The sequence below is a fragment of the Neovison vison genome, chromosome 2 (genome assembly GCF_020171115.1).
Source record: "Neovison vison isolate M4711 chromosome 2, ASM_NN_V1, whole genome shotgun sequence".
Lineage (NCBI taxonomy): Eukaryota > Metazoa > Chordata > Mammalia > Carnivora > Mustelidae > Neogale > Neogale vison.
Window position 1 is genome coordinate 214,875,477 of NC_058092.1, and position 52,397 is coordinate 214,927,873.

At 40.4% G+C, this 52,397-nt stretch overlaps 2 protein-coding genes and 1 pseudogene across 4 annotated transcripts; 1 reads left to right on the forward strand and 2 right to left on the reverse strand.

Annotated features, from left to right (window-relative positions):
- The first annotated feature begins 219 nt into the window (after positions 1-219).
- INA (internexin neuronal intermediate filament protein alpha) lies at positions 220-13,480 on the forward strand. Its single transcript, XM_044240421.1, has 3 exons — positions 220-1,310; positions 9,773-9,897; positions 11,447-13,480. Exons 1-3 carry the CDS (start codon positions 246-248, stop codon positions 11,757-11,759), a joined length of 1,503 nt encoding a protein of 500 aa, XP_044096356.1. The 5' UTR covers positions 220-245; the 3' UTR covers positions 11,760-13,480.
- Positions 13,481-21,727: 8,247 nt separating this feature from the next.
- On the reverse strand, positions 21,728-52,122 carry PCGF6 (polycomb group ring finger 6). Of its 3 annotated transcripts, XM_044240423.1 has the most exons (10): positions 51,527-52,118; positions 50,651-50,750; positions 50,464-50,560; positions 49,595-49,650; positions 49,434-49,493; positions 48,439-48,547; positions 43,539-43,566; positions 34,791-34,889; positions 27,773-27,859; positions 21,728-22,937 (listed from the first exon to the last, which is right to left on the reverse strand). In XM_044240423.1, the coding sequence occupies exons 1-10, from the start codon at positions 51,881-51,883 to the stop codon at positions 22,881-22,883; spliced, it is 1,050 nt and encodes a 349-aa protein (XP_044096358.1). In that variant the 5' UTR covers positions 51,884-52,118; the 3' UTR covers positions 21,728-22,880. The 3 variants fall into 3 exon arrangements, with proteins under 3 accessions (XP_044096358.1, XP_044096359.1, XP_044096360.1); XM_044240424.1 differs by lacking the exon at positions 27,773-27,859 and having other exon boundaries at positions 51,527-52,122; XM_044240425.1 differs by lacking the exon at positions 34,791-34,889 and having other exon boundaries at positions 51,527-52,119.
- LOC122901081 lies at positions 45,288-46,449 on the reverse strand (annotated as a pseudogene).
- Positions 52,123-52,397: the final 275 nt, after the last annotated feature.

The following is a 52,397-nucleotide window of genomic DNA, read 5'->3' on the forward strand; positions in this document are numbered from 1 at the left end:
TCCGCGTCCTAGGTCCGCCGCGCGCGCAGCTGCAGTTGTCACTGCGCTTCCCCGCCCCCGCTTCTGGATGCCCCCCTTTCCTCTCTCCACCAGACCCGGAGCAGGAGCTCCGCCCCCAACGCGCCGCCCCAGCCCCGGCGCTTTAAAACCCGGTGCACACCGCCCAGCCGCGCCCCGTCTGGCGCACCTCTCCTCTCCTCTGTATCTTCAGCCGCAGCCGCTCTCCCGGCCCTGGTCCCGGCACCATGAGCTTCGGCTCGGAGCACTACCTGTGCGCCTCCTCCTCCTACCGCAAGGTGTTTGGAGATGGCTCTCGTCTGTCCTCGCGCCTCTCCAGCGCCGGTGGCGCGGGTAGCTTCCGCTCGCAGTCGCTGTCCCGCTGCAATGTGGCCTCCTCGGCCGCCTGCTCCTCGGCCTCGTCGCTTGGCCTGGGCCTGGCCTACCGCCGGCCCCCCGCGTCCGACGGGCTCGACCTGAGTCAGGCGGCGGCGCGCACCAACGAGTACAAGATCATCCGCACCAACGAGAAGGAACAGCTGCAGGGCCTCAACGACCGCTTCGCCGTGTTCATCGAGAAGGTGCATCAGCTGGAGACGCAGAACCGCGCGCTCGAGGCCGAGCTGGCGGCGCTGCGGCAGCGCCACGCCGAACCGTCGCGCGTCGGCGAGCTCTTCCAGCGCGAGCTGCGCGACCTGCGCGCGCAGCTGGAGGAGGCGAGCTCGGCGCGCGCGCAGGCCCTGCTGGAGCGCGACGGGTTGGCGGAGGAGGTGCAGAGGCTTCGGGCGCGCTGCGAGGAGGAGAGTCGAGGGCGAGAAGGCGCCGAGCGCGCGCTGAAGGCGCAGCAGCGCGACGTGGACGGTGCCACCCTCGCCCGCCTGGACCTGGAGAAGAAGGTGGAGTCGCTGCTAGACGAGTTGGCCTTTGTGCGCCAGGTGCACGACGAGGAGGTGGCTGAGCTGCTGGCCACGCTGCAGGCATCGTCGCAGGCCGCGGCCGAGGTGGACGTGGCTGTCGCCAAACCAGACCTGAGTTCGGCGCTGAGGGAGATCCGCGCCCAGTATGAGTCCCTGGCTGCCAAGAACCTCCAATCAGCCGAGGAGTGGTACAAGTCCAAGTTTGCCAACCTGAACGAGCAGGCAGCGCGCAGCACGGAGGCCATCCGGGCAAGCCGCGAGGAGATTCACGAGTACAGGCGTCAGCTGCAGGCACGCACCATCGAGATTGAGGGGCTGCGTGGGGCCAATGAGTCCTTGGAGAGGCAGATCCTGGAGCTGGAGGAGCGGCACAGTGCAGAGGTGGCTAGCTACCAGGTAAGGGCTGAAACGCTGCAAAGGGAGGGGCGCCCTGACCTCTCCCCCACCTACCTATGCCTTCCCACACAATTGGGGCCCAGGAACTGAGAGGAACGGGGGTGGGTGGGTGGGTGGAGGAAGGACCCCAACTGGAGGTGCTGACAAACAAAAGCCCAGGAGTCTACACTGTTCATTCTTGAGTCCCGGTCACCCTCTTTCTTTGCCCGTCAAGTCCCTGTCCGAGCCCTTTTAGAAAAAACCCTTAAGCTTATGTTTTTCAGAATCCAGAAATCTAATTTATTCCTCTCTGTCCGCAAGTGGACATAAACACCCTGGTGACCTGAAGAACAGTCCCCCATCCAAAGTAGAGGTGAACCCAATGCGGTTGGGATACAGTCTCTCATGTTGGCAGTGCTGTCTCGGCTGTCTGGATTGTTAGGTAGATTTTGGAAGGCTGTCTGTGTGCCCGGAATTGCGCTAGAGAGAATGCCAGACTGACTATGGTATGTACTAGGGAGAAGAATGCTGGATCCTTCTGGGAAGGGTTTCTGCTCAATCATTTTCTTGAGTTTTGCCTTCAAAAGAGTAGAGATTGGGAGCCAAGGAGCTGAGAGATTGAGCAAGTTACAACCGCCCTTCTCTACCCTCTTCCCCTTCCAAGACAGACAGACAGACAGACAGACACACACACACACACACACACACACACACACACACACACACACACGAGTTTCCTTGTCGATCTGCTGCTGGTATTTCTTCCTAAAGGAAGCTTTTACCAGTTAGCAAATAGGAATGGCGTGGGCGCTGTCCGAGGTGCTGATCCAGAGTGCTTTCCATATGTGTCTCCCCAATCATGCCCTAGTTATGACTCTCTAGGTAATTAACTGCTTTGTTGGTTTTTTTTTTTTCTTCTGCAACGCCATCACATCAGTCTTGGCTATCTTCAATCAAAGGTCACCTCATAGCATCAATTTTCACTGTCATGGATGGCTTACAACTTAGCAAAAAACACCTAATCTGCTCAGCAGCAGTGAGGTCCCACTTGAAAATTCACATCTCCTTAACAATTTTCCATCCTCAATGTATGTGATAAATCACAGAGATGGTTGATTCTATCTTTGTTATAGGCCACTTATTTTTTTTCCATCTTTCCATGTCTCCTAAGCTCCTTTGAAGGTGTTAATTGGATCTTTCTTCCTTTTCTCTCCAAACAAAGACCATGGCATCTTATGACCACAAAGAGTACAGAGACAGGAGAAAAGAAAGGAATCTAAATAGTGTTTCAGTTTCAAGGTCCAATCAAAGCTCCATTGGGTGGAATGGTACTAATTCAGAAATTCTGGCCGAAATCGAAGTTTACATTTGATGAAATTAATAGGGCTTGGAAACATTAATAAAAAAGAACAAAGAGAGGAGTAAAACCTCAAAAGTACTGTTTTAGTCTATAGCTGAGGAATTATTATTGGCGTGCAGGTGTTTATTGTCTATTAAAACTGCTCCATTTGCTAAAAGAAGAAAGCTTGCCTGGACCATTTGTTTGAGTCATTTGGAATTACAGTACTATTCAAGTAAATACTTCTATTCTGCTTCAAAAGCTGTAACTTGAATTTTTCACTGTATGGCCTAGCTCCTGCATGGCCTGAATTAATCACATTTAGTTAACTGAGATTTCATGTATTCTTCTAGAAGCCTCAAAAGATGAGCTGGGGGGGTCTTCTGAAGGGCTAGCCCAGTCTTTCTACAAAAAGGCTAACTTACCTGCAACTACAACTGCCATCTGAATTGGTCTTTGCCATGCCCTCTGTTTGCTTGGTCTAGCCCTACACCCTAAGAGATAGTGACAGTATTGTCTGACTTGTTTTGTTTCCTTTAAACGGCTTTCAGTGTCAGACAATAGGAAGGTCATCCAGACACGGTCTGCAGGAAGCAAACAAAAACCCTCCAGAAACTGCAGCATCTGCGTCTCTGCAGTGTGCCCCTGTCCATGTTGGTCTTCAGAGCCTCAGTGGACCTGCTGGTGGAATGGAAGACCAGCTGAGACAACAGAAAGCTATTTCCTACCCCTTGGGACTTCAGGCTGAGGAGGGGCTCACACCCTCACCTGCCAAACCTGAAGGCCTGAAGTCACAAGGGTATCCTCTGGCTGTTTTCTCTAACAATTTTAGCAGTGCTGGCCTAGATGAAAAGCCTCCTTCTCCACGGTGAAATTCAGCCATTGTTTTCGTGCCCTCTCCCCCCTCCCCTTCCACTTGCAGTAATGGGAGGCTGTTCTCTTTCTTCTGCTTCAGAGATTAGTGATAGGCCCATTTTCCTTTGCAAGCTTACCACCCTCTAAGAGGCAGAGGAAAGCTCCATTAAAGTGACATTTTCCCTGCCTAGAATGCTGACAGGCTATTCAAGGATAGAAAGCTTATTACAGTTTTGAAAGGGTAAAGAATGATTCAAGGTGACATAGTAAGTACACAATGATATATGAGATTGTCCAAATCAGGTGACAGGAGAAATTATGAGGAGCTAGGGCCATTGTCTTCAAAAGCCAAATGTAGCCACCCTCTATAGCTGAACCTTTTTCCATTTCTGACCCAGGGTGAATCTGGTTCCTGTATACTGCTCTACCACCATTAGAGGCCCTGCTCTCCCAAAGATGCATAAGGATATTTTTGCAGGATACTGGAGGCCCTGGCCCTGTACTCTGGTCAGTCTTGGAAAGCTGGAGCTTTCCTTGAAAGACATTACAGAACAATCAAGCTCACCATTAGTTAAATGCTCCCCAGGGAGAAAAGCCAATTCTGCCCTCTTCTCTCTAGTATGAGATTGGAATACAACCTAATGAAATAGCATAAAGGGGTTGGCCCCTTGGAGGTTGGGCGTGCCACTGGCTGCTTATAAATCTATGGCTTGATAGATTTCTCTCTGAAACTAGAATCCAAGAAGAAACTACATTTTTTCCTGTTTTTCCTTTTAACTCTTCCATGTGTTTTTAGTTTTGTTTTTGCCCCCCCCCCGCCTCATTGTATTACTGTAACCAAGGCCACCTTGATAGCTCCTCTACAGAAATAAATTTAAACTTGCAGTTCCTAAACCCATTGATCCACCAAGGCCACTTGGGGGCTTAACAAAAAGATTCTCAGGCCTACTCCCAAAGATTTGGATTCAGTGGTTCACAGGTACGGCCCAGGAATATGCATTTTCAGTAAAAGCCCTGCACCCTATTGTCCTTGGGCTGATTTGGCAGTGCACTAACCTATACCACACTTCACAATATAAACCAGCTCATAGAAAGCAAGAAAAAGAAAGGAAGCAAGCAAGCAAGCCAAGACAGGAGGGAGAAGAAGGCATATGGGTAGTCCACCTATAAAAATCCTCTCTCCTCGCCCAGTGATTCTGGAGGGGCTCTTTCATTCAGACTGTGCTGCTGCGCTCACTACTACTGCTCACCTGGCTGAGGGCTCCCAAAAGTGATGAAATCCATAGCACTATTTGTGGTTCCATTCCTCCACTGCAGATGTGTGTATGGCGTGGTCTTTCTCTTATTCCAGGCCCTGCATCCTTCCAGCCCTTGGGAAGATGCTCAGCACTTGTTTTAGCTACTACTCCAGGAGAGACCCCAGCTGGACTTGGGAGTGCCTCTGCCATTCCCTCAGGCTAAGCCAACAGCAGCTGCGTTGTTGGGGGAGGGGGCAGACTGCAGCACTCGGCTCAGATTTCCAGCTGGAGGCCATCTTTGGCAGGGCTTTTGAAGGGCAATGCAAGACAGTCTGGTGTGGGCTGAAGACAGCACAAACAAAGGGACTAGACGTTGAAGAGCAATGGTCAGCAGTCAGCCCCGTTCCTTCTGAAAGGAGCAGAGTCATGCTTTTTGTCTACTCTGATCCATAAAATAGACATGTGAAATGTGTAACATAAAAATTCAGGAAAATCTCTATCTAGAACTCAGCTCCCAACAACCTTTTATTCAGCAAACACAGCTCTGAAACAAAAATGTTGCTTTTAGAAAGGACCTTACTAATCTGCTGATGAAACAAAACGTCCATGTTCAAATCACATATAGGGAAGCTGACCCCTCTGATGCTCCTAACTTACTAATTCTTACTTTTCATGATTCTAAAGGACGTTGTCTTTTGAATTTGAAGCATGCTGCAAGATAGAGAAGAGGGACCAATGGAGTCAGCCATCATGGAGAAAGAGTAGCTTAGTTCAACTTTCAGAACAAAGAAAACCAATAAATAGCAAGCACTAATTCAAACACTGCTCTTTGGGGCCATTTAGGGTAGAAATAAATAATCTGACATACCTTAGTTGACAAAGACATCATAGAATTATAGAAAAATAATTGCTCATTATCATAACCTGTAGTTGCTAAGAAAGGCTGCATTATGTTTATGTCCTCATTAAGAACGGTACTTCCCCTATGGAGCACCTGGCTGGCTCAGTCGGAGGAGCATGCTACTCTTCATCTCAGGGTCCTGAGTTTGAGCCCCATGTTGGGTGTAGACAGTACTTTAATAAAAAAATATTTTTAAAAATGGTACAAACCCCTTTAGGAAGGCTTTTTTTCCCCAAAATCATTATTTAAAAAAAATCTGGTGCTTTAAGGAATATGCCTTCAACTATCTAATATTATCGTCTTATTATACATTGTTTTCCTTGGTAATCCAGGAGGTTGCAGGGAGGCCTCATGATTAATTCATCCATGTGATTAAAAGGGTATAGACTCACATGGTGTGATACTAACAATTTATTGACCAATTTTTACGTGACAAGTGCTGTTTTAATACCTGTTACCTAATTTAACAGATAATGGACTCATATAACAATGTGAGGTGCTTAATTTGAACTCCCAACTTGAGGATCTCAGAACACCTCAGAAAAGAATGTTATAATTTTCCATATATAGAAATGGAAATTTTGAAGAGACTAAAATATAGAAAACTGACTGGGGCGTGTTGGATATTTGAGGCAGGGCAAGAAATGCAACCCTAAGATCCCTGATGAAATCCTCCTCTTTTCCTCAAATTTCATTTCTCCTGTCCCTTGCCTACTGAGAGGTCTTCCTCCCTCTCCCCTTTCCCACAGTAATATCGCTTCTCTTACTGCCCCCCCCCCCAGTGCATCACTAGCAGACTTGCTTGTAGGTTAGTTTAACCTCAGCTAACAACTGTCAAGTAAAATGTTTGGTAAAAATCATTTTGAGCCCTGATGATCTCTTAACACACTTTGGAATATTTCCATCACTATCCGTATAGTATACATTTTCCCCACTGCTTGTCATTCCTTGCTCTGTACCTATTGGTTAATTGAGTTTCTCCCTTGTGGCATTCCCATCAATATTTAGAGAAGAGGTAGGAGGTATGAATTTTCATTCTTTCTGCAGATTCTCTTGATTTGGGAGTTTGCACCTCCCAATGTTACCAGCCCTGCTTTCCACCATCACTTCGTCATCCCCACACCGGAGGTTACAAGGATCCCTCACCACTTACCTCTTGAGGTTTCTTATGTTTATCTGCATCACTGTTTCACAGAATTTACTCTGAATTGCTATGTTCTTCATGTCGACAAAGTTGCAACTGAATTATATGGGTTATTTGCTCACATCTTTTCAGGGCAGAGGAAAAGAGGCGCTGGTGTAGCACGGTTCATTCATTTAACGATGACTCACAGGCCATCAACAATGTGCATTGCGCTAGGCTCTGGGCTTTCAGTGGTGAACCATACAGAATCAGCCCCCATTTCCACATCGAGTACATTCCAGAGCAGTCATTCTCTGATAGGAGTGACTTGCCTTCCGGGGGACATTTAGCAGTGTCTGGGGACATTGTTGGTTATCACAACCAGGAGGGAGAGTACTTGCTAAACACCCTCCAATTCACAGGACAGCCCCCGACAGCAAAGAATGATCCAGCCCCAAATGTCAACAGTGCTAGGTGGAAAAACCATGAGATAGAGGAAGGTAACAGAAAATAAATTAGTAAAGTAATAAATAAATGAAAGAATTTCGGATAATGATAACGCAGAGCGGCCAGTTCAAGTTTATGCTTTCTTTTAATTTGTCCTCCCGCTGGAGGTGCCTTTTTCTCATTTTCATGATGCCCCTTCCCATGCTAGCCACTGCCCCGGCTTGAGGTAAACTAGGCTGCTTAATTTGGACACAAAGGAAGACTGACTAGAGGGCATTTGAACTGAATCTTCAGTGACTGAGAGTCAGCCACAGAAGACCCACTACAGAACATTCCAAACAGACGAAATAGCTAGCTTAAAGAGGGGCCTGGAGCAGAAGTGAATTTAGCATAAGGAGTAAAAGAGAAAGCCCAGGTCGCTGAAACCCTTTGAGGGTTTAATCCAGGCCATGCTGAGGAGTTGGGACTTTATTGTAAAGCTGTTAGAGGGTTTCAGACAGGTGAGCGACTAGATCTGCTGTGTTTTCAAAAGACCCTTTGGGGGCGCCTAGGTGGCTCATTTAGTTAAGCAGCGGACTCCTGGTTTTAGCTCAGGTTGTGATCTCATGGGTCATGGAATCAAGCCCAGAGCTGGGCTCTGTGCTCAGTGGGGAGCTTGCTTGAAGATTCTCTCCTGCTGCACCCCCCACCCCCACACTGAGTGTGCACGCATGTGTGCTCTTTCTCTCTCTCTCTCACGCTCTCTCAAATAAAAAAATATTAAAAAAAAAAAAGTTTAAAAGACCCTCTGGCTGCTCAAGGATCAAAGATTAAAGTTATTTATGGGGGGGGCCGCCTGGGTGGCTCAGTGGGTTAAAGCCTCTGCCTTTGGCTCAGGTCATGGTCCCAGGGTCCTGGGATCGAGCCCCACGTCCAGTCCGGCCCCCTGCTTGGTGAGGAGCCTGCTTCCTCCTCTCTCTCTCTGCCTGCCTCTCTGCCTGCTTGTGATCTCTGTCTGTTAAGTAAATAAATAAAATCTTTAAAAAAAAAAAGTTATTTTTTGGGTACCCAGGTGGCGCAGTCAGTTAAGCCTCAGACTTTTGGTTTCCACTTAGGTGGTGAGCTCAGCCAGGATCGTGTGACAGAGCCTTACACTGGGCTCTGAGGGGAGTCTGCTTTGAGTTTCTCTCTCCTTCTCCCCTCCCCTTCCTGCTTGTGCTCTCTCTCTTTCTCTCTCAAATAAATAAAATTTAAGAAAAAAATTTTAAGCTATTTTTCTTCTGGGTCTGCACCTGAAAGAATTTGAAGCAAAACTATTATATGGACATAGTTTCTTTTTAATTTATTTTCAAAGATGTTATATATTTGGGAGAGAGAGAGAAATGGCAAGTGGGGGGAGGGACAGATGGAGCAGATCCCAAGCAGACTCTGCATTGAGCGCAGAGCCCAATCCAGGGGTAGACTTAACCACACCGAGATCATGACCTGAACTGAAATCGAGAGCTGGCTGCCCAACCGACTGAGCCCACCCAAGTGCCCCCTAGTTTCTTTCTTAAAAGTCTAATTTCAGGGGCGCCTCAATGGCTCAGTGGGTTAGGCCTCTGCTTAGGCAGAGGTCGTGATCCCAGGGTTCCGGGATCGAGCCCCACATCGGGCTCTCTGCTCCGCAGGGAGCCTGCTTCCTCCTCTCTCTCTGCCTACTTGTGAGCTCTGTCTGTCAAATAAATAAATAAAATCTTTAAAAAAAAAGTCTAATTTCAGCCTGCCATTTGGATTTTTAAAATTCTGTGGAGTATTTCTGCTTCCTCCTTGCCTGCTGCATAAAATGCTTTCAGTAAGGTGATCTAGCAGCAGACTTCCAAGAAACCATCCAGACGGATGGAGGCAGAGTGGACTTGCTATCTTCTCTGTGCTTTTCACAGTTGGAATTTTCTGAGTCTAAACCCCTAATCTGAAGCTTTGGGTTTTGGAAAGGACATACAACAGCTGAATTATTCAGTAGCAATACAATAAGCAAGGGAGGGAGGAGAAGTAAGTTGTGGGTTTGGGGGTTTTTTTTTCTAAGTTTTTTTTTTTTAAAGATTTTATTTATTTATTTGACAGAGAGAAATCACAAGTAGATGGAGAGGCAGGCAGAGAGAGGGGGGGAAGCAGGCTCCCTGCTGAGCAGAGAACCCAATGCGGGACCCGATCCCAGGACCCTGAGATCATGACCTGAGCCGAAGGCAGGGGCTTAACCCACTGAGCCACCCAGGCGCCCTTTTTTCTAAGTTTTTACTTAAATTCCAGTCAGTTAATATACAGCCTGGTATCAGTTTCAGGTGCCTGTTTAACAAGAGAGAGAGAAAATACCTCCCTGGTGTGCATTTGAGAAGCACAAATGCAGTAGAAGTTGCCAACCCTTACCATGCATCTGAGTCTCCTGGGGACTTTGTGAAACAATGCAGAGGCAGGGACCTCACCCCAGAACGAGCAAATCAGAATCTGGGCCGGAGGACAGGCCTAGATTTTTAATGTGTCATCAGGGTTGAGAATCCTTGTTTTGTGGAAATCTCACTGCATTGCAGCTGATTCAAAGATGCTGGATATGTCACTTTTCAGGATAGCATCGGGCAGCTGGAAAATGACCTGCGGAACACCAAGAGTGAGATGGCCCGCCACCTTCGGGAATATCAGGATTTGCTCAATGTCAAAATGGCTCTTGATATTGAGATAGCCGCTTACAGGTATTTCAAAGGGCATGCTCCCCCAAGCAGATCCAGCCACCTGGGGCAACGCCCCCCAAATAAGTGGATAAGTGGTTTTATAGTCTCTCCAATTTCTGATGGGTGAGAAGGGATGAGGAAAATCATCTCTGGCCCCTTGCAGGGGAGCTAACTTCTCTGTCCCTCAACTTGTTTGTATCCCAACTCCACCCTACTAGTCCTGGAGTGGTCTACCTGCCTCTGCTAGGATTGAAGGAGATAATGTTGAGTATTCATTTTTAAAGATTCTAACTTAAAAAAAAAAAAAATAGGGCTTACACAACATAGAACATCCTAACAGGTGAAGTATCCCTCTGAATTTCTTCTGAATGTTCAAGCAAACATTTGCCTTTAAAAAAAGGTAATAACTGGGGGCCTGGGTGGCTCAGTGGGTTGGACCTCTGCCTTCGGCTCAGGTCATGATCCCCGGGTCCTGGGATCGAGCCCCGCATCGGGCTCTCTGTTCAGCGGAGAGCCTGCTTCCCCTCTCTCTCTGCCTGCCTCTCTGCCTACTTGTGATCTCTCTCTGTCAAATAAATAAATAAAATCTTTAAAAAAAAGAAAAAGGTAATAACAGTAGCTACTATTTTCTGAATGGCTACTATGTTCCAGGCACTATTAGATACTGTATTTAAATGATCTATTATCTGGTCATATTATTTCCATTTTGCAGAGGAGGAAAATTGAACCACAGACTGACCATGTAACTTGTTCTGAGTCATGGTGCTGGTAAAAGGAAGAGCTCAGCTTCAACCCTGATCTGAGAATTCTTTTTCTTTTACATTATATATACTTCTTCAAAACAAAACTCCAAGAGTATGTGATAGTGTCTTGAGTTTCTGGTTTTAAAGAAAAGATGATAAGCAGTATTAGAGATAAGAAAAAAAGGCATTGGACCCATTGCTATGATGCTCATTAGGCTAAGCTAAGAAAAAATCTGGTATCTGAAACAGTTGAATTCACTGGTTTTTGAAGTTGCTGTTTCCCTTTGTACTCCTCTACATTGAAAAAAAAGTACAAATCTCAAGTTCAGGCTAAATGAGGCATCTCCTTCTTCCTCTGTGGGCTTCTCACCTCCTTATCCCTGTGGCACTTAAGGTTCTAATTAGTAAAATTACTTCTCCTTAGAGCTTTGTAAACTCTAAAGTGCCAGAAATGGGTGTGATGAGGCCAAGGGAAATTGTACAAAAATTCCTTTTTGAATGTATTCATGAATAGGGTAGGTTTCCCTTTGATGGTGCTTTAAACACAGCTGATGCTAAAGGTGTGTGAGTGTGTGTATGTGTGCACATGCATGTGTGCATGTATGTGAACATATGTATGCATGTGCTAGATCAACTCCCAAGTCTTTGAACCTTGGAAGACAATATTTATTGGTCTCAACCTCACAAAGAAACTGCAGAGACTTTTGGAATCTTTCTAAAATGAATAGAAGATGGAGGGTTAAGTCGTTTTTTGTTTTTCTTTTTCTTTTTTTTTTTTTTAAATTACAAGTTGACTTCCTAAGACTTTTTCTCTGTTGGATTTACAGGAAACTGCTGGAAGGTGAGGAGACACGTTTTAGCACCAGTGGATTAAGCATTTCAGGGCTGAATCCACCCCCCAATCCGGCTTATCTGCTCCCACCTAGAATCCTCAGTTCTACAACCTCCAAAGTCTCATCCACTGGGCTGTCCTTTAAGAAAGAGGAGGAGGAGGAAGAGGAGGCTTCTAAGGCAACCTCTAAGAAAACCTCCCAGATAGGGGAAAGTTTTGAAGAAATACTAGAGGAGACCGTAATATCTACTAAGAAAACCGAGAAATCAATTATAGAAGAAAGCACCACTTCAAGCCAAAAAATATAATTCTGTCGCTTTAAAAAAAAAAAAAGTTAATGCTTAAGAGGGGATAATATGCATTTGACTTGTTAAAGAGCCTATTCCTGAACCAAAACACCTGTCACCACTAGAAAATGTCTTCAAGGCTTCAGTCTCCTACCTAGCATTGAACACTCCACTTTCTCTAATAAGACAACTACCCCTTAGGTTGGAGCAAAGTGCAGTCCTAGCGCAAATAACAGAGGAGTTATCTAAGAACTCAGCTTTCTCACTTAAAGCTCAGGCTTCACAGCGTTAGATGATTCAGGTACAGAGGAAGTACAAACTAAGGTGCTAAATCTGTGATCATCGTCATTTGCTGTGAATTGAAATTAAAATTTACATTCACTCACTATACCCAGACCTCACCCGGCCCTATAGTCTCATTCTAGGTACCTAAAACATAAGATCACTGCCAAAGATAAACCAATGGTCCACATCCAACAACAGCACTCCGACGAAACTGCTTCACAAGTGATAGGTGTTTGTTTAATAGAAACTTCCTCCATCCCCTCGAAATTCCATCTATCCTTTTCTTCCATTCAGGAGAAAAAAAAAAAAAGCTAGTGTAGTATTCTTCCCCCTTAAAAACAGTTAGGTTCTTCTCAAAAGAACTTAATTTACCCCCTTTAGGTCTCTTTGTTCAATGGGTAAAATTAGATGCATGTTGACCATTTCTGTGATTCGTGTAATGACTTCTTCCTACCCATTTCACGTCCTTCCAATTCTGTAAGTGAAGAAAAATGGCAGTGATGAGTTTTAAGGGTTGTCCCCAACAAATAATGAAAAGAGTCCCTAGATTTTAGGCTTTCAACTTTTTCAAATCCACTTAATTTAGGGAGAAAAAAAGTATGAAGAATGTAGTTGTTCACTTTAACTTTAGAAACACGGTCATAGTGCCCCAAGCTGTGATTAAGCTGACCTTAGATTTAGTAGTAGAAGCTAGAAGAGGTGAGTATTTGTGTGAATGGAAAAAGTCGAGGTCTCATTGATCCGTGTGAGTTCATTTGTGGTGATCTAGAATTAGCTGTTTCAGGCCCTTGCCCTTAGAACACACATAGCCCCTTTCTCACTGTCTCGGTCCTAAAGAAGCCTTGCTTTCACTCTCCTTTGCCTTGTAAGAGTGCTGAGTGTAATTACTTTATCACCAGGACACAATGCTACTGCCCAAAAGTAACAGGAATCGCTTCTGGTCAATCACCACCACCAGCAAACATAAAAATGAAATCCTTCTCTTTTTTCTAAAAGAGCCCTGCCCCCACGGTTTTCCCATTGCTGCATGGCTGGTGGGGTCTCCTTTCCCTGCTGGAGAGGCAGTGACGCTCAGGCTAGAGAAGGGCACACGTGCTCCTACTTGTGTGCAAGAAAGGACACTCTGCAGAGTCCGCTTTTCACCTGCCCGACCGTGTAGCAGCCGCATTGCCCCACCTTCCACATGTGCCAAGTTCGATGTAGGGCTAAGTCTGTCCTGCAGTCCCTTCCGCCAGACCTAAGAGTTGCTTTGTCTGTCACGCACCTCTGCTGCAAGTACTGCTGTGATAGGGCGTGATTCCTGAACTTTCTTATCCTCAGACCTGCTTCCGCAGTTCAGGGAACTGGAAAGATACTTTCTCTTCCTCCTTTCCCTCACTCCATCCCTGTCTTTACTCCCCACACTTACTGTAACACGTTAGTAAGATAAGAATTAAAAGTCACACGAATCCCACCAACATAATGTGTTCTGTGGTTTTTGCGGCTACAGTAGAGAAAAGTGCTGTTTTGGGGGCTCCTGGCTGGCTTAGTTGGTGGAGCATGTGACTCAGTCTCAGGGTTGTGAGTTCAAGCCCCACGTGGGGCCTAGAGCTTACTTAAAAAAGAGAGGGATGCCTGGGTGGCTCCGTCAGTTAAGCATCTACCTTTGGCTCAAATCATGATCTCGTGGTCTTGGGGTTGAGCTCTGTGATGGGCACCCTGCTCAGTGGGGAGTCTGTTGCTCCCTCTCCCTCTGCCTCTGCCCCTGCTCATGCTCTCTCTCTCTCAAATAAAATCTTTAAGAGAGAGAGAGAGAAGCACTGTTCTGGTTCAGTAAGACAGCTGGACCCCAAATAATTTTGGAATTGTATATTCTCTGCTTTTGCATCCGTGTTTACATGGGAAGCCTGGGTGGCTCAGTCGGTTAAGCATCCACATTTACAGTTTTGGTTTTTTTTCCCTTGCCAAGGCTTTGGAGTTCTATAGTCTGCGTGTGTTCACACTGTCTCAAACACATAATGCACTAAGTGGTCAGTTTATGGCAAGGAGTGGAGAAATCAAACAAATGATGCAAGACAATACGTTCTGTGCCTGGATAATGATTCAACTAGCTTAACTTGAACATTTCTGAGAATGAAGTGGCAGAACGCATATGGTAAAAGGTAATTCAAACCAGTATCTTGTCTCTTTTTTTGAAGATGCGTTTATATTTCTGCAGAACCCATATGTTTAATTAGCCCATTGGCAGCAGTAATAGAATTTTCCTCTACTGTAATGATTCTTAACCCTTTATGGATTACAGACCCCTTGTAGAAAGCTATGGACATTTCTCCCAGAAAAATCCACACACAAAGCTTTGTAATATCAAGAGGCTTGGGGTTTCTTGTTGAACCATCTGCCTCTGGTGTCCGGAAGTCCATGGACTTCCAAGTTGGGATCCCCTAATGTCATGTTAGGTTCTGGGATAGAGACTAAATGAGGGGAATACACTGATGTGGGTATGAAGCTGGAGCTTGCTGAATCTTGATCGATACTGTCATTCTCAGTGCATCTGGCTAAGAGTGCTTGCATGCCTTGCAAAGATACATGGATCCTGCTGCTTCGGGAAAAGGGATGTTAGTCCCACACCAACAATGAGAGTTTTATAACAATTAAACATCTTTGAGGACCTCTTAAGGAATGATAATAGTCTCATCAATACATGGGTTTGAAATACAGATATTGGTTGCCACTTCTAAGAATACCATTTCATTAATGGATTCTTCTGGATGCAAAATTGCCAGGCTTTTATTACATTTATATAATTTCTAGCTCTAATTGGCATCTCCTATTTTCAGTGAGTTGCCACTAATTGCCATGAGCTCATTTATAAAGGATTAAAAGCATCTTAAGGAGTTGATGAATCATTAAATCAGTACAATTTCCGTAACAAGGAAACATAGCATTCAGAATCATAAGGCAGGGAAGAGAAGGGAGGGGGAAGGAAGCAACCCCATCAGTTAATGACGGAACAGGACACCACAGTGAGTCTGTGCGATTGTGGGGAAGCCTGTCCATAAAGCACATTAGTGATAACCGATGACGACTTTCAGATTCTTGAGACAATGAGGTTCCCCTGCATCCTGAGACTAATAACAGCTTTAATTTCTTCAGTGCCTGTCTACTATGTGTCAGACACTGTAGTAGGCAGTAAACAGAATTATCTCATTGAAACCTCACAACCACTCTTTAGTTAGTATTTGTAGATCCATTTTACAAATAAAGATATAGAGCCTGGGAATGACGAAGTTAAAACCCTTTGTCTAATGTCACAGAATAAGAGAGCTGGGATTTGAACCCTCGTCTTCAGACTGCAGTGCCTGCTTCTCTTTCCTATATTGCCTCTCTACATAAAAGAAAGTTCTCTTGGGGCGCATGGGTGGCTCAGTGGGTTAAGCCACTGCCTTCGGCTCGGGTCGTGATCTCAGAGTCGTGGGATCGAGCCCCGAGTCGGGCTCTCTGCTCAGCAGGGAGCCTGCTTCCTCCTCTCTCTCTGCCTGCTTGTGCTCCCTCTGTCAAATAAATAAATAAAATCTTTAAAAAAAAAAAAAAAAGAATTCGTTTTACTGCACTGGCTACAGAGGGCGGCAAGATTTGAGCAACTGTCTAGAAACCAGAGTCCAAATTTTAGCTCCAGACTCGATGCAAGTCACATATAGTCCTGCAGGTAAACTTCTAGAACTTACTTGTGAACCCAACCAGGGAGTCCAGAACCACCATTCATGACTCTAGAGGCAAACATGAAATAGTTTGAAAATGTTTTTTTAAAACTCACTGGGCGGTGTCTGAATGAAGCAGTCAGTTGGGCGTTTGACTCGGTTTTGGCTAAGGTCATGGTCTCAGGGTCTTGAGATTGAGGCCCATGTTGGGATCCCCACTCAGTGCTGGTGTCTGCTCGAGTCTCTCTCTCTCTCCCTCTGCCTCTGCCCCCCACCTTGTGTGTGCATGCTCTCTCTCTAAAATAAGTAAATGAATCTAGGGGTGCCTGGGTGGCTCAGTGGTTTAAGCCTCTACCTTCAGCTCAGGTCATGATCTCAGGGTCCTGGGATCAAGCCCCATATCGGGCTTTCTGCTCTGCAGGGAGCCTGCTTCCTCCTCTCTCTCTGCCTGCCTTTCTGCCTACTTGTGATCTTTGTCAAATAAATAAATAAAGTCTTTTAAAATAAAATAAAATAAGTAAATAAATCTTAAAAAAAATTAATTGGAACAGAAAGCAGATTGGCACTTGCCAGGGCTAAAGAGAGGGGGCGATAGGGGGTAACTCTTCAGGGAGCTTGGGGTTTTATTTTGGACACAATGCCCAGCATTGTGAACACTGCACATGCCACTGAATTGTTCACTTTAAAATGACTAATTTTATAACACGTAAATTTCACCTCAATTTAAAAAATCCACTGATAGAGAATTTATGGAGCAGAAAAATATAATTACAAAGTCTACTATACCTTCTGCTCCAGCTGAGACCACTATGTACAGCCAAGCTGGTTCAATCTCAGTGAGAAGGAATTCTATTAGGACAACATAAGCCAGATCTAATAAGAGTATTGATTCCAAAACGGGACCTAGAGAAAAACACCAGAAATGGCTGGATGTAAACAAAAGAAAGAATAGCTAGAAAGGCTGCTTGTTTATGAGCACCCATCATTGATTTCCAGTTGAGATTATATTTATTATTATATCATCAGAAATTTCTAAAGTCCTGGAAAACATCTGAATCATAAGAATACATTTTTCCCCCTGAGGACCAAATAAGCTGGTGTGCCTGAAAGCACAGTAAGTTAAAATGGAAAAAAACCTGAGAGGGGCATTGTAAGATCTTAAAATAGAGCTCATATGAGAAATTTTATTTTTCTTTATAGAACATGCACTACTACTGGCTTGGCAGCATGTTCAAATTTAATGTACAGTTTAGATTGGTCATCATGCCTTTACTATTTTCAAATATCTTATATGGATATGCCATTTACAAAGAGGGGGTATGCTCCTGAATCCTGCCAAACAAAGGACTGTTTTTATTAAATTACCACCCCCTGCTGCAAATCCTCAAAAGATTAGAAAAAACAGTTACTATGTAGATGAAATGACTTCTCTCCTCCTCTATTGATCTCTTAGATGCTTTGATTGAGTGCATGTTTTAATGTTCCAGAAGCATACTAGGTGGGGGTTGTGAGTAGCTAAAATGTATAAATTCTTTCTTACAATCCCTTGGAACACTCAGACACACACACACATATCCCAAGATTGTAATAAGACACAGTGAGTCACACTGCGGATGTTTGAACATGTATGATTCTACAATTCTTCAATGATTCCAAATAATAGGAAATAGAGAAAGCTCAGGATACAAAGGAAAATGGAGATTGATCTTGGAGGGGGTCTCCAGGCCCTCTTCCTCATCGATTAATTATCGTGAATCACTCCATGGCTACTCTCTCCCTGGTGAGGTAAGTGGTCTCTGCTGGGTAGGTCTGAGACACTTCATTCCTGCTCTATCATATCTCTTATTAATAGGGGGTATAGAATGCCAGCAGAGCATAGCCAGAGTCATTAGCATAAGGGCTGGAGTTTTGAAAACAATCAGTAGGTCTAGTTAATTGCTAATTATTGTGCTGGGCAAAAAAGGTATTTTTTCTTGGAAGTGTTCATTATATATTTTTTAAAGTAATCTCTATGCCCAATGTGGGGCTCAAATTCAAGACCCCATGATCAAGAGTTGCACATTCTACCGACTGAGCCAGCCACCTAGGTGTCCCTAAAACAAACTTAAGGAGTCTAAGCTGGCTCAGTCAGTAGAGCATGTGACTCCTAATCTCAGGATCGTGAGTTCAAGCTCCACATTGGGCGTGGAGCCTACTTAAAATTAAAACAAAACAAAACAAATTTAACACACTTAGGTTCATCTCTTATGCTGGGAGTATGAATAAATGAGAAGTCTAACTTCCATTTCCCATGATTTCCTGGCATAAGGATTTATACATGGCATATACAATTCCTGATGTCCTTCAGGGCTAGACAATCTTTGAGCTTCACCTCAAGTCAGCCTGGAGCTCAACAAAAGGAACTCCCGGCAACTGAAACTGTCTATGGACTAACCTAGTCTGCAAAGTATAAGCAGCAGAGTCAAGACTAGAGTTAGGGTGAAAACAGAATCCATGTCTGACTTCAGAGCCTGTGTCCCCCCTACCCCTGAGCCAGTTATCTGTAGAAGGATGTGAAGAAAGAAAATATGCAAGGAAAGAAGATGGGAAAATAAATGGTTCATCATCAATCTTTTAATATTAGTGGACCCCCTTACTCAAGAGAAAGGAACTAATTCAGCAAAGTAATCAAAGAAGTGACTACATAGGGACCACATTTGAACTTGGTAGTAGGCTTATACCAGCTGTGGTCCTGAATGCTTTACATATTCATTAATTCTCATAACAGCTCTTTGAGTTAGGTTCCTTTGCCCCTATTTACAGGTAAGAAAAACTACAGCTCAGAGAAATTATACATGTCTGAGATCATATAACTTGCAAGGAGCAAAGCTGGGAATCAAAACCATGCAGTCTGACTTCAAATTTCATGTCCTTAACCACTATGCATTAATGCCTCTCTGTTTGTCCTGGCAAAACTTCGTCTTCCTTAACCTCTAAATTGAAATATTATTTAATCAGTTTTTCTCTTGGGAAAACATTTTCTTAGAAACCTCTGAAGGCAACAAAGAATCTGTTCTCATTTAAATGAAAATAGTATCACAATAAGAACCTCTGGGAAACCACAGACACCATCAGAACAAAATCAAAATGTAGTAAAGATTAAACCATAATTTCCATTCCATGTAAGTAAATGTTTGGCAAGCTTTCAGGAGATCAATATGACATTTCATTTGTGAAATGACTATTAAGCTCAATAGATGATGAAATATTTCACCAGTCCAGTTTTGAAGAAAGGCCAATAATCAAACTCATGTGCACAACATACTGAAAAGGGATAAAAATGAGGACCCACTCCGGTCATGGCCTCCTAAAGAAAACAAAGGTAAAAATTCAGAATCAAAATCTGCTTGAAACTTCTCTCTTCACAGAGGTTGCAACTATTAGAATTCTAAAGAGAAAAAATTTTAAAATGTAAAATTAGTCACACATACATTTGAAAAGTCGGTTATAACTTGGTGATCCTACAAGAATATTCATCTAGGATTGAATCACAGAGGATATACTTTGAGCAAGAAATATAGGACAGATAAATGGGTCAGAGGTATTAATTTCAAGAATTCAAAGTCATTGCAGGAGAGTCATTGTGTGTGTATGCAAGATCTGTGTTAGTCTGAAGTCGAGAGAAGGAATTGTCAGAGAAGAGTCAAGAATGTATCTCAATCAAAAGGGAAGGGCAAGGGCGCCCGGGGGGCTCAGTGGGTTAAGCCTCTGCCTTCAGCTCAGGTCATGATCTCAGGGTCCTGGGATCAAGTCCCGCATCAGGCTCTCTGCTTGGTGGGGAACCTGCTTCCTCTCTCACTGCCTACTTGTGATCGCTCTCTGCCAAATAAATAAATAAAATCTTAAAAAGAAAAAAAAAAAAAAAAAGAGGGAAGGGCAATGCAGTAGAAGCAGAGGGGAAGCTCAGTGACACCCAAGGTCACCGGAAATGACTTTGGCCTATACTAGAAAGAAAAGATTGGGATGGCAATTAAGGGAGAAACTGGGAAATCTGCCAAGCACATGTCCTGCCAAACTACAACCACCACAAACTATCCATCTGGGCATCTTTGCTTAGTGTCAGTTCAGAGAGGGTGTAGGCAAAACCAAAGGGACCTGCAGCTATGCCAAATGAATCTATTTTTAGCCACTGAAGTTGGGTTCTCGAATTTGTCCTTCATATACCTTACTCACGCAGATTTGGGAATTTAATCTTGTTCCTAATAAAAGTTACTTTTGAAAAAAAACTGTGACCTTATTTCATCTAAACTAAGTGCATGCTGCCAGTGATGGCAGCCAAGCTAACCCTAGGCAACAAGTCAGCCCTTGTTTGTGCTTTTCCCACATCTAAGTCTTTGGCCCTCGGTCACCTGCAGACAGAGACCTTGTCTTGTCTTATCCATAAGTTTTAGCTTCTCTGAGTTAACCCTAAGCAATTGCTTAACCCTCACTCTTGTTTCTGCCCTAGGCCTCTCTCTTGATTCCCTGTCCCATTACCCTCCCAACACTCTGTAGTTGGGTATGCTACCCAGAACTGGACACGACGCGAAGTGGATATTTGAAGTATTAACTCCCTTGATCTGAAACTGTATTTTTGTTGATGGAAGCCCAAGATTGTACTGATTTTAGGGAGTACAGATTTGAAAGCCAATCAATCAGTAATCTTTGTTTACTGCCTAGTAGTAGCAATAAGTCAAATAGATATAACCATGTATGACTTAATTCTTTGGGGTTTTGGAGGTCAAGTCTGGAGGGAGCAAAAATAGAAAAGGTAGAGCTCTTTTGTGACTTTTTTTTTTTTTAAGATTTTATTTATTTATTTGACAGGGTGAGAGCACAAGCAGGAGGAATGGCAGAGGGAGAGGGAGAAGCAGGCTCCCCGCTGAGTACCCCACTGCCCTCCATATGGGGCTGAACCCCAGGAGCAGGGAGCCCAATGCAGGAGTTGATCCTAGGACCTTGGGATCATGACCTGAACTGAAGCTAGATGTTCAGCCAAGCCACCCAGGTGTGCCTCTTTTGACTCCTATAGTATTTTACCAGTAACTGTCTTTTACTAAGATTCTGAGAACTGTGTGTAGCCATAAGCTGTGATTTCCTTGAAGCAGACCACCCCTTTAATTTTAATCTTGTCCACACAATATCTAACAAGAATTTATCAATTCTTTTTGTTCATTGCAGAAGTGTTTATCAAATAATTATATTTAATATTCTACTTTACTAGAAAAACTCATCTACCAAAAAAAAAAATTTTATATGTATATATATATAGTATTTTCCCATGTTACTGAGCCCTTGGAATATTCTGTCTGTATGCCTGAAACCTTGGGCCACACCAGATAGTTTATCCTAACAATGTGACTTATGGTGAATGACTATTTTTGTATACCTGGGGCTCCGGGATATGCTGTATTGGTTTGACCTCTGAGTGGGTGCTGGACTCGCAAAAGCTGAGTCAATCATGGACACTGCAGGATTCCCAAGAAAAACCCTGGACACTAAGGCTCAGGTGAGCTTCTCTGGCTGGCAACAGTTTACCCATGTCACACATCATTGCTGAAAGAATTAAACACTGTCCCCGTGTCTCCACGGGGAGAAGACAACTGAAAGCTTGTGGCCTGGTTTTTCCTGGACTCTGCAGTATACATCTTTTTCCCTTTGCTGATTTTAATCTCTATCCTTTCACTGTAATAAACCATAAGGATAAATATAATGAGTCCTTCCAGTGAACCACTAAACCTGAAGGTAGTCTTGGGGATCCCTGACACAGATATGTTAACGTGGGACAAGAATAAAAATAGTAAGTAATCTGGGCAAGAAACATTTCAGAGGCAATGAACTCCATGGTTGCTATTCTGTCCACTCTCAGGGAACAGCACCTGGTAAAATCAGTGAAGATGTTTATAAAATATCTGTTTGATGGCAGTTTAACTTTAATTTGGATGCCTCATCTCTTAAAGAACTTTGGTTATTTTTCCTTCAATCCACAATAAATATGAACATTTCAGAATAGGTTAAAATAAATTTTTATTAAAAATTTTTATTAAATGTTAGAAGAGATATATATACAATTCACAAATTCTTTACAAAACAATTGCCAAACCTTATTCATTTGTAATTGTTTCTGTGCAGACTTGGAAATTTTATAGTGAAATAGGGTCTATAAAATATTTTTTTTAGAAAGCATCACAATGCTAGTTTTAGGCAAAATAACATTTAAAACTGAAATCTTTGCATGTGAGTGAACTCTCAAGCACCCGTATTTTTTATCCCAGTGACAAAGTAATGGGAAAATGAACATTAAATTGACTGAGGAAACAATGAATAAGTATTCTGTAAACTTGCAAATTCACTCAAGTTTATTACCTTCAGAAGCAGTGGCATTACAAGGTATTGACAACCAAACTATGTACTCAAATAAAATGAATGTTAATCAAATTAACATTCAAAGAATAGAAATAATGTTTCAAAGAGGCACCCCTTGTTGTAAGATCTGTTAAAGAAGTCTCTAGCACACTGAAGGCTTACGGTAATAAACCCTGCAGGAGATAGTCTCTTCACACAGAATGATAATTCATCCCTTTCAGAAGTAAATACCATCTCTGTAGTAGTATTGCTGGTAAATGAAAGATACAAGTTCAAAATATGATGGTAACATACAAAAGTGGTCAACAGTTTTGGTCTTTGTCTGAGAGGTAAACTCTGTAGTTCAGCAAAGACTGGCTTTGAGTCTTCAGTACGAAAGGATGACCGTCCATCCATCCAACCGATACCATTCCAGAGGGCAGAATCCTAACCACCAACTTGAAAGGAATATGGCTCAACAAAGAAGAAAACAGTAACCGATTTACCTCAAAGATTAGGAAGCAAAATCAACATCAAAGTATTTGAAATTACAAGGAATTTAAAAATTTAATGCTTTGAAAATTTCCCCCTGAGCTATGGATGCTTTTTTATATATAGTCTCTAGTAAAACAGACGCATTCTGTCATTCCAAATTGTACTTATAAATGCTATGAATCTTGGTGCTGAAAATACGTACGTTGTGTCTCCAACAGCACAAAGTGGTCGCAATTACATGTTCTGTGGAAATCTTTGGTGAAACGCAATCCTGCAGAAGCCTCCTTATTTTGTTTCCCTCCTCCTAATGCTGCTAGAATCTTCAAGTAATTTTTAAGGGAGAAACTACAAGACCATAATGAAGGACCAGCAGACCATCCTGAAAAGAAAAAAAAAAGTGTTTTGCAGTTAGTTGAAAACCAGTTCTGTAAATGATTAAGTCAGATATGGCTTATTTTTCATAGCCCAACACTAATGTGAAATTCTTTGGTTTAGGGACACCTGGGTGGCTCAGTTGGTTAAGCGGCTGCCTTCAGCTCAGGTCATGATCCCAGCGTCCTGGGATCGAGTCCCACATGGGGCTTCTTGCTCAGCAGGGAGCCTGCTTCTCCCTCTGCCTCTGCCTGCCATTCTGTCTGCCTGTGCTCGCTCGCTCTCCCTCTCTCTCTCTGATAAATAAATAAACTCTCTAAAAAAACAAAAAAAAAAAAAAATTCTTTGGTTTAAAAAAAATAAAGGGTCCAAGATAAATAAACCTGCTCATTCATATTCACCTCATCACCAAACATTCCCTGTCAGTGTGCCTTTTTAATGATTTTTCAGTATGTAACACATACTCTTTTGCACCTACAATACAGTAGCTTTGAGTAAGGGCTTGAGAAATGTTACTGTCTTTTTCTGAGATTCTACATCATATATGTATTGTTCCTCAACTACCCTGGCAGGCTGATCAATGGATTTCCTTTTTTCTTCTCATTTTCCAATCCAAACCACTTCAAGACTTTTTTCCCCACTGATTTCTAACACCATTTCATTCCATCACTAAGCTGGCTGTATTGCAAAAATAATTACATTTCATACATCTTCATCTTCTTTTTGGAAATAAGAGAACTGTTGCTCAAGGAAAAGCCAGTTACTTTTTCAAAGAAACAGAAAGGTGACTAAGTTCTCTTCCTTCTTTGTAAATCACACATAAAATTCAAGTTAATAATGATAGCCGTTTGAAAAACTAATGGTCCCTAATCATTGTATTGCCAATTACTTTTGCTACTCTGACAAACTTTCCACACCTATAGTGTACCTATATAATGGAAAAATAATTATAACCTGTAATATTGCAACAAAGAACAATCAGCCTTGGAGCATCTTTCCAATACTCAATTACATATAAATTTTATTAGCAAAATTACAAGACTTGCGATTTCTTTAAATAATCCAAATACCAATAAAAAAAGTTATGAAAAACTTAGTGAATGGCCATGAAATGGCTATTAGTATTAATTTGGGGGTTACAATAAAACATTAATAAGTAAGTAAACCTACAAATATGGAATCCATGAATAATAATTACCAACTGTATATTCTTTCGCTCACTGTTAAGTCTGTACAATTCCTCCCTGTCGCTGCATATGATAGCTGTATTCAATTGCATGTATATGCCACAATATTTTACTCATTCTTTGTTGGACATTTGGGTTGCTTCTAGTTTGTGGCTATCACAAATAAAGGTATTATAAAGTATCTTGTACATGTCTTGTGGTAGACATAATATTCATTTTTTTTAGAAAACTTTTTATTTACGTATTTGACAGAGATCACAAGTAGGCGGAGAGGCAAGCAGAGAGAGGGGGAAGCAGGCTCCCTGCTGAGCAGAGAGCCTGATGTGGGGCTCAATCCCAGGACCCAGGGATCATGACCTGAGCCAAAGGCAGAGGCTTAACCCACTGAGCCACCCTGGCACCCCTATATTCATTTCTATTAGATCTATACTGGGGAATGAAATTGCTGGGGGAGTGGGCTTTAGTAGATATTACCAGCAGAATTCCAAAGTGATGAGGTCAGTTCACAGACCCACTACCAACATACATAAATTCTAGTCACTCCACATCTACACTGACTTAACTCTGAGTCTTTTTTTCATTTTAGCTGGTTCTTTTGCATTTTCGTATGCCAATTTAGCCAAACTGGAACTATATGTCCCAGAATTCCCTTCCCTTTTGAGTTAGCCAGCAGAGATTTGTACAAGACTTGCAGAGTGGAAGGAGGCAGAAGCCATTACGTTCAGGTCATCACAGGGCACCAGATGCCCATCCAGCTTACACACAGCGTTGGGGGTACGCTGGCTCCAATTGTAGGTAGAGGGCAGCAGGCATGCCTGCAGCTAACTCCTCTTGCTCCCACAAGAGCTCCAGCTTCAGCCTCTCTGAATTTTGGGCCCAAACCACCAGCTTTGTGTTCAGATCCCACATATCACTGAACATAGAAATGATGAGACACACATGCCCATTTCTCCTTCCAGGTTCCAATTTATTCTCACTATTCCCCACTTTCTGTCTATCTTTTCTTCCAACTGCTGCCCTCTTGATATACAATGACTACTAATCCACAGGCAGTATCTTTTCACACACTTCTTCACCAGCCCCTATGAATGTTTTAAGATATAATCCCTTATCGCATTCATACTGGTTCTGTTTCCCAGATTGAATCCTAGCTGTTAAAACTGGTGAATCTGGGTAAAGCACAGATGGATGTTCACTGTACTATTCCTATGACTTCTCTGAAAGTTTAAAAACTTTCAAAGTATAAAGATTAATGTAACACCTTTGTAAGCAGTACTCAGTTTTATTGAGTATTAACACTTTGCCTTGTTTGTTTCAAATCTCTTTTTAAAATGATAAAAATTTTCGGATGTCTGGGTGGCTCAGCTGTGATTTGATTTCAGCTCAGGATGTGATCTCAGGGTTGTGAGATCGAGCCCTCCAACAGGCGCTGTGCCAGCACAGTTTGCTTGAGGTGCCCTCTCTCCCTCCCCCCTTGTACACGCACGCTCTCTAAATAAATAAATAAATAAATAAATAAATAAATAAATAAAATCTTTTAAAAAATGAAATAAAATAGGGGCGCCTGAGTGGCTCAGTTGGTTAGGCGTCTGCCTTCATCTCAAGTCATGATCCTAGGTCCTGGGACTGAGCCCTGAATCAGGCTCCCTGCTCAGTAAGGAGCCTGCTTCTTCCACTGCCACTCCCCCTGCTTGTGCAAATGCGCGCACTCTCTCTCCTGTCAAATAAATAATAAAATATTTTAAAAAACATTAAAAAAAGTGGGGCACCTGGGTGGCTCAGTCAGTTGGGGCCTCTGCCTTCGGCTCAGGTCATGATCCCAGGGTCCTGGGATCGAGCCCTGCATGGGCTCTCTGCTCAGTGGGCAGCCTGCTTCCTCCTCTCTCTCTGCCTGCCTCTCTGCCTACTTGTGATCTCTGGCAAATAAATAAATAAATAAATCTTAAAACAACAACAACAAAACATAAAAAAATGGGCGCCTGGGTGGCTCAGTGGGTTAAGCCTCTGCCTTTGGCTCAGGTCATGATCTCTGGGTCCTGGGATCGAGCCCCACATCAGGCTCTCTGCTCAGTAGGGAGCCTGCCTCCCCTTCTCTCTCTGCCTGCCTCTCTGCCTACTTGTGATCACTGTCTGTCAAATAAATAAATAAAATCTTAAAATCTTAAAAAAAATAACAGCTGTTTCCTTGTAAACAAAACATACATCTTTCCTATGCTCCAGTAATTCCACTTCTAATTATTTGTTCAAAATAAGTGAAAGCATATATTCTTTAAAAAACTAGTTAAAAAAGACGACAAGGAGAAAGAAAAGAAAAAAAATATATACTTGTATAAGACTGTTTATAGCTACTTCCTTTGTATTAGCCCAAAACTAGAAATAGCCCACATGTCCATGAATAGGAAAATAATAAAATATGGCATATTATACACTGAAATACTTTGCAACAATAAAAAGGAACAAATGATTGCTACATACAACCACACTGGATAAGTTTCAAAATGCATGGTGAATGAGGGGTGCCTGGGTGGCTCAGTCATTAGGCGTCTGCCTTCAGCTCGGGTCATGATCCGGGGGTCCTGGGATCAAGCCCTGCATTGGGCTCCCTGCTTGGCAGTAGGCTTGTTTCTCCCTCTCCCTCTCCCACTCCCCCTGCTTGTATTCCTTCTCTCTCTGTCTCTGTCAAGTAAATAAATAAAATCTTAAAAAAAAAAATGTATGGTGAATGAAAGATGCCAGACACAAAAGAGTTCATGTTCTAGGATTCCACTTATACGACATTCTAGAATAAACAAAATTAATCTATGGTAAACATAGCTGCAAATATTTATGATTTTGGGTTAGGCAACGGTTTTTAGATATGACACCAAACACAGAAGGAACAAAAGGAAAAACAGATAAAATGGACTTCATTCTAATTAAAAACTTTTGTGTTAAAAGAAATAAAATAAAAAAATAAAAACTTTTGTGTTTCAAAGGTCACCACAATGGAAATGAAAGGATTACCCACTGAATGGGAGAAAAGTTTTTACAAATCATATATGATAGTGATGGACTAGTATTTAGGACATATGAGGAACTCTTACAACTCGATATAAAAAGACAAAAACCCCAGTTTTTAAAAATGGACAAAGATTCTAAATAGAAATTTCTCTAAAGAAGATAGACAAATGGCCAAAAAACACATGAAAAGATCCTCAACATGATTAGTCACCAGGGAATGAAATCAAAATTACAATGAGACATCACTGCACACCCAAAAGGATGGCTGTAATAAAAAAAAATAGGTAGTAAATGCTGGCAAGGATCGAGGGAAACTGGAACCCATATACACTGCTGGTGGGATTATAAAATGGTGACGTTGCTTGGAAACAGTCTTAACAGTTCCTTGAAAGGTTAAACACAGAGTTACCATACAACGCAGTGATTCTACTCCTAGATGAACACCAAAGAGAGATAAAAATATGGCCACGCAAAAAGGTAGAAATAGGAGGAACAAAAGAGCTAAACCATATAAATTGTTTAGAAAAGTGCCTGACACACAGGAAGCATTTGATAAATATTAGCTTTACTATTTATAGTCCAAGCAATGCTGATAACATATTTTTCACTGAATAGCTTCTCTGCGGGCATAGGCATGATAAAGTGGAAGGGCTACCTGCATAGCTGCATCACCAATTGCACGTCGAATTTCCCTTAGAGTCTGATACTGCTCCAACAAGTGATCCCCACAGATGATATCTACCTACGGGCAAATAAGAGTATCAAATTGCTTTCCTGCTTCAAAAAACTGCATGAAAAAATTAAGAAAAACCAATGTAATTATTTCCAGACAAGATTTTGCTATTTTATTTTAGACTGATAAAACACTCTCAAGACAGATTTTAGAAACTTGCTACAAAAATAAAATGGAAGGAGCATTAGGAGACATTGCAGGACAATAGCATAGTACAGCAGATACTCAAAATGATTTCCTTGACTCTGAGAACAAGTAAAATCACATTTGATATATTCAGCATAAAGGTGGCACAGGAAGATACATTTTTTTAAAGTTCTATGATAAAATGATTAAATAGGTATACAATACTTAAAAAGAAAATCTTTAGTTATTTGAATAATTCCCTTATAAGGAATATCTAATTTTCTAACAATGGAGAGTCTAACCTTAACATAAAGTACACACTGAGGGAACTATTTTATGGATACAACATCTTAGGATCGTTTTAGTCCTTTAGTAATATCAAAGCTCTAAGATAAATCTATTTTTACACTGGATGGTCTAGAAATAATGTTGTTGTATAGTTATATACTATATGGTAGTAAGATTCTAGTATACTTACTTCCTAAGGCAAAAATGCAATTTTCAGTCTTTCTTTGTCCTGCAATGAGTACTCCTTTCCTATTGCCTTAAAATGGGGTCAGGTCCTCGATGTCTTATTAGTATAGATGCCTTCACTGGCTGCATCTCGTAATACCCCTGATTAGTTTATGACATGACATTTCTCCTTGTCCTCTAACCCGGAATAGAGTATCACCTCTGCCTTTTATTTCTTCTTTCCCTTTCTTCTTACATGCGATCAGTCACCAAGTCCTTATGGCTCCCCCACCCCCCAATACCTCTTAGAGTTATTGCCCCGCGGCTTAAAGCAGAAACCACACCACCTCCTAACCAGATTTCCTACTTTCAAATTCTGTTTACTCTAAAAATCGCACATACTGCCAACACATTAATCTTCCTAAAACCTGAAGCATGGATGGGCAAGAGCAGTGAAAGCAGTTGCATTTCACTGAGAAGCCACTATGTATACCGTATATTATACCACATAACCTGACATGTGATCTCATTTAATCTTCATTCTTATGAGCTAGGTATTATAATTCCCATTTTACAGACAGGAATACTAAGAGGTAAAGACATTTAATTTCCCTAAGGTCACAAAGCTAGCAACTAGGAAAGTGCGGATCTAAACCCAGGTCTGTCCCCAGTCTATTCTTCTCTAAAGCCTACGTGCGTGTCAGGGGTTGGTGAACTTTTTCTATAAAAGGCTAGATAATAAATATTTTGGCTCTGTAGGCTGTAGGATCTCTGTCGTATCTACTTGATCTGCCACTATACAGCAAGAAAACAGCCTATTTGGGCTGTGTTCAGTGAAATTTTATTTATAAAAACAGATGGCAGGCTACATTTGACCCACGGGTTATAGTTTGTCAACACCCAAGCTATATATCATAATGTATAAACACCGGTTAGTACCAACTTTTGTGTTTCACACTCAGTAGTTTCAAAATTGGCTGAGCAATACTTGTTTGCAAAATGACTTAAAAGCAGTGATAGTGTAGCTTGAGCACAGAACTTAGGTCCACGAAAAATTAAAGAACTTGGAAACGATCGCCATGTTCTGATTTAGTATTCAGCAACCCAGGGGCCGTCACTCTTCGTAAGCTTCACCATATGGTCAAACCACATTAATGGTTTGGTTACTATATATTTTTTTTTTTAAGATTTTATTTATTTATTTATCAGAGAGAGAGAGGGAGAGCGAGCGAGCACAGGCAGACAGAATGGCAGGCAGAGGCAGAGGGAGAAGCAGGCTCCCTGCTGAGCAAGGAGCCCGATGTGGGACTCGATCCCAGGACGCTGGGATCATGACCTGAGCCGAAGGCAGCTGCTCAACCAACTGAACTTAATCTTAACCCCCAGAAGTTGGCCAGTTACTAACATTTTGATATGCACAGCCCTAGATCTATGTGACCATGTGGGGTTGTTTTTTTTTAATGGGATTATACCACACAAATTGTTCTACAACTTATTTAAAAAACAAAACAAAACCCCTTCATATGCCATGGATATCTTTGAAGTACACAGTTAGCTCTCTCTTTAATACCTACACAGTGGGGGCACCTGGGTGGCTCAGTTGGTTAAGCACCTGCCTTTGGCTCAAGTCATGATCCCAGGGTTCTGGGATCGAGTCCTGTGTTGGGCTGCCTGCTCAGTGGGGAGTCTGCTTCTCCCTCTGCCTCTCCTCCTGGCTTGTGCTCTCTTTCTCTCTCAAATAAATAAATAAAATCTTTAAAAAAAAATAGCCACATAGTGTTACACTGTATGAATATATCATATTTTATGTACCCATTCCCTAGATAAACATTTAAATTGATTCCAATTTTACATACTGATTTTTTTTTTACATACTGATTTTTAAAAGTCACCTGACTGTAAATATTTCATAAATTACCACTCTCAAACAGTCAGATCTCTGAAATACCCACAAACATGATCCATATTTTTGGTAATCTGCTAGATGGCCTCATGAAACACAGCAAGGATACATGGCCAGATCAGTAAGAGTGAATGATGTAGGTGGAGTCTGGGCACATTCATGCACAGGCTTGCTATGCACACCCCACTGTCACCTCAGTTTAGGAAAAGATACACCCACAGCACTCCTCCAGCACTAGAAATGCAAGCAACTTGTACAACGTTTCTACCCAGGGAAGCCCATTTGAAGCTTGGAGTATAGATTTTTACTGAGAGCTATTCATGTTGGCATTCTCTGCCTAGCAACCAGACTCCCCAAAGGAAAGCTGGTATTCATCACAGACCCACTGTTTATACAGTCTAGGCAAAGAGTAACACCCTTATCAGTTAGGGCACTTTCCCTGTTATTGTAGTGAACTTTTTGCAGGCCAAGTTCCTAGATGCCAGGCAAGGGCTAATGTGTAAGCAGGTCCTTCTACAGACAGCAGCTTCAAGCTGGCTTTATTAACTCTTTTCCTGTACAATCTTTCTACCCTCAGGCATATCAACTCTCAGAAAGGATAACTATAATATTTCTGAACCTCAGAGCAGAAATCAGAATGTGAGGGTACTCTTAAGGCAAGAAAAACCTGTATCTTTTTATTTTTAAAACCTGTTTTTTGTTCATTTGTTTTTTGTTTTGTTTTTATAAGTAAGATCACACTACAGGTTTCAGAATAGGATTTTTCACTGAATAAGCTAGTACCACACTTGTTCCTTTCTTTTATAGAAAGTTCTTTTTTCGTTGTCTAGTAAATGCCTATGTACTCTTCAAGTCCATTCTTTGACTCCTCCAGAGTTAAATCGTTCACTCTTGTAGTGCTCCTGTGGCACTCACCATATCCTACTGTCTTTCAGTTGTTGTACTGTACATCTTTCCCACACAACCGAACCCCTAGGTGGCATCAGTTTTCTGTCTCATCTTTGTACTCTTACGGCCAAGAACATTGATGCTCAATTTAATATCAATAGGTAATAAGTAAATGGCAGGGTTACACCATATGATACATTACAGTCTGTTCAAAAATTGATTTGGAAACAATTTAATAGCAAGGTTAAAGTCATATAGTAAATAAGTAATAATAATAATAACCTATCTTTTAAGATATAATTAATTACGGCAGGATTAAAAACAAAATCTAGTATCACTCCCTTTATATAAAGAATTTTTAGGGATCAATATGATGTTTATTCTCTAAGTCTCATTTCATAAAAGCAAAGTAAGATCTAAGACCAAACAATGTACAAAGGAACACAAGAATAATTATAAAACAAAATAAAAATAAGGGCGCCTGGATGGCTCAGTGGGTTAAGCCTCTGCCTTTGGCTCAGGTCATGGTCTCAGGATCTTGGGATTGAGCCCTGCACTGGGCTCTCCTGCTCAGCGGGAAGCCTGCTTCTCCCTCTCCCACTCTCCCTGCTTGTGTTCCCTCTCTAGCGGTGTCTCTCCCTGTCAAATAGATAAAAAATCTTAAAAAAAAAAAAAAAAAAAGACATAAATGAGTTCAAAACACCACTACCTCAACCACAGTTAATCCAGAGGCACTGAGATCTCTAAGTGATGCAATCTATTCAGACAATAACTGATTTGTAATTCTGAACTAACTTAAATCTCTTAAGAATACATGATCTGTATTTTATTATTTTTCAGAAATATCTTCCTTTTTAATTCTGATGTGCCACAAATAACTTTAAAGGTAGTTTAGCATTTAACAGTTCTATAGTCCCATCCATACCCGCTGGTGAATAACCATAAGTGAATGTCACATATCTGTAAACAAAGCACACATTTCCTACTTGGGAATAATAAAGAAGGTCAGCACAGCAGGCTCAAGTGACTGGGTTCGCCAAGCATTTTATTTTGATTAACGGTTAACTAGTTCAATGTTCTGCTCATATTAGAAGTTCAACTCTTGTTTATTCTCTCTTGGATTTGGAAGGTCTAAACAACTTTATTCACAATATCTGCATATCTGATAATTCTCTGTTCTATTATTTCAACATTTTGGTGAAACAGTAAATTATGAATGTTATCAGCTATATATTACCTGAATAGGAAAGAAATATTTACCTAGAGAGCCAAGAACTGACAGAAAAAATTAAATGTTGAAACAGATTTCATATAATTTTATCTCAAAATGCTAAAAGCCTTGAATTCTATGATATGGAAAAAAAAAACCCCACATTTTTACATAGTAAAGCCAATTTGGCAATTTAGAGGGGGTGGAGGGGAGGGGCAGGAGAGGGAGAGAGAATTTTTATTTTCTTTTTAAAAAGATTTTATTTATTCATTTTTTTAATTTGACAGATAGAGGGAGAGCACAAGCAGGGGGAGTGGCAGGTAGAGGGAGAAGTAGCTCCCTGCTGAGCAGGGAGCCCAAGACGCAACTCAATCCCAGGACCCTGGGATCATGATCTGAGCTGAAGGCATATGCTTAACCAACTGAGCCACCCAGGCTCCTCAAAGGAGAATCTTAAGCAAGCTCCACGCCCAGCACAGAGCCCAGCAATGAGCCCACAGAGCAGGCTCCACACCCAGCACTGAGCTCATCCCACAGCCTGAGATTATGACCTGAGACAAAATCAGAGTCAGACACTTAACTGACTAAGTCACTCAGGTGTCCTGCAACTGCATTTCTTAAAACACCAATGTAAAGCTTCTCTAAATGCTAATTGTGTACTGATCAGTATCTAGCCATAGAAGAAATCATCTATATCCTAATAAAGCCCTCTTGAGTGGTTCTTCTTAGATATTCTATATAATCAGATGCAAGTCTTCTGACTTCTGTTTTTAGAAATAATAGACTATTATGGGATCACTCACAGTTCTTTGTCCAGAGGTCTCTAAGCAGCTACCTGTCTCTATCTAAAAGATGAGGAATAATCAAGCAAGTTACGGCTACAAAGTTACAGATAAGTCATTCCAGTTTTTAGTTGCCAGGAGATACTGCCAGCATTATGTCAAACTCAGTAAGAGAAGTCATATTTCTCTGGATTAGACATTTATTTCGTACCTACAAATACCAGTACTAAAAACACTATCAAATTTTTAGCCAATTTTAAAATATGTTAGTTGAATTAACAGCAAATAGGGGTTTTAAATAAAAATTATTTTATGAAATTTTACATATAATGGATAGTAAGAAAAACCCCTTTAACATTTAAGTAATAAAAAAGGGGGGCGCCTGGGTGGCTCAATGGGTTAAGCCTCTGCCTTCAGCTCAGGTCATGATCTCAGGATCCTGGGATCAAGCCCCGCATCAGGCTCTCTGCTCAGCCAGAGCCTGCTTCCCTGCCTTTCTCTGTCTGCCTCTCTGTCTACTTATGATCTCTTTCTATCAAATAAAGAAATAAAATTTTTTAAAAAATAAATAAATAAAAGGAAAACTAGGGACGCCTGGGTGGCTCAGTTGGTTACGCGGCTGCCATCGGCTCAGGTCATGATCCCGGCATCCTGGGATCGAGTCCTGAGTTGGGCTCCTTGCTCGTCGGGGAACCTGCTTCTCCCTCTGCCTCTGCCTGCCACTTTGTCTGCCTGTGCTTGCTCTCTCCCTATCTCTGACAAATAAATAAAAAATCTTAAAAAAAAAAAAAAAAGGAAAACTATGTGCATTGTTGATGTGCATTGTTATTGGCCCTCATTCTATGTTATGTTCAACAATACATGAGGTTTGAGTTCCCTAACAAGAACAAATTACATAGCCAGAATGGGAGGTTCTTTTCTTTTCTTTCTTTTTTTTTGGGTGGGTGGGTGGGTGGGGAGCTTATTTTCCATTGCTCAAAAACCAAATAGGGCTCATATTAGACAGCTATTTCACTTTTCTAGGTGTCTTGGAGCCAGTTTGCTGTAAAGATGTCCTCTAAAGATGGGGCACCTGGGCGGCTCAGTGGATTGAGCCTCTGTCTTGGGCTCGGGTCATGATCCCAGGGTCCTCGGATTGAGCCCCGCATAGGGCTCTCTGCTCAGCAGGGAGCCTGCTTCCTCCCCCTCTCTCTGCCTGCCTCTCTGCCTACTTGTGATCTCTGTCTGTCAAATAAATATATAAAATCTTTAAAAAAAAAAAAAAAAAAGATGTCCTCTAAAGAGAAGTAGATGACTAACAGATAATCTGTTATGCAAGTACCAAAGAGGGGAACTGAGGCTCTTATCTTCAGCTCTTCTCTGACACTTACAGGTCGTCATCAGTAGCAGCGAGAAGCAGACAGTCAAATGTGATTCAATTGGGGCTAGAATCACTGTACCAATATTTAATGAATATTTACAATATCTACGTATCCTAAAACAAAAGCCTTGGCATGAAATCCTAGAGACAGCTCTTTCTTCAATATGCTAAAGGTGATCTCACAACTTTATCTGTCCTTTCACACACATGTACTCTACCTGACAAGCTGGATCAAGACCCATTTTTCTTCTGAGGAATTTTTCTACATGCCCAATAGTTGCTTCTCCTGAAACTCGGACAAACTTCTTCTCCAAGGGCTACATAAATAAACATAAATAAATATTTTCAGAATAAATATGCATAAAACATATATACCATAAAACAAATTTTATACCAAAAATGTTTAACAGATTTATGAGAAAAACTACTATGAAATTTGAGCTAATTTACCTATCAAAGAAAAAAATGAATTTTCGCTTAGCTTCCCCTCTCTGAGAAGTACATAAATACTTTTTAATAGAAAGGCTTACTGGTTTATTTTAATACCTTATCAAAAAATAACTTAGAGTAAAATTTAGTGACAGAGAAAGAATACCTAAGACTAAACTAGATTGTCTGAAACAATCTAGTTTCTTCAACAAAAAAAACTGCAAAGAAAAAAAAAAAGATGGAGGACAAACTTCTAGACTAAAAAAGATACAAGGAATATAACTAAGAGATATGTCAACCAATTACAATGTATGCATCTTACGTGGGTCCTGATTTAAACAAATCTATAGGGGCTCCTGGGTGGCTCAGTAGGTTAAGCCTCTGCTTTCAGCTCAGGTCATGATCCCAGGGTCCTGGGGTCAAACCCCACATTGGGGCTTAGCAGGGAGCCTGTTTCCTCCTCTCTCACTGCCTGCCTGTCTGCCTACTTGTGATCTCTGTCTGTCAAATAAATAAAATCTTAAAAAAAAAAACAAAACAAAAAAACCCCACAAATCTATGGAACAATTTTCATGAGATAATTTTGGAAATTTAAGTTGTATGTGCATATTTGATTAAGGAATTTGATTAAGTTCATTTTTTAAATTGGAATATCATTATTATATTTGTAAATAGTCCGTATCTTTTATAAATGAATCTATTAAAAAAAAAAAGAAATGAATCTATTTACTGATAAAAATGATACAGAGTCTGGGATTTGCTTAAAAAGAATGAGAAGTGGTGAAGATAGAGATGAAATGAGATTGGCTATCAGTTTATAATTACTGAAGCAGAGTTGTATACAGGGGCATTCATTTTACTATTCTCTCTAGTTTTGTATAAGTACGAAATTTTCCATGATAAAGGGTTTTCTTTTTTTTTTTTAGTAAAGGGTTTTTTTTTTTTTTTTTTAAGATTTTTATTTATTTATTTATTTGACAGACAGAGATCACAAGTAGGCAGAGAGGCAGGCAGAGAGAGAGGAAGGGAAGCAGGCTCCCTGCTGAACAGAGAGCCAGATGCGGGGCTCGATCCCAGGACCCTGGGACCATGACCCGAGCCGAAGGCAGAGGCGTTAACCCACTGAGCCACCCAGGTGCCCCAAGGGTTTTCTTTTTTTAAGTGGAAAATAAAAAGATTAACATCGAGACATATGTGGCTGGAGTCTGATTCAATGGTCTAACGTGATAGGTAGAGAGGCCTCAGGGTTTTAGAGCAGAAACTAATGCTTAGCCAGCTACTTCTGTCTCTGAGGCAATTTTTAAGGAGGCTACTATCTAATACAAACAAAAAGCTGAAGTAATCAGAACTAAAAGGCTACCTTTTAGGAAAACATGAGCAGTGTTTTTCAAAACTGAAAGAGCGGGAGCCCAGAATGACTACCAGAGGACCTAGTCAGGTCAGGCAAACACTTGCTCCGTATAACAGTGCTCAGCTTTCCTACCCACAGTTTGGTTTCTGAAGACTTTTCCTTCCAATAAAGCTATCTCAAAAACAAACAAACAAACAAACAAACAATAAAGCTATCCCTTCTTACCACAGTGTATGTAGCAGATAGCCTAAGTGTTTAGTGCAGACATTCCAGAAACAGACTGCTTGGCTATAGGTCTTGGGGTTCTGCCATTTTCAAGCTATAAGTTTGTATGCAAGCTGCGGAACCTTTCTGTCCCCATTTGTAAAAGAGATAATAGCACCTACTACATCTCTTATATTTATCAAGAGGAAAGTAAGTTAATGGATGCAGATACCTATTAGTTCCTGACATGTAGTTACTACCTGTGTACTGTGACCATTTCACTCTTAATGTAAAAGAATTGGACTCTTATAGAGGGCTTAATAATCACCATGGGATATTGATATAAACTAGACAAAAATGGCCAAGTTTCATGTTCTTTTAATGGAGGTACAGGAATCATCTCACAAAGCTAAGGCAGTCTCACTGAGGAGGAGGAACAGCCATCCCACCTGTGCAGTCCCCAAGAAAATACCTCATTGTAGGTGGCAATGCCTGATGAGTATGAGAATCCCATCAAGTTCCTTAGGAAGCTGCTACTGGATTATGTAGCTACGTCTGTCCGGCAACCAGTGCATTTCTGAAGGTTAATTTCCTGGGCTTACCTCTGGTATACCAGCAGAGGACAGTCCATTTTCCCTTATTTCTAAATTCCTGGTGAGCACCTTACCCCAGGTGTTCGTTAAAATTAATCCATCTTAACTAAAGTTATAAATACTGTACTGTTTAGATAATCCAGAAGTATGACATGTGCCAATACCTGGAAAAAAAAAACTGGTCTGGGCTTTCAAAGCTAGGGTGGCTAACCTTAGTCCTCGTGCCCCAGGTTCAGAAGGTAACTGGATTTTCCCCCCATATAATTCACATCCAGTTTTTAGGAAAATAATTTGTCTTTTGTTTTGTTTTTCATTTAAAGCTCTAAAACCAGGGGCGCCTTGGAGGCTCTGTGGGTTAAGGCCTCTGCCTTTGGCTTGGGTCATGATTCCCAGGGTCCTGGGATTGACCTCCACCTTGGGCTCTCTGCTTGGTGGGGAGCCTGCTTCCCTTCCTCTCTTTCTCCTGCCTCTCTGTCTACTTGTGATCTCTGTCAAATAAATAAATAAAATCTTAAAAAAAAAAAAAAAAAGGCTCTAAAACCAGCTCTTACCTACATAGTCAACTCATTTTTTTTTCTGCTACACCTAACAGCCTCCTACCATCTGCAAATAAATAAGAAAGAAAAAATCCACAGAATTACACTTCTTTGAAATTAACTGACAGCAGTGTTCCCTGCCATCTATAGCACAAAAGGTCAAGTTGATAAAGTTGAGTAAGATAGTTTAGGATCTGTAGGGAGATTTAAAAGACATCTGGTTATTTTCTTGCTTTAGATAATGCATACTCCTAAAAAGAGCTTTTAAAAAGATGGTATCAACTCATAATTACATTTTACTTTGAAAAAATTCCTATCTCTGTCAACTGAAAAGGCCTAGAAACAGTTAAGAACCCAGTAGCTAGATGAACCCTTGGTAGCCAGACTTTGATTTTTAAAAACCACCAAAAGGAACCAGGACACCTTGGAGAAAGGACTAATTCCATGTCTGGGGGTCAAAAGAGGTACAAGTTGAGCATGGAACACCTCGTCATTATCAGATAGCAAGAAAATATTACAGACTATGATATCTAAGAAAGACAATTTGAACATCAATAAAGAAAATAAATGAAATGGGCTTGCTTATTTTTTTAGAAGTAAAAATTTTTTTTAAGATTTTTTTAAATCTTTTTGAGAGTGAGAGAGACAGAGATAGTGACAGAGAACACACTGAGCAGAGAGTCGATGAAAGGCTTAATGAAATGGGTTTAAATCACAAATATGTTTAAATTCATGAGTTCATATTAAAGTAAAAGCAAAAACAAAACCTATTTGTGGTCATGACTGCAGTATGCTAATGAACCAACTCACTACTTTGGACTTGGTAAGTAAAAGGAAAGAATCAAGCATTTATCCTGCTTTTCCTATATAAACTATACCACTGGCTAACCAAAGAGACAAAGGGAAGTTTCTCTTTATAGAAGTATTTCAACTAATAAAAGAAAGAATGATAGGGGCGCCTGGCTGGCTCTGTTGGTGGAGCATGTGATCCTTTTGGGGTTGTAAATTCAAGCCCCACATTGGGTGTAGAGATTAGTTAAAAAAAAATCTGGGGGGCCTGGGTGGCTCAGTCATCAAGCATCTGCCTTTACCTCAGGTCATGATCCCAAAGTCCTGGGATCGAGCCCCATATCGGGCTCCCTGCTCCGTAGGAAGCCTGTTTCTCCCTCTCCCACTCCCCCTGCTTGTGCTCTCACAGAGAGAGCTCTGTCAAATAAGTAAATAAAATCTTTAAAAAAATAAAAAATTTTAAAAATCTTAAAAAAAAAAAAGAAGGAATGATAGCAGGAAGGAAAGAAGGGATCATTTTCCAAACCCTATTTAGTTAATGGAATTAGTCATTGAGCACCAATGGCTGCTAACATTATAAAGAGGCCCAGACAACCAGATATTCTATGACTCTAGATGGAAAGAAACACCACCAACTATGAAGTAGCCTTGCTCCCCTGAAATCAAACCTTTCTGATCAACACTCAGACTTAACTACCAGTTTATGGGAAATACAGAAGACAGAAATGCATGCTAAATTATACTGGGGCAATGCAACATCAAAACCCAATCTGTAGAAAACTGTAGCAAAAAGACTCAATTTCAACAATGAATTAAAAGAAAAAAGAAATGGAAAACCTATAGATTTGAAGACTTATCAACCAATCACAATATGTGAACTTTACCTGGATCCTGATTTAAAGTGTTACAGAAAAAAGAGAGAGAAAACACCCACTGTGATTGAGACAATTTAAAATTCTAAACACTGGGTAGATATTGGACAGTAAGAAATCATTAAAACTTTTTTTCATTCACCATCCCCAACCTTTTCAAAAATGACTAACTTGCAACATTGTAAGAGTACCAGGAAAACCCAGATAGCTTCCACCTAGTTTGTGAACTGTTAGTATATTGCTATATTCATTTTATCTCTTTTAATTTATATGTATGTATGTATAAGTGAATGTTAATGTTTTGTTGGACCACATGAGAATTATTTGAAGACAGGTATTTTACCCCTAAACATACTAGCAATTATCTTTTCAGAATAAAGGGATTCTCCTATATAACTACAATATAATTAACAGGAAGTATAAGGAATATTCAGGCAATTTAACATTAATATAACACAATCATCTAAAAAGTCCAAATTCCTTTATAAATTGCCCTAGTAATATCCTTTAAAAATTGTTCTTATGTCCTGAAGGCTCACACACTGCATTTTGTTGTCATGTTTCTGTAATCTCCTTTAATCTAGAATAGCTCTGCCACTTTATTATCTCTGATGACACTGACACTTAAGTAACATTTTTTTTGGTTATGACACTTTGTCATAAAAAAAGAGACTCATCTTTTAAGAATACTGCAATATTTACAAATGAAGTGGCAAATGCTGGGGATTTATTTCAGAAAAATACTAGAAGGGAAATAGACAGAGGTATAGAAGAAATAAAATTGGCCATTAGTTAATTGGGAGAGCTGGGTGATGGGACACAGGGAGGTTCTACTTTTCACTATGTTTAAAATTTTTCACAATTAATGGGGTGACTGGGGGGCTCAGTCAGTTTAAGCACTTAACCCTTGATTTTGGCTCAGATCATGACCTCAGGGTCATGAGATCCAGCTCATGAGGGGCCTGCTTAGGATTCTTTCTCCCTCTATTTTATTTTTTCCACAAAAACTTTGTTTTATTTTTATTCTTTCTTTAATGACAGCCCTAAAAACAATGAAATCATTTTCTGCTGGGTAAGAAAATGGAGGCAATTCGTGAAATTTGAAGATTTACTAGATATTTTCTGATATCAAGGAATTTCAAAGTATGATAATGGTATCATTTTTTTTTAAAGATTTTATTTATTTATTTGACAGAGAGAGATCACAAGTAGGCAGAGAGGCAGGCAGAGAGAGAGGAAGGGAAGCAGGCTGCCCGCTGAGCAGAGAGCCCGATGCGGGACTCGATCCCAGGACCCTGAACTGAGATCATGACCCGAGCCGAAGGCAGCGGCTCAACCCACTGAGCCAAAAAAGATCTCTTATCTTCTAGGGCTATATACTGAAGTGTTTACAAATGAAATATGTCTGGGGTTTGCGCCAAAACAAATCTGGGGAATGGCCCCTAGGAAGTAGTTGCAGTGGGAAATGGGTGTGGTATATTTAAAACAAGTTTGGTCTTGAGTTGATAAAGCTAGGTGATAGGCATATAGGAGTTTGATTATACTATTCTCCCATAGTTTTGAGACATGAACTTTTCAGTTTTAATGGATGATACAGCTATTAATTTGAAGGCCTTATATCTGTGAGAAATGAACCTCTTTCAGAAACAAATGGTTCTATTAATTCTGCACTTTGTGATGATTTTTACTTTGCTGAAACAGTCTTAAACTTTCTTAGTTAATAGATTGGCAATATCACTGTTTTTCTTTTCATTCTGTCATTTTAACAATTCTAGTTATAGCTCTTTTTTTTTTTAAAGATTTTATTTATTTATTTGACAGACAGAGATCACAGGTAGGCAGAGAGGCAGGCAGAGAGAGAGGGGAGGGAAGCAGGCTCCCTGCTGAGCAGAGAGCCTGATGTGGGACTCGATCCCAGGACCCTGGGATCATGACCTGAGCCAAAGGCAGAGGCTTTAACCTACTGAGCCACCCAGGTGCCCCAATAAATAAAATCTTAAAAAAAAAAAAAAAAAAAAAAGAGTTCCCACTGGATCTTGGTTTAGTTACTTTTTATAAATTTAATAGCTTTACTGGGATAGAAGTCATGTATCATTAAATTCATCATTTTAAAGTATACAATTCAATGGCTTTAGTTTATTTAAGCAGGGTTGTACAACTCATCACCACTACCTAATTTCAGAACATCTTCATCACCCAAAAAGAAACTCCACACCAAAGAGCAATCACTCCCAATTTCCCCCTCTCCCCCAAGACGCTGGCAACCATCATCTATAGTACTTACTGCTTCTGTGAATTTCCCTGCTCTAGACATTTCACATAAATGGAATCATGCATTATGTGGTCTCTTGGCACCTGGTTTCTTTCACTTAACATAATATTTTCAAAATTCATCCATGTTGTAGCATTTAGCATACTCCACTCCTTTTTATTGCCAAATAATACTCCACAGTGTGGCAATATCATACTGTGTTCATCCATTTACCAATTGATGGATATTTGGGTTGTTTCCAATTTGGGGTTATTCTCTCATAAATGTTTATTTTTCAACTTGAATCCAAATAAACACCATACACTGTAGTGAGTTATGTCCCTTGAGTCTCTTTTAATATGTTCTACTTATGTTTCCTCTTCACCTTTTCCTTTTACTCCAAAAAAACAACTGTTTGTGCTGTAGCTTCCCACTGTCTAGATTTGGCTTATTATATTCCTACGGTGTCATTTAACATGTTCCTTGTCCCCTGAATTTCTTGTAAATTAGTAATTAAATCTAGGGAGTATGATCAGCCGCACATTTGTTTTGGCAAGAATACTTCACAGGCGGTATTGTCATATTTTTCTAATGTGTGATTATTAGAACTACATAAATATTCTAGGTCCATATGTGCTTTTGTGGAAGCAACAGGTTAATATTTCAAATTAATGTCTAGTTCTTTCTTCACGAAGTTTTTATACTCTGTTGGTCTGTGTGGCTACTACAGGTCATTTGACAAACATCTTTGGCAAACTCTAGGATCATATGACACTGTACTTGTCCCATACGAGAAATTTATATGCTATTTTCCCACCCACCATACTACTAGGGAAAGAACTCCCTTATCACCATAAATCTGATATTTGACAACTTAGAATAAATTCAAAGTTACCAAACTTAACACTGCATTCCCTCCATCCCACTGATCTCTGGGAAACATCTATAATATACTTCATCCACAGAAGTACCCATCTATTCCTACATTTTAATCCACATCTCTAAGCCAATACTATATTCATAAGACAGTATACCTAACCAGGTATAATTCACCCAAATATTAGTACAGACTTTGAAAAGGTGTCAAAAAATCTATACAGATCAAAGTCAGCTATTTCCTATATATTTACAGACCCAAGTAACTGTAAGGCCTGATTTAGCCCTTTTCAAAAAGTTACCTAAAAAAAAAAAAGGAAAAGTTACCTCTTCCTGAACGACTCGTACTATAGGAGCAACACTGGGTATAATGGGGCCTGTGATAATAGAGGCTTTAAGACAAACTCTGAACTTAGGTACATTAACAAAGGACTTCATTCTTACCTCTAAAATTTTAGTAAATGATTGAAGCAACAAGTTCGGGCAGGTTTACCTTGAGCCCAAAATGTTACATGCAAGTAAAAATTTAAGCTCATATTTAACTCTGAATGCCAACTATGCAAAAAATGCTTTGAAATATTTTTTTAATATTTCATTTATTTATTTGACAGAGAGAGACACAGTGAGAAAAGGAACACAAGCAGGGGGACTGGGAGAGGGAGAAGTAGGCTTCCAGCTGACCAGGGAGACCAATGCAGGGCTTCATCCCAGGATCCTGGGATCATGATCTGAGCAGAAGGCAGATGCTTAACAACTGAGCCACCAAGGCGCCCACTTTGAAATATTTTTTAAAGTCACCAAATTATCACAGTATTTGGTTTTAGAGTTCTTAAAATTTCTCACTTGTTTACTTAGACCACTGTCCTGAATTAATAACAAATCTCTACTTAATAACTCTTTTCTCATAAACTTATTATGAGAGCATTACTAAATGTACTTCACATTTCTACAACTTTTATTTACAAAACTGTATTGTAATCGAAAACATTCTCCACATGATTGCTAATCTGACTCTGTAATTGTGGACTACAGGGTCCTCCTGTGAAGTAAATAAAAATAAAATACCTTAAAATGTCCCGTGCCTTCATTAGCACTGAAAAATGAAAGCAAAATTAATCAACATTTTAAACTATACATTAAATCATATAACACAGAAAAATAACATCAATATAAATATTTGAGGAACATCAGTTTAATTTTAAAACCTAACCCTTTAAGAAACAAATAAATGTAGTTGTCATTTCTGCCACCTACTGGTAAGGCAAAGGCAGTGTTACCTACTATTTTATACTACTTTGTATACTTCCAGGAGTTACACTACTTTGTATACTTCCAGGAGTTAAAAGTATATCCCTAATATTTAGATTTTCCACACTTGTAGCATTCTAACATTTTCCAATTTAAAGTAAAACTTCTTTCTATTATAATTAATGTGTCTTTTTCTTTACAGTAACCCTTACAAAATAGATTTCTTACAAGAAGTCTGCTAGATTGCCTATTGTTTTACTTATAGCAATAATGGGCATGATTTACTGTTTGCTCTTTACCTTGAAGTACAAAGATGATACTTCTTGGTTAAATCAATTATGTTTATGTCATGAGGAGACAAGGGGCACTAATTTTTGTTGGGCATCTACTATGTACCAGGCATTATAGTAGGTCTTCATAATAGGATGCATGTTTTTCATTTAGTTCTCATAAAGCCCTGCATATCAGGTATTAGTATTCCCCTTCTATAGAAGAGAATAAAGCTCAGAGAGGTTTAATAACTTGCTTAAGGTCACAGAGCTATTAAGTGATAAAGCTTCCAACTCAGGTGTATCTAGCAACAAAACCCGCATTCTCTCTTCCCTATCATGTTGTGAAGAGGAGGCCAGATCACAATCGCATCAGCTACGGCATATTCTTATAATACAAATAAAGAAATAATATTAAAATATAACACAGAAGCTCTATTACAAAATATTACATTAAGACAAATGTTATATATGTGGATATACTAGAAACCTAAAATATATAAGCTTAGAATTGTAATATTCTATTTTTTACAAGAATTATCTCTATAGAATCCATGATATATGGTCATCTGGCTTCTGCTTAGGCACCTAAAGAGACAGAGAGTTTATCTGACAAGTCAGTCTGTTCCATTTGTGGGCAACTTTGTTAGAATCGCTTGCTTGCACTGAAGCAAATATGTTTCTCCCTGTAACTTACGCCCGCTAATCCTAGTTCTGCCTTTTGGTAGTCTTATGAACGAGACTCAATCTTTCTTTTATATGATAACCCTCTAAAGATCTGAAATGAACTTAAGGGGCTTATGACTGTTTTCTCTTTTTCAGATTATTTTTGTTCCTTCCCTTACCATGTATGCCATGGTTTTCAAAACTTTTACTGTTCTGGTTACACCTTGGCTTACCATCTCTCTTAAAATGTAGTGCACAGAGTTGAACATAATACTCTAGCTGGATTAATACAGCATACAGTTGGCTATCACCTCCCTGGTTCACTAAATGCTACTGAGTTTAAGACTGCATGAAATTTCTGCTCTATCACATGTATGTCATGTGAATCCATTTTCCACACTAGACACATGTACAAATTACAGTACCACAGACTACTTTAACTTTTATTTTTGAATGACCCTGCATTATTTCAATATTCACATATTGATAATAGTCTAGACATGGTAGGAAAACCATAAGTTGATACTTAGAACAATCTTGTTAGTTGCTATTATAATCTTCAATTCAGAAATTCAGAAACTGATCATCTTCTACTTTACCCACAGAAACTAAAGAACAAAAAAGGACAAGTACAAGACTATCTAAAGATCACAAAACACAGCATACCCAGTTTGGGGGGGTGGGGAATCTAACTTCACATTCCAATAGTTGAAAAAACACTGTTCAGAGGCTGAACCTGCCTCAGTTTTTTTGCTCCTCCAACTTAAGTGGGCTCAAAAGCTGGACCAAATTTGCTTTTGTACTCGCATCAGGTTAAAACTCCTCTGCCACTTGCCCTGCCGTGAAAGAGCTGTCTATGGGCTACCCTCAGGAGCCTGACTTTGTGGTAACATAAAAGCTCTTCCATGTAGTGAACTCGGGGGACTGGCGACTTCAAAAGGATTCTTTGCCTCTGGAAGCTTTCTTTCAAAAGGACTCCTTGCCACACTGGAAGCTTTCTTCCCCTCAACCAGTTGAAAACAGATAAAGAGCTATATTATGAGTTAGACTACTCATCATAATCAGCCACATAAAAGGCTCAATTCTTGCTTTTTACAGATAGGGAAGCTGAAGCTCTGAGAAGTTAAAACTAAAAGTTCCATGAGGGCAAAGGCCATGGCTGACTTATTCAAACTGTATTCTCAACAACTAGCAGAAGGCTGTGCTGGTACATATAGCAGGACCTTAACAAACATCTTGTGAATAAACAAAGAGCAATTTGTTAGTGATTACAAAGCTAGATAATAGAGAAGCGAGGATTTAAATCTAGATCCTTTATTCCAAGTGAGGGCTCTTTTTTTTTCTTTCTTTTTTTGGAACAAGAACCAAGTTTTGTATTTGTTCTTTTCTTATATTAGAAGTATTCATCAATGACATCCCTGGCCCGAGACTCTCTGCCATAGCCTTTAACCACCACACAACTGCAACCAACCAGTTATGGGGTTTTCCTTCTCTGTCAATTTTATAGAGGCCCACCCATTCCCCTAGCTTCTTTCTGTCATCAGCCTGAGTTAGGCTGATTTAGTTTTCGGCATAAGGGGCCTCCATCAACTTGACACACATAGGCTCATCACAGTTGGATGCAAACACAAAAAGATGGGTTTGGTGCTTGTCTAAGGTTTTGGAAGCTTTGTAAATTCCACATGCTTAGGCCAGTAGGGGTGAGGGCGGTCTTCAGCACCTCTTGTAAAGCAGTATTAATGTCCATTATACTTCCAGCAGCAATGCTTTTCTCGGCCTTGGCGGTGGGTTTCGGGTGAAGCTAAACTGAGTCCACCTAACCCTCAGCCTCCTGGCGACTGGCAGCAGGGAAAGAGCATGAGGGCTCTTTTTTCTATAGGACGGGATGTACTAATAATATAGTAAGTTTGGTAAGAGGTAATGACAGCCTTGAGTACTGTGGTCAAGTCTCACTCATTAGGAGAGCCTGCCATGATTAATTATTGATTTCTGCAGGTGGGCAAAGGAAGAGGCAATGGTGGCACATCCATCACATATCTGCTATCTTTGCATCCTTGCCACTTTTCAAAAAATGTATTAAAAAACCTAATCATCAGTTCTTACCGTGCATTGTAGGAAATGTTACATTTCCCAAAATATTCTTTGGAAATATAAATTCCTTTCAGGTCTCAAATTTTAATTTTACTTATTAAAAATCAAGTTACATTGTAAAAATTCAAATACAATGAAAAAAAAAGACTTTTTCCCATCGTAGACTCACATACTAGTTTCTGGCAACTAACTGCCATTAACATTTTCTTATATATCCTTTCAGGAATGGTCTGTGCATGCAAAACATATGTCTACACACATCTTTTCCATCACTCTCTTTAAAATAAATAAGTAAACAGAAACACACTATTTAGTCTCCTCTTTTGGAGACTGTTCCCTATTAGCACGTACACTATCACGCTAACACACAGCGTTAGCTAACACATGCTAACACTCATGTGCTATATACCATTATTTAACCAGGTCCCTTTTGGACATTTAGATTGGAACATACTCCTTATTATTATTAGAAATTGCTGGTTTAAAGTCTGGTATTACATAGTTTCTGTTCATTCTTCCAAATGGATTTTTATTTCATTATCAACCATTACTACGTGGGATTTGTGTAGGCAGGAGAAACATTTCTGGCCTCTTAGAGGTCCTTAATATCAGCTGATAACAGACTGACTACATAAAAAGATAAATACAATACAGTACAAGCTGAATACTAGTAAGTGATATAGGCAACCTAGCATTATAAGGTGGAAATAATTAAAAAGTAATCATCAGTGACATAAAATGGGAAATCCATATTTTCCAAAAAAAGCACTTTACTTTATTCTGCAAACTAAGTATTCTGAAAACTGCAGTTTGATACATGCCAACTCTGTGATCAGGACAGTGTTTAACAGTGTTGCAATCAATATAACAGAGTACACCATATGCTACATATATCTTTTGAAAGAAGCAATTTATACAAATTAAAAGGATATCCAACTACTTTAAAAAACAATTTGGCAAAACCAAGAAAAGTTAAAAACAAACATATGCTAAGACTCTGCAAACCTATACTCTTAGATAACTATCTTATATATGTGTGTGTGTGTGTATGTATATATATATATATATAACATATATATGGAGATATGTATACAAATACATAAAGTAACATTGTTTATAATAGCAAAAAAAAAATGTTCAACAGTACAAGAAAAGATAAATTATGGTATGGCAATGGTGAAAATGAATGAACTAGAGCTACACATTTCCACACAGATGAATCACAGAATGCTGAGTGAAAAAAACAAGTTGGAAAAAAAAAAGCAAGTTGTAAAACACTTACAATGATACTATATGAAGTTTTTAATGGACAAAAGCAATTCTACATATTACTTAAGCATTGATACATGAGATAAACATATTTTAAAAATCACAGGAATACCAATCATTACTTTTAGGAGAGTGGTTATTAACCTCTAAGGCGGGGAGAGGGGACGGTGAACAGGAAGAGGTAGCCGAAGGGCTTCCGGCATACTAGCCTGGGTTATTTCTTAAGCCAGATAATAGTGATACAAGTGATTATAGTACTATTCTTTAGAACTTTTTCTAAGTCGTGAATATTTCAAGATTAATTTTTTTAAAAGGATATCAGAAGAACTTGATTATACCTGAGTTCAGGATGATTTTGTAACTACTGGGACTTAACAAGTTCTTTATTTTACAGTTAAGAGGTAGAGTTTTAGGGTACTCACCCAATGAACTCTAGTAATAAAGACATATCAAGTTCAGGTGGAATACGAAACACGGATTCTAAGACTTTCTTAGATCTTCCTTTGCTTGAAGGGACTGGCTGTGGAACAGCTGTTTAACAGCCAAAGAAAAAAAGCTGAGTTAGAATAAAAACTTCATGAATTGAGATCTTTGAAAAATAATTACACATATTATAACTATGTTGACTATTTAAAAGATCATAAAACACTCAAACTCCCTTTCTCTAATAACATTAACTAACCTGTCAAAGCCAGTGAAATTGCACCTGGGGACCACTTCACAATGGAAGGCAGACATATGTGGCTGGTTTATCAGGGTCAAAGAGAGAGCTCATCACTACACAAGAGATACACGTAATCTTTAACAAGCACTACTGCGTGCCCAAGTACAGGGCTCATACTCAGCCCTGTACATGCACGTTCTTGTTTAATCTTATTATAATCCCCTAAGTATACTGCTACTCTTTTTTTTTTTAACAGTTAAAACTACAAAGAAACTGAGATTACTGTTTAAGTGAGATTAGGCAATACGTAGTAAGTGGAAGAACCAGGATTTAAACAGAAATTTATCTAACTTCTATACTGTGACATTACCATCATCACAAAAACTATCTGAACAGTTACTATGTTCCAGGCACTGTTTTAAGTGCTTTGTATTACTCAATGTATTCTTACAACACTTTTATGAAGTGCTATCATTATCCCTACTTTATAGATGAGGAAACTGAGATATTGAAGTCTCACAGAAAGTAAAGGGGCAGAGCTAGGATCAAACTCAGACAGTCTAGCTACAGAACCTATGTCCTTTGATTTTTACAAATAATCGAATTGGATTATAGTACATCTTTACCTTCATAATCTTTCTCCCTCTTTGATCATAAAATAACTGGCTATCACCAAAAAGAACCTCAAAGGGCGTAAATTTTATTTAGTATTCTTAAAGCTACAAATATATTATGATATACACCCAAACTTACCAGGTTTAGGTACTTCTAGACCTCTTTCTTTATAGAAATCATGCATTTGCTTTTTTTCTCCTAAAAAATGATAAAACACAGACTAAATTACACTTAAAATGTAACTAGTAGAGTCAGCAGAGATTCTGGGATTCACAACTATGTAATAAAACAAAACTTACTTTCCTCTAGATTGATCACTAATTTGTACACTATGTCTTGTAACTGTCGGTCCAACCTAATAAAAGGAAAGGATGGAGAATACCTCAGAATTCAGCAAAACGCATTATGGTACAGAGTGAGAGTGAATGATGCTCTTTGCAACTGTTTTCTCTTGGGAGTGGATTATCTCCTTTTTCAGAGGTGAATTACTTTTAGGTAGCACTGGCTCTCACCTGAGATGACCTCAATAATTAAATCTATGTAATCATAAGTAATTGTAGACTCTTGAATAGTTTGCTCAATTATTCCATGTGTACTGGTCTTACTCCCTTGCAGAGACTGTATTTTGAACTTCTGTGCATCATCTACAAAGCATTCTTCTATGAAGGAGTAAAAACGTAATAGTATTTGCTGAACACATGAAAGTAATCCACCTTTAGTATTTTTCTTCCCTTAGGAGACGGAGTATGAACGGAAAATTTGAAACAAACAAACAAACAAACCCCACAATGGCCTATGATAAACAGGTTTTTCTAAAGAGGACAGCTGTCTCAGGCATTACTTTAAAAAAGTAATTTCAAAATAAATTTTTAAAAATTCCTTTTTAAAAAGTATTCTAAATATCCCCAAAATGACAAGCCTAAACTAGTTTCATTAATTTGAGTTACTGAATTAAAATCCTCAAAAAGAGAGGCCTGTGCCTTTTTTATTTTTTTTGTCCCCAGCAGATATCACAGTGCCTGGTACAGAGTAAGTGTTCTATATGTATTTTAGAGAATACGTAGTTCCCTTTTCAAAAGAGGTCAAGAGTTTATTCCCAACTACGTAACTAGAAGCCTTCAGAAAAAGTATATTTAAAATACAAATTTTACTTATATATTTGTCTTACCTTATGTTATAAAGAGGTTGTGTCTGATGTACTACTATGTTGCATTTTGGACATCTGTTGCTATAGTAAAAATGTCTTACAATGCAGCTTTTACAAACTGTTGAAAAAGAAAATGTTTAAATTAGGATGCTTTAGAGACATTTCAAAAATTGAATGTATTAGTTCGAAATGTGAACTATATGCTTACATGTATGAAGACATTCTGTAATGGTAGTTGCATCTATTAAGTAACCTTTGCAAATGGAACACAAGATGTATGGTGTCAGCTCAGAGAGATTAATCAGGCGCTGGAAATGCAATGCAAATAGTTGTAAAATACAAGTACTTGTCTTCTCAAATTCTTAAACCATAATCCCCACATTTCATTATAAACAATGTGTAACTTAATTTGCAACACGGAAACATGTTACAGTACCTCCAACCCTTCAAAATCCTAATCGAAGTTACAATAACACAATATAAACCAATGTTTCAAAAAGATCTCATTCTTTTAGATATACTTTATATTACCAGATGAGGGGCATCTTACTTTATGAATTAATTACAAAATGGGCAAACTTTCCAGATACTGGTGTTTACGTTTAATATATCAATTCCGACTGGCTAGGTGTTACCAACTTTATAAAGTGTGCGCTACCACATTAAAAAAACGAACAAAACTCCTTCCCAGTTAAACTTACGAATAGGGGTTTACCATCCTCTGAACACCCTGTAGAAAGGGACTGTTTGCCTGTCCGACCGTAAGCTCTTGGAAAGCAGGAGCACTGTACCCTTGGCCCCTACCCGCCTGGCATAATTTAATAATTATTTACAGAATAACAGAGTCGGACCTGGAGAGCCTAAGTGACTGGCAGGAAGCTCACAAAAAGAGTCGGCAAGGAATCGGGTGCGGACCAGTCCGCGCCACATGCCTAGGCAGGTTGAGAGGGAGGGGTGGAGGTCGACGCGAGTGCCAAAGGCTGCAGCGGCGAGCTGGGGACGCCGCCCGGCTCTTACTGGGGAGGGCTGGCTTGGACCCTCAGGCCCCTCCGGCCCCGCGTGGTCGGGCACCGGCTATAAATACCTCCTCCTCGTCCTCTGAGTCCGGCCGACCCCCCTCGAGCCTCAGCGAGAAGTGGCTCATCTCTTCCTCCTCCTCCTCCTCCTCTTCCTCCAGCTCCTCATCCTCTTCCAACTCGTCGTCCTCGTCCTCGAAGCGGCCCCTCATGCGGCCCAGGCTGCGCTCGGGCTCCAACTCTGGGGGCCGGGAGCCCGAGCAGCCTGGAGCCCCCGCCTCGGGCAAAGGCGGCGGGCCCTCCTCACCCGCTGCGGGGGCCGGGGTAAGAGCAGGCGGGGAGACAGCAGGCGGCGGCCGCATGGCTACAGCTCCCTCGGCCTTGTCAGCGCCCGCGCTCCCTGCGGCCACCGAGACCCTCTCCATGCCGGGGGCAGAGACCGAGGGAGACGAGACCCGGCGGCTGGATAGCGCGGGAGTTCTGCCTACCTGCCTAGGTGGCTAGTGCGCAGGCGCGGGAGACCTGCAGGGCCCGCTGGGAAATGTGGTTCGCTGCCCCTCACCTAAACCTGGACGGGCGTGCACTGACCCTCTTTGCATGTAGGGTGGGGCCTGAGGGTCGTAGTCAGAATTTTTTCTTTGGAAGGCTGACGCTGTCTTTACTCCCTTTTGTTTTATTTATTTATTTTTTTAAGATTTTATTTTATTTTATTTTTTTTTAAGATTTTATTTATTTATTTGACAGAGATCACAAGTAGGCAGAGAGGCAGGCAGAGAGAGAGTGAGAGAGGGAAGCAGGCTCTCTGCTGAGCAGAGAGCCCGATGTGGGACTCGATCCCAGGACCCTGAGATCATGACCTGAGCCGAAGGCAGTGGCTTAACCCACTGAGCCACCCAGGCACCCAAGATTTTATTTTTTAAAGTAATCTGTGTACCCAGT

Coding starts and splice junctions, on each gene's coding strand:
- INA (XM_044240421.1), top strand. CDS start 246: ATGAGCTTCGGCTCGGAGCACTACCTGTGCGCCTCCTCCTCCTACCGC. Junction 1,311..9,772: donor CAGAGGTGGCTAGCTACCAG/GTAAGGGCTGAA, acceptor GTCACTTTTCAG/GATAGCATCGGGCAGCTGGA. Junction 9,898..11,446: donor ATTGAGATAGCCGCTTACAG/GTATTTCAAAGG, acceptor TTGGATTTACAG/GAAACTGCTGGAAGGTGAGG.
- PCGF6 (XM_044240423.1), bottom strand. CDS start 51,883: ATGGAGAGGGTCTCGGTGGCCGCAGGGAGCGCGGGCGCTGACAAGGCC. Junction 48,548..49,433: donor TCTAGAAGTACCTAAACCTG/GTAAGTTTGGGT, acceptor GCTGTTAAACAG/CTGTTCCACAGCCAGTCCCT. Junction 43,567..48,438: donor TTATTACTAGAGTTCATTGG/GTGAGTACCCTA, acceptor TTCATTTTTCAG/TGCTAATGAAGGCACGGGAC.